Below are 72,089 nucleotides of genomic sequence, written 5' to 3' on the forward strand. Positions count from 1 at the left end.
GCTTCGAAAATGAAGTGCATAAAATTAAGTGCAAGAAATATAAATGACAAGAAAAATAGAAATCAATTGTCTTTGATTTGAGTTTTGGCTCTCTTTACAATGTAACCATGAATGACTATTTATAGGCAAACATTTGTAGGAAAAAACTACCCACTCTTCCACCTTCTCCATTTCATACTCCATGATCTTCCGTAACTTCCTTCAACATCCACTTCATGCTCCATGTTCTCCACTTTGTTTTCCATCATCTTTCCACATTTCATAACTTCTCATAATCTCCAAATGAGTAGGAAGGTGTCACATGTCCTGCAATTTATAAATAATAAATAATAAAAATTGTAAATTTATGGTGCCAACAAATACAGATTCAAGCAATTTTCTTTATAAGGATAAGGGTAATTATCTATAGTATTTTCTTATTTATCGTCTACAATGGATACATGTTCACCTTTATCTAGTATTATATGTCAGAATTTGTTTATAATTTTGAATTGATTGTTTTTAAGTTTTCCGCTAAGTTCTTTTTATTACTTAATTAATGTATTATTTTGTTCCATTACTATTATTATTTAAATGATCTAATTTTACTTCTTCATTATATCTAATATTCATATAATTTATTTGCAAGATTGAAAAATTAGATTTTAATATTAATTTAAATACATAACAAAATAAAATACCTTTTAAAGACAAAATAAAATTTTAAAATATTTTTTGGTAATAAAAGATTAATTAACGAAGGTTTTTACTAATTTATAATACGTATGAAAATATATATTTATTTTTGTAATGCTTTTAGGAATTAAATAGGATTGAATTAAATATTTTAGAGATTTAATATATTCAATCGATAGTTTATGGGTTAAATAAACATTGATTTATATATTTTAAGAACTAAATAAAATTTAATCGATAGTTTAGAGATTAAATTTGATGATAATTTTAAAATATAAAGTATAACAAATCCATAAGAGTTTAAATTTTTCCTGTGGTTACAAACCCGTTCTCTACATCCAAATCAACAAAATCAAAAATAAATCCGTCTAAATGCCTTTTTCCCAATCCCAATCGAAGTGATACACGGCCCATTTCCCTTAATAGGCTGTTTCAAAACTTTATTCTCATACTAGGGTGAATTTTTACTTTATTTCCAACATTGGAGTTTTGAAAACATGTGTTTTAAAAAAACTTGTTTTCAAAAACTTTATTTTCAAAATACATTTTTTCGATTTCAAGAATGATTAAAATAATAATAAAAATAAAAATTTATTTTTAAAACATGTTTTTACAGAAATTATAAATCACCAATTTTTTTATCTTTTATTTTAAGTTAAAATATTTTTATTTTTTTAGCAAAAATATTTTGTATACATAAAGCAGGTTTTGTAAACACACTTTTTATTTTTTATAAAACGTGTTTACGAAACATGTTTTTACAATTTTTTTATTTTTTATTTTTATAAGAAAATTGTTTAAGAGTTTTAAAACAATGAACTCTAATAGCTCTAAATACACTATAATTCTAACTGATTTGATGTTTTACTCTTTGTTTTTTTTTTTTTTTTTAATTTCCTGCACTGCCACCTCATTAGAGGTGGCTTAATGCTCACGTTTTAGTGATATGTATCACAACTATTTTTATGAAGTGACCCACGTTTTTCTCCAACACTTATTGAGGCCAAAATAAAAGAAGTGTAGCAGTAGATGAAAGAGACGAAAGAGAGAGCAGTAGAGAAGAGAAAGAAGAAGGTCCACTGGCAGCGGAGAATCCGCAATCATCAGCAAATAAAGATCACCACAACCAGCATTTGTCCCACCCCTCTCACGCTGGAGCTATCCCACCTCTCTCTCTCACGTCGGAGCTCTCACACATAGCCCTTTCACCATCCAAATTCAGGTTCATTTTGCAGATATTATGATTTTAATATTTGATTTGGGATTTTTCAATTTCAAAATTAGGACTTTTCAATTAAGCACTAATTTGAGACTTTTGAATTTTTTAATTTGGTTTTGTGTATTGTATAATTATGATATTTCAATTGCTTGACAATAATTACTAATGATAAGTGCATTTCAAATTTTTTTTAGTCCATGCACTTAAGTTGAAATATTAGAAAATGTCTAATAATTCCATGTTGGTGTATATATATACTAGTGGGTGGCACACACGATGTGTGTGCAATTTAAATAAGTAGGAATAAAAAAAAATAATAATGAAATTAATATTATAATGTGTATTTAGCTTAAGTGGTATGAGTCCTCGTACTTAAACCCATGGTCATGGGTTCAAGCCTTGTCCATCTCTTTGTTTAACTTTTTTTTTTAAATTTTACTAGCGGCCGCGCACACGCGATGCGTGTGCAATTTAAATAAATAGAAATAAAAGAAAATAAAAATGAAATTAATATTATAATGTGTACTTAAATAAATAGGAATAAAAGAAAATAATAATGAAATTAATATTATAATGTGTACTTAGCTTAAGTGGTATGAGTCCTCATACTTAAACCCATGGTCATGGGTTCAAACCTTGCCCATCTCTTTGTTTAAATTTTTTTAAAAAAATAAAAAAACACTGCCACATAGCATGAGGAGAGTAAAGTTTCAGGACACCATAAGAGGTGTTCACTTTATAATAGTATAGATAGATAAATAAGATTTAAGTGTAAAAGTGTATTTTGCAAACACGTTTTCTATTATTTTCAAAAACGTACATTTTCAAATGCTTTCAAAAAGAATAAATGTAAAAACGTACATTTTGTAAATACATTTTATAAAAAAATAAAAAATATGTTTATAAAACTCATTTTACATTGTTTTTTATTATTATTTTAATCAAATTCTGATGATACTACAAAAGATTTGGACAATTTAGACTCATCCACGCTTCTCCAACCAGTATCCGAGTGATCAAGCCCACCAGAGAACCTGCACAAGAGTTCAACGGGGAACGGGGAGTCCCCCAGCGAACCCTCCGACGAGCAAGTTAGAAAGAGAAGTGGATTGTAGAGATAGATTAGAGATAGAAAAACTTAACATTCTTCTTGTCTTCAACGTCTGCTTATATCCTCTGGTAATCATTTCGTTGTCCCTTCCAGCCTGTCACCTTGGCCGAAAGTCTATGTTATAGCTTCCCTTGTTCAAGGTGAGGGCGTGCCGTCCTGACGGAGAGGGGTTATCGCAATAAATGCTGTAAGGGGGCCTCATTAATGGCGTTGTGCCGTGGCAATAACTTTGCAGATCTTTGTCTGCTAATGTGGCTTGCCCTTCTCTTGCATGTGTCTTGATGTCATTGGTTCTTATTGCTACATGGGGCTTCAGCAATGCTAGGCTCTAGTATTTGATATATGTATTGGGCCCTAAATGGTGGGCTATAATCTTTATGGGCTTACCCATGTCAGTAGTCCCCCATTCCCAAGTATAGCTTTAGTCCAACAAAGGAAATAATGAAGAAAATGAGGGTTGTGAGAGATCGACAAGGTGAAGGCCGACCGAGAGGGGTGGCCGACCATGAGAAGAGCCGACCGCAAAGGGTGGCTGAGTGGAGGGACTGACCAAGAGGAGGGCCGACCGCGAGAGGTGGCCAAATGGAGAGGCCGACCAAGAGGAGGGCCAACCGCGAAAGGTGGCCGAGTGGAGGGACCAACTAAGAGGAGGGTCGATCGCGAGAGGTGGCCGAGTGGCGTGGCGCTCGAGAGGCGGCGTGGTACATGTGGAAGTGAAGTGGAATAAATAGGGGAGGGGAAAGGGGCGGTGGATCGTGATCGTACACGTGGCAGAATCTCGTGGTGGGGGAGGTTAGGCGTTGGGCAATAAGTGAAACGATAGGTCATTATAGGGTGTTTGAAGCGACAGCTTTGGCGGATTTTTGAAAAAATTTAAAACTGGGGAAATTTAATAGGGACCCTTGGAATACGGGCAAACCCTGGGCTTTTGGGATTATCCGTTTCACGTATCTTTTCACAAACAACCAAAATATTCCAAGTGTAACTCTTTCGTTGCCAACAATACACCCCTGCAACACTTTTTGAATTTTCTTGCGCCCGCATCCGAAGCGATTCGCAGACATACAAGTGAGATGGCACAAGAGGAAGCAACCACCGCAAGGGTTGATTCCCTAGGCGACGATGACGCGGTTGACCTAGCAAAATAATACCGTACGGAGTGTAGGGAGGAGAAGGGAGCAAGTCAAGTGGTGCGGGCTCGCCCCAGGACAATAATCTCAGCCGCGAGGCCTATCAGTCAGGTGGAGCCAGACCATTGGCACACCAAACCGGATAAATCCGTATTGACAGCAAAGGAGTTGGAGGGAATAAGGAAAAAGTACCAAATACCATCAGAGATAGGGCTAAGACTGCCCACAACCACGAAGAGGGCATCAGATGTGCGGCTAGGCGAATTTAGCCTCTACGAAGAAGCATTGCGATGAGGGTTGAGGCTTCCTCTACCCCAAGTAGTGGTGGAAGTGCTGAAAAAGTTGGAAGCAGCACCAGGGCAACTGATGCCGAACGCCTGGAAGATAGTGATGGCGTGTGCGAGTGCTTGGCCGTAGGCGACCGGAGGGGTGGCGATGACAGTGGAGGAGTTCTTCTCCTGTTATAAGGCCTCCGGTCAACAGGAAACCTAGGTGACGTTGCAAGCGATGGTGGGGAGAGGTCTAGTGGCAGGTCTTCCATCGTCGGTGAAGAGGTGGAGACCGCGGTGGTTCTTTGTGTCGGAGAACGGTGGAGTTAGGGTGCGTACAAAGTGGAAGGTCCCTACCAAATCAGTCGAGCCTAAGTTGGGTGTTGAGGCCGAAGACCGAGTGAAGAAGGTGAGGGAATGGAGGGAAGAGAAAGGGCTGAGGTGGAATGAGTTGGTCCTACCTTCAACGTTGTTCGCCCTGAAATTGGGACCGCAACCATTAGGGGAGGACCCAGCAAGGGAGGAGCTAGAGGTGCAGAGGAAGGCACAGGAGGAGGAGGAGATTGTTCGCCCGAGCAGACAAGTACAAGGAGACCCAACTAGGGCCTGCTCCGAAGCCAATCGCGAGGGAGCAAATCCGACCGCGCCTCAAGCCGTTGGGGGAAAAAGACTTGGGCAGTTTTGAGCCACGATCGCCCCTAGTTGATCCGGTGAAGGAAAAGGCAAACAAGGAGGAGGAGGCTTTGAAGAAGAAGAAGAAGAGGAGGGTTGTGAGGGAGCTACAGATGCGCCTGGATTGACGAAGGAGAGGATGGGTGGTGAAGACACCCCTGTGGCAGAGAAGGTAGGGGAGGAGAGAGTGGGGGCTACCCCAGAAAAGGTAGTTGCCCCAGAGGTGTAGAGGGAGAAAGGTCAGGGGAACCAAGAAGAAGAAAAGCATCGGAGTGCCACGCCCAAGATGCAAGTGGAGAGTGGGTCAGCTGGTCCTGAAGGGGGGTGGAGCAGTAGCCCAAGGGGGGTCCTGCGCCCCAAGGAGAGGGGGTCAGGCTGACGACTGCTATCTACCACGCTCGCGCAATGTCTGGGCGATTGGAGGGAGAAGAAGGCCCAGCTAGGGCGGCTATAGATCGTTTTTTGGGGGTAGTGGACGAAGCGGCCGTGCGCTCTGCGGCCAGGTTCAATGAGGCTGAGCTGCTAAGGAGGCTGTGCTCTGCCTAAATAGAGGCGACCACCATGGCAGGGGCTCTGCTGAGAAAAGCGACGGCTGCAAAGGGTGAAGTGAAACCTGTGAAGGCAAAGTTGGAGAAGGCGAAGGCCCAACTTGAAAGTTTTAAGAAGGAGAGCGTAGGTTGGAGGAAGGCTGCGCGAAGTGCGTGTGCCAGGGGGTTGGAGGAGGCTCAGAAGGCGAAGAAGATGGAGGTTTTGGCGATCGTGCAGGGCAATGTTGCCGATCGTGCCCATGCTAAGCTGTGTGCGGCCAAGGTGGAGCTAGAGAACGAACGTCGCAAGGTGATGTCGCTCGAGTTCCAGCTGGCTAGCAAGCAGAAGAAGCTAGAAGATGCTCAAAATGCCTGCACGGTCACCAACGAGCGTTTTGAAGAGGCCATGACCAACAATGAAGATCTGCGCGCCCAGTGGATCAAAGAGAAGGAAGAAGCAGACCTGAAGATCACTGGGTTGGAGCGAGATCCTGCGGACGAACGCGCCAAGGCTGCGGTAGAAAAGGCAGCGCTGGAGAAGGAGTTAGGGGAGGAGAAAACCAAGTCAACCTTAGAGAGGGCAGCATACCCCGATATGTGCATCGCAGCGGTAGAGCAGTTCAAGGGGTCTGCTAACTTTTAGATGGCTATCGATGCTACGATCGCCAGCCACCTAGCGAGAGAGGGGCCTGAAGGGACTGGCCCATCGGGGGTGACCGCTGGGGGAAGGAGTGAAGAAGAAGTAATCCAGAGCTTCCAACGGTCAGACTTCTACAAACACGAAATGGCTGAGTTCTGGGACAGTGGGTAGAAGATGTTCAAGCGTAAAGCTGAAGAGTTGTTCCCGGACTTAGACTTTAGTAGTGTCAAGATCGACGAAGACGACGTGGCCCAGACCCCCCTAGACGAGGGCGTTGAAGAAGAAGATCTCATGTCAAGTGAGGAGGAATGATGGAAGTAGACAAAATTTGTACTCAGAGTTTTGGTTGTTTTTCTTTTTAGTGTTGTTGTTGTTTTTTTTTTTTTTTTTTGAATTACTATAATAAACTTGTGTATAAGTTTGGGAATGAATAAAATTATGAGGTTGTGTTTGTCACACTGCTGTCTTTATGTTTGTGAGTCTGAAATGAATGAGAATGGTTTATTCAAATTAGGCTTGACTTGTAAGGAAAGAGGCTGACTTGTAAAAGTTGATAAGTAAGAAGACAATCTGACTTGTAAAGGAAGCATGTAAGAATGTCAAAAATGTGAATTTTCAAATCACACCCAAAAATGAAGTTCTAAATCATGTTGTAAGGGTGTTGATAAATGAAAAATTAAGTTGGAAAATGAAAGCCAAAAATGTAAAGAGTGTTGAGAGGTGTAAAAGCATGGACCTGGAATTTGACTGAGTATGGCCACTATGCCGCAACCATGAAGTTGGCACGAATGGCCTTGACCGAGCTCTTCATTCGTGCTCAGTATAGGTTAAGCTACGATTAACTGGCTCTTCAAGTAACTCAGCGGCTTGAAGTAGCTCAGTCTGGCTGAGACTTTTTCTGCTCAGTCGGGCTGAGTTCTTCATGCTCAGTCTGGCTGAGGCTTTAAGTAACTCGGTCTGGCCGAGGTCTTCGTGCTCAGTCTGGCTGAGGCTTTTCATGCTCAAACTGGCTGAGGCTTTTTATGTTTAGTCAGGTTGAGTTCTTCATGCTCAATCTGGCTGAGGCTTTAAGAAACTCGGTCTGACCGAGGTCTTCGTGCTCAGTCTAGCTGAAGCTTTTAGTGACTCAGTCTGGCTGAGGTTGCAATCAGAGCGTTATTGGAATACCACACAAATAACTGAGATATAAGCTCGATGTCATTAAAGTGTAGCCCATTTGATCATAAATTTACATCATGTGAGAGAAGAACAAGGACATTCAAGTGTGTGGATTGCCGAAAAGAAAATACAATAACTGATCAGTACAAGAATGGGAAATTATTGAAAATAATGCTTCAAGTGTTCGGCGTTCCACGGATGGGGGAGGTCTCGACCTTCCATGTCCTGAAGTCGGTATGTACCCGAACGAGGTCTGGCTTTAACAATGTAAGGTCCTTCCCACTTGGCTACCAGTTTCCCTTCAGTCGGATTTTTGGTGGCAAGGGTTGCTTCTCGTAAAACAAGGTCCCCCACGGCGAACTCCCTCAGTTGGACTCCGCGGTTGTAGTGAGCTCTCATTTTCTGTTGGTATGAGGCGTCTCTGACTGCAGTGGTTTCTCGGAGCTCTTCAATTAGGTCAAGGTCTGCCCGACGCAGCTCTTCAGTTAGTGCTGGATTGGGATGTAGAACCCTTGGGGTAGGCAGACCGATTTTCACTAAGATGACTGCCTCAGCGCCGTATGTTAAGCGAAAAGGGGTCTCCCCAGTGGGAGTTCGGGCGGTAGTGCGGTAGGCCCAAACTACATTTGGTAATTCCTCAGCCTAGAGTCCTTTAGCAGCTTCCAGCTTAGTTTTGATGATCTTCAGAAGAGAACGGTTGGTGACCTCAACTTGGCCATTGGCTTGGGGATGGCCTGGGGTCGGCACAAAATTTCCTGAACTTGGCATTGTCAAATTGTTTACCGTTGTCGGAGACGATGGCTTGAGGGATGCCAAATCTACAGACGATCGACTGCTAGATGAATCTGGTTGTGTTCTGCTTGGTAATTGTGGCAAGGGGTTCTGCTTCCACCCATTTAGTGAAGTAATCGATGGCGACAATGGCGAATTTGGTTTGCCCTCGGCCAGTGGGCAACGGGCCAATCAAGTCGATCCCCCACTTGGCGAATTAGTAAGGGCTGTAGAGTGTGATCAATTATGTGGAAGGAGCATGGGGGATGTTGGCAAAACGTTGGCACTTGTCACATTTGAGCACGAAGTCTGTCGCATCTTGATTAAGAATAGGCCAGAAATAACCAGTGCGAAGTATTTTGTGGGCTAGGGACCTGCCACCCGAATGATTGCTACATACACCCTCATGGACTTCTCTCATCACGTAGGTCGCCTGAGCAGGATTAAGGCATCTCAAGTATGGGCGTGAAAAGCCCCTTTTGTACAAAAGACCATCGGCAAGAATGTAATTGGATGACCAGGCCTTGACTTGGGCGGCCTGCTGTTTGTCATCTGGCAGTTCCCTTGTTGTCAAAAATAGAAAGATGTCGGACGTCCAAGGGATAGGTTCATTTTGGAGGAAGTAGACTTGCTGCTGGTTTGGGGAAATGGCGAGGCGGGCCAGGTACTCGAGGCGGACACCATGGCTGAGGTCTGACTGGTCTGCCGAAACCAACTGAGCCATTTCATCTGCCTTGGAGTTTTCCGCTCGAGGGATGTGCTTGATGTGGAAATTATTGAAGAGGCGAGCGAGGGGGAGTGCAATATCTCTATAAGCCCGCATGGAATCTTCCTTGGCATCGAATTCCCCTGTGATTTGTTCGACGATGAGCTGGGAATCGCTGAACACTTGGATATGGCTGACACCAATGTCTCTGGCGAGGCGAAGACCTGCAATCAATGCCTCATATTCAGCCTCATTATTGCTTGCATCAAATAGGAACCGGAGAGCACACTTGAAATATCCGCCGTTGGGGGCGGTGAGGATGAGGCCAGCCCCACTGCCTTCCTTGCGGGATGATCCGTCGACGTTGAAGGTCCAAGAGTGGGGGTCTTCTGGCTCGGTAAAGGTCGGTGGAGGCGGAGGAGCTACGGTTAGAGTGAGATTAGTGAATTCCAGAATGCAATCGGCAACAGCCTGCCCCTTAATCGCTGTCCGAGGTCGGTAGGAGATGTCAAACTGGCTGAGCTCGACCGACCACTGCATAAGTCTACTAGAAAGCTCTGGTTGTTGCATTATCTTCTTCAATGGTTGGTTAGTGACGACCACTATGGAATGGGCTTGGAAGTAAGGACGGAGCCGTCTGGAGGCGGTGACCAAAGCCAAGGACATTTTTTCTAACAGTGGGTAATTTTGTTCCGCTCCTCTAAGAGCCCGACTGATGTAATAGACTGGCCGTTGGACAGAGCTATCTTCTCTTATAAGAGCTACACTGACTGCGGTGTTTGACACGGCTAAATAGAGGAAGAGGGGTTTGCCGTGATTGCCTGAGAAATGAGGGGGGGTTGGCCATGCACTGCTTCAACTGCTGAAAAGCCTCTTCGAATTCGGCCGTCCACTCAAAAGTTTGCCGAAGAACTTTGAAGAAGGGGAGGCACTTATTCGTTGCGGGGAAATGAAGCGGTTGAGGGCGGCCACTCGGCCAGTAAGCTGCTGAACCTCCTTAACCATTCTGGGAGACTGCATTTCAATCAAGGCCTTGATCTTTTCAGGGTTAGTTTCAATGCCCCGCTGACTGACCATGAAACCCAAAAACTTCCCAGATCCTACGCCGAATGCGCATTTCTCCGAATTGAGCTTCATTTGGTACTTTCGTAGGGTGGCGAAGGTCTCCCACAGGTCGGCTAGATGATCAGTGGAGAGCTTGCTCTTGACTAGTATGTCGTCAACATATACTTTCATGTTTCGGCCTATCTGGTGATGAAAGACAGCATTAACTAACCGTTGGTAGGTGGCCCCAACATTTTTTAACCCAAACGGCATCACACGGTAATGGTAGGTACCTCGGTCGGTGATGAAGGAGGTATGTTCCTGATCAGACGGGTGCATCAGAATTTGGTTGTACCTAGAGAAGACATCCATAAAGCTGAGCATTTGATGACCGGCCGTGGCGTCAACCAGCAGATCTATGCGAGGGAGAGGATAGTTGTCTTTGGGGCAAGCTCGGTTGAGGCCGGAGTAGTCGACACAGAACCGCCACTTACCATTATTTTTACGAACCAAAACCACATTCGACAGCTATCTGGGGTAGTCCACATTTGTGATGAACTGTGTTTCAAGGAGCTTATTTACTTCAGAAGCAATAAGGTTATTGCACTCCGGGTGAAAAATGTGTTGTTTCTGGTAGATAAGTCAGAAATGGGGCTCAATATTGAGACGGTGTGTGGTGAAAGAGGGGTCAATACCCGGAATATCGGAGTGGGTCCATGCAAATACATCGTTGTGCTCAATCAGGAGGGCGATAAGGTCGGCCTTGTCCTGGGGGAATAGTTGGCTGCCGATCTTGGCAGTTTTAGCCGGGTTGGTGGGATCGATAAGGACTTCAACAAGCTCTTCCACTGGTTCCCCTCTGACCAGCTCGTCCTCGTCTCTGACGTCAAATCCTTCAATGATCATAGCCTCTATGAGCTTGACTTCTTTAAGTAAGGCGACATAACATTCTCTGGCCACGGTCTGTACTCCCCTCACTGTGCCGACCCCAAGATTGGTGGGGAACTTGATGGCAAGGTGGAAAGTGGATGTGATAGCTTGGAAAGCATTTAGGGCGGTGCAGCCAAGAATGATGTTATAGGTAGAGGGGCAGTCGACCACAAGGAAGGTGAGGAACTTAGTGGTCTATCGAGGGTACTCGCCGATTGTGATGGGAAGATCGATGGAGCCAATGGAGGTCACCTGGTCGCCCGTGAAATCGACCAAAGGGGTTTGGAGAGGGGACAGACTTTCTTTCCCGATCTTGAGCTAGTGGAAGCAATTGAGGAAGATGATGTCTGAAGAACTGCCGTTGTCGACAAGAACCCGTTTGACCTTGTAATTGGAGAGGAGGGCGGAGATGACGAAAGGGTCGTCATGGGGGTAATGGATGCCTGTGCAGTCGGCGTCTGTAAAAGTGATAGGCTTAGTCCACTGCTTAGGCTGTTTGGAGGGTTGGTCCAATGTGACAACTTCTTTGTCTGAGCCCTGCCTTATTTTTCTGAGTTCTGTCCGCTAGGCCGAGAGGGATGGTCCTCCACAAGCAAGCCTGCCGAAAATAACTCTGATTTCTCCAACAGGTGGGGTGGGGTTACCTTGTGCCTGAGGTTGCTGTGGGGGACGGTCATGACCTTGGTTAGGTTGTGCTGGTTGTCAGGAAGGGGTGTGTCGGCGGTTGTTTCTGATGGGTTCAGTCCGTTATCTTTGCTGAGGGCGAGTTTCCATGAATCGACTGAGACGACCTTGACGAATCAAGCCCTGGACTTGATCTTTAAGGTTAACACACTCTTGGGTGTTATGGTCGTGGTCCTGGTGAAAACGGCAGTATTTGGACTGATCTCTGTGGTTGGAAGAAGTCCGTAATGGTTGGGGCCATTTTAGGGGGTAGTCAAGCTGGATCTGATTGAGGACTTGTTCCATGGGTGAATTGAGGGGTGTGTACCGCTCGAACCGGCCGGACGGTCGGGCTGGTGCCAACCGGTCGACTCGGGGGGGTCGATCGGTATAATGAGGTGTTCTGTTATTGTATTGGGTGTTTTTGGTGTCTGAATCCTTTCTCTTCTCCCTGGTGGTGGGGTTTTTGGCTGCAGGGTCTTGGCGAACGGCTAGGGAATCTTCGGCGTTCATATATTTTTGGGCTTTGGAGAGAAAGGCTGCCATGGAGATCGGGGGGTTTTTTGAGAGGGAGAAGAGGAAGTCAGATGACCGCAGACTAGGCATGAAAGTTGTAAGGATAACTTTGTCATCGTTTTCCGCTACCTGCAAGGCTTCAGTGTTGAAGCGGATAACGAAACTGTGCAGCGACTCCCCCTCGACTTGACAGATGTTGAGGAGTTGGGTTGCCGGACGTCACTGGCGCTGAGCTCTAATGAAATGGCTGAGGAAGGAGTCACTGAGGTGCTGGAAGGTGGAGACAGAGTCCGCCGGCAGCTGACTAAACCAAAGTCGAACTAACCCCTTGAATGTCACGGGGAAAGCTCGACACATAATTTTGTCAGGGAATGCATGGAGGATCATCAGGGTTCTGTAGGTCTCCAAGTGGTCAACTGGGTCCGTCGTACCGTCAAAAGAGTCAATGGTGGGCATTTTGAACTTGGGGGGTAGAGGTTTGTCCCTGATGAAAGCAACAAATGGGGAGTTAGCTGTGGTAGATGGTTTATGCTGTATGTTCTGCATAACCCCTTAGTGCTGGTGCTTCATGGCTCGGAGTTCTGCGTCCCAGAGAGGGATGTTGTCACCACTGGAGGGAGCGGGGGCTGGACGCTGCTGGCCTCTCCTTCAGAGGCCGGTGCCGAGATCGATGGCTGTGGGCCCCGAGGTGGTAGGTTTACACCTGGGGGAGGGGGTTGTAAGCCTTTCCAAGTTGGGTGGATTAGGCTGCAGGATAGTATGGCTCGGGGCTCGTTCTTGGTTGGGGGGAATATCTGGAGGTAGTGGAGGAGGGTTTCTTTGGAGAAGAGCATTAATCAGGGCTTGGTTTTGCTCGGCCAAGCGGTTAATGCTGTTGGTGAGCTCGGTGAAATACAGTGGTGGGTTATTTGGATTGGGGGGGGTCGGCTTGATGATCGGGAACATTGGGGGTGAGAAGCCATGGATCTAGTCGTGACCATACACCTTGGCAGGTGGTAAGAAAGGGGTTATTGGGGAAGGGCCTCCGGCGACAATGAGCACAACTGGCGCGCGAAGTAAGAAGTTCCCACAGACAGCGCCAACTGGTGATACTACAAGAGACTTGGACGGGTCGGACTCATTCACGCTTCTCCAACCGGTATCCGAGTGATCAAGCCCACCAGAGAACCTGTACAAGAGTTCAACGGGGAACGGGGAGTCCCCCAGCGAACCCTCCGACGAGTAAGTTAGAAAGAGAAGTGGATTGTAGAGATAGATTAGAGATAAAAAAATTTAACCTTCTTCTTGTCTTCAACGTCTGCTTATATCCTCTAGTAATCATTTCGTTGTCCCTTCCGGCCTGTCACCTTGGCCGAAAGTCTATGCTGTAGCTTCCCTTGTTCAGGGTGAGGGCGTGCTGCCCCGACGAGGAGGGGTTATCACAATAAATGCTGGAAGGGGGCCTCATTAATGGCGATGTGTCGTGGCACTAACTTTGCAGATCTTTGTCTGCTGATGTGACTTGCCCTTCTGTTGCCATGTGTCTTGATGTCATTGGTTCTTATTGCTACATGGGGCTTCAGCAGTGCAGGGCTCTAGTATTTGAGATATGTATTGGGCCCTAAATGGTGGGTTATAATCTTTATACACTTACCCATGTCAGTTCAAAATTGAAAGCATATTTTCAAAACCCAGTTTATTTATGTTGGGAATAAAATAAAATTCACTTTATTGTGAAAATAAAGTTTCAAGAATTTCCTACAAAGGGAAATGGGCCTCTGCACCTCTAAACTCCTCCAAGTCTAAAGATGTCCATGAGGTGCTGTCAATCTCCACCTCAATTCAGACTTCACATTTAAAGAGCTTGCACGTGATCAAGGTTCTTCCTCGGCCAGATCCATGTCCTTATAACTTGAGATAGCCCTTGCATGCTTTGGACATATCAAAACAATTGATTAATTTAACACTTAAAATTTTATATATTAAATAATATTTCAAATTGTAAAAATAAAAATTTCATTTTCACATCTCATCAATTTTAGTGGACAATTTTTAGTGAATTTGTATCATAATTGATCCTCAGGCTGAATTCTTTCATTACACTCTATTTGAGAATCTAAGAGGGAAAGAAATAATTTCGTAAGTTAGGAGTAAAAAAAATATGTATATATATATATATATATATATTTTGTTTTTGTAATTTCTCTTCCTCTTATTTGATTAAATAGGAAGAAAAAAAAAAGATATTGATTTATCTCCTATCTTATTTGGTTAAACAATAAAAAAAAATATTAAAAAATATTTTATATTATGTTACAAAAATAATCTTTTATATGTATTTTTTTTTTTGTTTCTTTTATATTTGAAAAGACAATTTTAATATTATAAAGTAATATACTCTCCTAATCTCTCTAATTTAAAAAAAAATTTAAAAAATTTCATTCTACATATATCAGTGCTTATTTAAAAACAATGAACAAAAAAAGAGAAAATCTCATTTTGCTTCCAAACTATCATTCAAAAATTAATTCAATTCTTGTTTTTTTAGTAATGTCACTTTTACACATATCCTATTTGATTTTAAATCAATTTTACCACTATCGTTAGCTACTGTTTATGATCAAACGGAAATTACTGACGTGACACTAAAATTTTGTTTGAAATTTTATTTTATTTCTCAAACTATCTCTAAAATATCAATTAAATCCCCATATTTTATTTTATTTAGGGGTCTAATTGATATTTTGGAAATAGTTTGAGAGTAAAATAAAATTTGGGTGCCATATTAGCACATTCTATTTGATTATAGGCATCAATTGACGATGAGATAAAGTAAAATTGAATAATTTAGATATAAAATTGATGTTATTAAAAAAAAAGAGATTGAATTGATTTTTGAATGATAGTTTGGGTAGGCAAAATCATCATATTTTCTCTATAAAAAAAAAAAGTGCAAAAAAAGGCTAGTGTATTAGCTTCTTTTTTTTTTATAACTTTTTTCTAAAAAAAATGTGCAAAAAAAATAAATAAATAAACAATATGACCTAAATAAATCGAATAAAACTATACACATTAATTGATACACCAATTAATATACTAACAAATAATATAACATAATTTTATTAATTTTAAATATTTATAATTTATATAATAAGTAAAATAAATCAATAAATTAATTTTTTTCCTACTCTCCAAAATCGCAAAATTTTCATTCTCAAATCGCTGAATAATGATGCACATATGAAGTGAACCTAGGAATGGCAACGGGCCGAGGATCACACTCCCCGTCCCCGATCCCGATCCCCGAGGGGACCAATCACTGCCCCAACTCCCGTCCCCTAACGGGGATCGGGTTTTCCCGACCCCAAAAATTTCCCGGCCAAAATATAAACTAAACTAAACAACAACAATAACAACAACAACAGATCTGATATTCAACAACAACAACAACAAATTTGATATTCAACAACAACAGATTTAATATTCAACAACAACAAAAGCTCCAGCTCTGATCTGATATTTTAAAAAAGCTCCAGATCTGATATTCAACAACAACATATTAATGTTCAACAACAACAACACAACAGATTTAAAAAATAGAGAGAGAGAGAGAGAGAGAGAGAGAGAGAGAGATAGCAGAAATGGCAAGAAAGAGAAATAGAGAGATAGATCTGCGATGGTGAAGCGGTAATGGAATGGCAAAGGCGGTGGTGGAGCAGCGGTGAGAGAGGGAAAGGAGATGAGCTGCGATCGAATGTCATCTTCGAATGACGGAGGCAGTGGTGGAATAACAGAGGCGGTGGTGGAGCAGTGGGTGAGAGAGGGAGAAGAGAGAAGCTGCGATCGACTCTCGTCTGGTGGCATCCTAGTTGGTTGGGTTATGGGACACCATCTCCATGGTTTGCTCCTTTGCTTCGATTGACATTGGTTTGAGGTGAGGGTTTCAAATGAGAGAGAGATAGAGACAAAGGTCAGAGAGAGAGAGAGTGATCCAAATCTACGTGAAAGATAGAGAGATATATATATATCTGAATGATAAAGGGGTATAAAGGTAATTTTACTTCAGGGAAAAATAGGGTGGGGACGGGGCGAGTCCGAGACTGTGAAAGTTATCCCTATTCCCAGCCCGAAACTGATTGGGATATATTTTCGAATACCATGTCCTGCCCGTTAGGAGTAGGAATGGCAACGGGCCGGGGGCGGGGCGGGGCTGGGGCGGGGGCGGGGGCGGGGCCGGGGACTACACTCCCCGTCCCCAATCCCCGAAGGTTAAAAAATCCCCGTCCCCGTCCCCAATCCCGATCCTCGGCGGGGGAACCCATCACCCCCCCGTCCCGTCCCCTAACGGGGATCGGGTTTCCCCGATCCCGAAAAATCCCCGAGGTTTTTTTTTTTTTAATTTTAATTTTGTTCAAGAACAACAAATCAATGTAACAAATCTGAGTACCAACAATCATCATCAACAGATTTAAATTAAAAAACAAATTAATTTGAAAAAAATATATATGTTTTCATCATCATCAACAGATTTAAATTAAAAAAAAAAACAATTTGAAAAAAATATATATATGTTTTCATCATCATCAACAGATCTAAATTAAAAAAAATAATTTGAAAAAAAATATATATGTTTTCATATCATCAACAGATTTAAATTAAAAAAAAATCTGAAAAAAAAAACAGATCTGAGTACCAACAATCAGATCAGAGAGAGGGAGAGAGATAACAGATCTAAGTACAGATCTGAGAGACGATGGCTGTGGCGAGATCGACAGTGGCTGTGGCGGTGGGTTCGATGGTGGTGAGAGAGAGACGGACCTTCTGCGGCGGTGGGGGTGGCCATGAGGAATAGAGAGAGAAAAAAACTGAGGTGAGGAGAAGAGAGAGAGAGAGGGGAGGTCGGGGCCAGCGGTGGTGGTGGAAACACGGTGACTATGAGAGAGAAAGAGTTGAGAGAGAAGAACAAAGGGGGAGAATAACGAGAGAGTGAGAGTGATTCAGACAGTAACATACATAATACACTAGATATATAATAATATAATACAAACAACTATAATACACTACATATATAATAATATAATACAACTAAGCACTAACACAGGTACATAACACTAACACAGGTGCATAGCGAGGATGTTTGGGGGAAATTTCGGACCGGGGTCGGGCCCCAAGAGTCTATCCCCATTCCTGGCCCGAATTTGTTCGAGAATTGATTTTTGAATATCATTCTCATCTCATCGGGAGTATTTTTTGAGGAAAACTTGCTCAATTCAGAATTAAAGGGTCCGGTCTCCATCGGACCGGATTCAAATTACCATCCCCAATTAAGAGTATTTTTCGAGAAAAAACATTGTAATCGGGAACGGGGTCGGTTCCTTCAGGCCGGGTTTAAGAACATGCCCCACTGAACTGACTCACCCGAGATGCCAAAACCCTAAGCTAAAAACCCTTGAATCCTTCTCATGTTTCTGTCTCTCTCTCTGCACTTCATTTCCCTCGAGGCTTCGATCTGAAGCCCAGAGAGATGAAAATGGGAAGTAGAAGAAGAGGCGGTGGCGGCGGTGGTGGTTCGCCGTCGACGGTCTTCGAACGAGTCCTCTGCCGCCGCATCGAGTCCTGCAAGAGCAATCACGCCACCGTCGACGAACTCGTCGCCAACCTCCGCATGAACTTTCCCGAGTACGGTCGACACAAGCTTCAACCTTTCACCAGAACCGTTCAACAGACCCTAGAACACCACATGAAGTCCAAGAAAACCATCAAATCAAGCAGTCTAGGCCGTCCTTCAACATCAAATCACCACGAATACCAAGATAATCATCGTCCCGCTCGTAAGAAGATGAAGATAATAGATGCGAGTGACGAGAGGTTGCAGCAATTGGAGAATCAGCACATTCGGAGGAATCAAAGGGGCCAGTCCACATCGGAGTCGGAGTCGGAGTCGGAGTCGGCAGATGGGACAGACGGTGCGGTTTCGACCTCCGAAGATGCGGTTTACGGGGAGAAATTCGAGCCGGAGTTCGATTTGATGAAGTCGATGCTGCGTGATATGTACAGCGAATCGAAGGATGCCAGTAAATTGAAGAATGTGGAATTGGAGGTTGTTAATAATAATAATAATAAGGTTACTAAGAAGGTTGACTTGTTTGGAGGTGATAGTGGTTTTGGGAAAAGAGATGCAAAAGGTTTTAGTGGTGGCGGTGGTGGTGATGAGGAGGAGGAGGCGAAGGGGAAGGATGGGCCAAGGTTTACGGACTTGGGTGGGATGGAAGGAGTAGTGGAGGAGTTAAAGATGGAGGTGATTGTTCCACTCTACCATCCTCAGTTGCCAAGGTGGCTTGGGGTGAGGCCGATGGCCGGGATTTTGTTGCACGGGCCGCCGGGGTGTGGAAAGACTAAACTGGCTCATGCCATTGCTAATGAGACCGGAGTTCCATTCTATAAGATTTCAGCTACTGAATTGGTCTCTGGTATTTCAGGTACTAATTGATTTTTTTGCTTAGATATTTATGAACTATGTAATGTTTTTTCAACTTAAGTTTTTATATGGAAATGCTATGTATTTAATTGTTTGATTGTGTAATTATGAACCGCCTGTATTTGAATGCGTCACAGGAATGGATTGTTGAGCCACCACTGTTCCATTAAATGATTAAAATTATCAAATAACACACACACACACATATTTGTAGACTTTAATGTTTCAGGACTCTCTTATATATCGCTGTACATTTTTTCCCCAGTTTTGATTGGTAGTTTTATATATTTGGCATTTCAAGCAATGGCATACTTAAATGTTTGGCAGAGGATTATATGGTTTTAGGATATGGAGTCTTCACTAAGTGAATCAGGCTGATATCAGGATTGTGTTAAATTAGTTAAACACAGCTAACCATTTCTGCAAACTTGATTTATAGGGCTAAGAAGAAGGTGACACCACCGACATGACATTCGTCGGACACTTTTTAATACTTAAACACACAAGAAACACACTTATACATGACATATAATAAACATATAGAATTATATATCTTATATGTGTTCTCCATGTGTTGCATTCTATATTTTTTTTGAAAATTTACTTGTTGGCGTGTCTGTGTCGTGTCCGTACTTCTTAGATGAACCTGGACTTTGATCTAGTCGACTCGCCTGTCGATCTTCATGACTTCAACCACTGTAAGCCGTCGACCTCAACCTCGACCTCCATCCAGTCGACCACCGTAAGTCTCTCTCTCTCTCTCTCTCTCTCTCTCGCCTTCCCTCTCGCTCGCTTCTCTCACTCTCTTGCTGTCACGTCACATCACTCGCTCTTTCTCTCTCTCTCGCTCTTGCGTCTCTCTCTCTCTACTCTCGCGGCTCTCGCTCTCTCTCTGCTCTGATTCATATATATAATATATATATATATGTATATATTTATTTATTTAATATTAAAAAAAAAGATACATTATGTATAATATATATATATGTATATATGTATTTATTTAATATTAATAAAAAGACATCTTATATACATATTAATCCAAAAAAAAAAGTAGATAAAATAAAATAAAAAAATTAATATAAACATATTTATTTAAAAATATAATAATTAAATAAAATAATTAACTTGTATTAAAATAAAAATATTTGTATAATAAAAAAAAATTTGCCGTGTCCCCAGCCGTGTCTGTGTCCCCATTTTTTTAAAATTGCCGTGTCCATATGCGTGTCCGTGCTTCATAGCTGTTGTGCATGTATTACCAAATGCTACATCTATACTTGGTCCATCCCTTCAATTTCCTTGGATTAATTAATGTTATTTTTAATGGGCGTGGATTGGATTATTGATAAAAGCTTAGGCCTCTAAGCATAAAAATACATTGAGTCTTGGCAGCCACTTTATTCAAATAAAGCCTAAGGTTAGGTCTGTGTCCAATCCTCCCAACACTTTGATTAATGGGGACAAATACCTAATTATGTCATTTGATATCCTTTTTCTTGCAACTTGATGTCTATTTTAGTCCTTACTAGTTACTACAAGCCAATGACTTTCAAGTAGAAAATTTTAGGGCAAACTACACACGTGGTTCCTATACTTTGCCTCATGTCAATTTGGTCTTTGAAGTTTTAGTTGTATCAACTTTGCCCTTTAATTTTGCACATCGTGTTAATTTAGTCCAATTGATAACATTTGTTAAGAAATCGGAGGATATTAGAGATTTCAGGCCCATTAATTTGATTGGGGCAGGGGGCTTACAAGTTATTGGCTAAGGTCTTTGTTAACTGTGGTGTTGCCTTCAATAGTGTCTTATTCTTAGAACGTTTTTGTCTAATTTAGGCGAATTTTGGATGCAGCTTTGGCGGAAAATGAGGTGGTAGATTTGAGGTTGATGAGTGGTTCTCTAAGTCTAATATGTAAATTGGATGTGATTATTTATCCAAAAAAAAAAAAAAGGAAAAAAAAGAAAGAAGAAAGAAATCATATGATATGATCTTGTTAATTGAGAGTTTCTCCTTGGAGCATGTGTGTTTTGGTTATAGATGAGATTTTACACCAAATTCTATATCTCATCGGTTAGACTTCTTCAAGGGTTTTTTTTAGTAATAAAATTTTCTTTGTTGTTGCTCAAAAAAAAAAAAAAAAAAAAAAAGGAAGACTTCTTCAAGGGGTCTTCACCATGGTGATCCTTTGTTCCTACTCCTTTTTTTATTTTTATTTTTTTCATCTTAATTATGGAGGTGTTTTGTACGATTAAAAAGGTTTTATTGAGGCTTGCTTCGATGCTTGCCTTAAGGCTTTGATTTTTAGGCTTTACTCCCCAAAGACTTGCGCACACAACCTGAGACATGCGCCGTGGGTGCGTCACGCTTTTTACCCATAAGCATGTGAGAAGTCCACATATAAAGAGTTTGCCTTAGGGTCTTGTTAAACTTAGTCTAGTAGATGGTTTAAACATAAAAAATTAAAAAAATAAAAAGAACCCCTTTTGCAACTATATTCTATAGGAAAAATTAAATAAATGACCAATCAAAAAAAAAATACCAAGTTAATGCTCAATGAGAAGCTCAATCACTAAAGTTAAGAATACTAATTTTACTTTCAATAAAGCAAAGTTTCCTTCTCTGCAGTGAGCCTTGAGTAGAAAAGTATTTGCACTTTTATATTTAATTTTGATGTATTTATTTATTGTTTTAAAATATTTAAATTATTTACTAAATATAAAAATTCAAAATTTAAAATGCTTACACCTCAACGCCTAAAGGCTTACGCCTTGCCTCATGCGGGGTAAAACTCCTTACGTTACGCATTTGCCTTTAAAAACTTTGGTAGAGAGGGAGGTGTAAGGGGCTTCCTTGAAGATTTATAAATTGGACAGCTTAATATCTACGATGGTAGTTTCCCATCTTTTTTTTGTTGGTGATATCATTATCTTTTGTGAGGTAGAGGTGACACAATTGAACTTTCTTCAATTTGTGCTATTGTATTCTGAGACAGTTTTAGTTTTGAAGGTGAATATGTGCTATTGTGGGGAAAGTTCCATGTGTGGAGGCCTTGGCAAGCATGCTTAGGTGTAAGGTTGAGCTTCCCACTTGGATCCTTTTTCAAGGTGAGTATGGTTTGGGATATGGTGGTTGATAGATCTCACATATGCCTTGCAAGTTGGAAGAGGCAATAACTTTCTAGAGGTGCCAAACTAACTCTGATTAATAGTATTTTGGCCATCCTCCCCACCTATTTCATATATTTGTTTACTATCCCAATTTCTGTGGCGAAGTAGTTGGAGAAGTGGCAACATGATTTCTATAGGGGGGGATGGGAAAGAGTTTAAATACCACTTGGTTGATTGCAGCACAATTTATTTTCTGGTTAGGGAATGGGGCTTGGCCATTCGTATGCTTATTGGCTTTAAACTTTAATCAAGCTTGGTTCATGATGTGGTTGTGGAGGTTTACGTGCGACTGGGACAAATATTGGCAGAGAGCGGTGGAGTGTAAATATGAGGTGCATGGGATGAGGTCTTGGACCAGATTCTATATCTTGTCGGTTAGACTTCTTCAAGGGCTATTCACCTTGGTGATCCGTTGTCCCCACTTCTTTTTTATCTTAATTATGGAGGTGTTTAGTAGGATGGTAGAGAGGGAGGTATAATGGGGGTTCCTTGTAGGTTTAGAAATTGGGTAGCTTAATGGATCTACGATGGCAACAAAGTTGTTAAAATCAGGGTCCTAGGTAGGATCGGTGAGAGGGTCTCGTGGATCGGATACTTTCTATAAAAAATAAGATAAAAATGCAAATTAGAATGATACATATTAAAAATATAGTGAAAAATCACAAAATCAACGATCCTACTTATGATCTTACCTATGATCCTGCGCAATCCCATACGATCTTACAAGATCCTGAAGCTTGTAGAGATTAACCAGCTTAGAGTTTGATTAGGATCATCCCCTATTTATATTAATGAAGATTTGGACAAATTACAAGAGAGCCCTGAGGCATAGAATAATTGCACACACTCAGAAAGTAATATGATAATATAATATATGCTAACACTCCCCCTCAAGCTTATGCGAAAATATCTCTCATGCCCAGTTTGCCTAATATGTCATGAAATGGCTTATTCCCAACTCCCTTGGTGAGAATGTCAACAAGTTGTTCACTAGATTGAACAAAATAAGTACAAATGGTACTACTAGTGAGTTTCTCTTTAATGAAGTGGTGATCAATCTCAATATGTTTTGTCCTGTCATGTTGAACCGGATTGTAAGCGATGTTGATAGTGGCCTTATTATCACAGTATAACCGCATGGAGTCCGTCTGATCAATACCTAGATCACTCAACAATAACTTGATCCATAAAAGCTCACATACCCCTTGTGCCATAGCTCTAAACTCAGCTTCTGCACTTGATCTGGCAACCACATTCTGTTTGTTACTCCTCCAAGTAACTAGGTTGCCTCCAACAAAGGTGCAATACCTTGAAGTCGATCTCCTATCAGTTATTGATCCAACCTAGTCAGCATCTGTATAGGCTTCCACACGCAGATGATTATACTTTGAAAAATAAAGACCCTTACCAGGAATAGAGTTCAAGTACCTCAAGATTCTCATGACAACCTCGAAGTGAATCTGATGAGGAGTGTGCATAAACTGACTAACCACACTGACAGTAACAGCAATATCAGGACGGGAGTGAGATAGGTAAATGAGCTTACATACTAATCGCTAATAGCTCCCCCTATCAACAGCTTCTCCTTCTTCATCATTCCCCAATTTCTGATTGGGTTCCAGTGGAGTGGCACATGGCTTGCAGCCAAGCATCCCAGTTTTCTTCAACAGGTCAAGCACATATTTTTTCTGTGAGATAAATATCCCATCCTTAGAGCGAGCAACTTCAATTCTCAGAAAATACTTCAAGCTTCCCAAGTCTTTGATTTCAAACTCACTAGCTAAATATTTCTTCAACAGAGGTATTTCTCCACTATCATTGCCCGTAAGAACTATGTCATCTACATAAACAATAAGTGCTGTAGTCTTACCACGTGAGGAATGTTTCACAAACAAGGTGTGATCTGCCTGACTCTGTTTGAAGCCATATTTAAACATAGCCTGAGTGAATCTCTCAAACCAAGCCCTTGGAGACTGTTTGAGACCATATAATGGCTTTCGAAGCTTGCATACTTTGCCTACTGTCTGATGATCCTCAAAACCAGGAGAAATGTCCATATATACCTCTTCTTCAAGGTCACCATGAAGAAAGGCATTCTTGACATCAAACTGATAAAGCGGCCAATCTAGATCAGCTGCTAGAGAGAGAAGTATTCTGACTGAATTCATCTTGGCCACGGGTGCGAAGGGCTCCTGATAATCAATGCCATATGTCTAAGTAAACCCTTTTACCACAAGTCTTGCCTTGTAATGCTCAATAGACCCATCTGCTTTGTGTTTCACAGTATATACCCATTTATATCCCACAGGTCGTTTGCCCGTAGGTAACTCAGTAAATTCCCAAGTGTCATTCGTCCTAAGTGCTTTCATTTCCTCAATTATGGCTAGTTTCCACTCAGGGATAGCAAGAGCATCCTGAAAATGGTTAGGAATACTAACAGAGGAAATATTGGACACAAACGCACTATATGAGGATGACAAATGAGAGTAGGACACAAAATGTGGGATAGGATGTTGAGTACAAGATCTCACACCCTTCCTCTTGGCAATAGGAACATCAAGATCAATGGACTCAAGAGATTCATAGTTACCTAGATTCTCATCAGAAGTAGGAGATGGTAGTGGAGGAGCAGAAGTGATCCCTTGTATCCAGTTAACTTGTTGTTTGTCTATGTCCTGGACATAAACATGCCCGTCCTTATCCTTGGTAACATTGGGTTCTATAGTCCAGTAGAAGAGGGTGGTGCAAGAATAACTGGTTCCACCATAGGAAGCACATGAATCACTACACACCAAGGCTCCCTCGAAAATGAGGACGGTGATACCGGAGAGGACAAGAAATAGGACTGGGACTCAGAGAAAGTAACATCCATGGACACAAACCACTTGCGAGAAGAAGGGTGGTAACATTTATACCCCTTTTGAGTAGGAGAGTAACCAAGAAAAACACACTTGAGGCAGCGAGGGTCCAACTTACCACGAGAAGGAGAGTGATTATGAACAAAACAGACACAACCAAATATTTTGGGAGGAATAGAAAATAAGGATTGGGAACCTAGGAGGACGTAAAGAGGAGCTTATTTTTGCAAGACCTGGGTAGGGAGACGATTAATAAGATGGGCAACGGTGAGAACAGCGTCGCCCCAATAGGGTCGAGGCACACTCATAGAAAAACACATACACCGAGCCATGTCAAGAAGATGCCGATTTTTGCGTTCCGCCACCCCATTTTGTTGAGGGGTATTGGTGCAAAAGGTCTGATGGATAATGCCATAAGTAGAAAAATATTGTCCCAACCTAGAATCTATGTATTTCTCGCCATTATTAGAACAAAATAGTTTGACAGTGGCCCCAAACTGAGTACAAATCATCTTATGAAAATTGCGAAACACAGAGAAAACCTCACTCTTATCTTTCATGAGATACACCCAAGTAGCACGAGAAAAATCATCAATAAATGTAACAAACCATCGATGACTTTTCACAGACATAACACGAGAGGGACTCCAAACATTAGAATGTATTAATGAAAAAGGAACCAAACTTTTATTCAAACTGGGAGCAAAAGAAGCTCTATGTTGTTTTCCAAGTTGACAAGACTCACAAAGAAAGTCAGATACATGATGATTTGCGAAACCAGATGGAAATAAATGCTTAAGTAAATAAAAGGAAGCAGTGTTTTAAAAAGCGCGCTTAGGCGCGCGCCTAAGCTCGAGGCACAGTGAGGCGCAGCCTTGCGCCTCGAACAAGTCGAGGCGAGGCGCAGCTTAGGCGCTGAGGCGAGGGCTTTTTTTTGAGGCGCGAGGCGCGGGCTTCATGGGCTTTACCTTTTTTTTTTTTTTTTTTTTTTTTGAAAAAAAAATAAAAAAGTGCTTTTTTTTGTGGGCATGCCTATAGGGATTCAAAACTTTTCAATATAAAATGACCAAATGTGGTCAAAAGAGAGCAAAAAGTGATACCTATTATATAATATATAATATACTTATACTTATATATAATATATAATATATAATATATAATTGATTCATATATATATATATAATATTATATAATACCTATAATATCTATTATATAATATATAATATACTTATATAATATATAAAATAGAATATATACTTATTTACAGTAATAAAAAAAATAAACACATGTATGTAAAATAAAATAAAAAAAATTAATTAAAACACGTTATGTAAAAAATATAATAAATAAATAAAATAATATATATATTAAAAAAATTAATTATTTTTTTTCTTCTTCTCTTCTCTTCTTATTAAAAAATTAATAATATACATATTAAATAGTTTCTATGTTGAAAATTGTGTTATATTAATATTTTGCTTAACTTTTATAACTTGCACCTCGCTTTGGTGAGGCGTGCGCCTCGCCTCGCGCCTCGGCGCTCAGGCTCCAGGTGACCTAGGCGCCTTGATGCGCCTAGGGCTTTTTAAAACACTGAAAGGAAGGATGCCCAAGACGCTGATGCCACAGCCATAAATTAGCGGGGGTAGTAGAAGACGTGGTGGAAGAATAAGTAAGTTTGTCTGGTTGATCTAAGAAGTAGAGACAATTTTCTTCACTACCACTACCAATCGTCCTCCTCGTGACAAGGTCCTGAAAAAGACAACGATCAGGAAAAAATGTCACACTACAATTCAAATCCTGGGTAAGACGACTCAAGGATAACAGATTAACAGAAAAATTGGGAACATGGAGAGCAGAAGATAGAGGTTTGGTAGGAGTGACTTAGACTAAACCTTTTCCAAAAATGAAAGAAACAGTACCATCTACAATCCTAACTTTGTCCTGACCTGAAGAGGGCTTATAGGCAGAGAAAAGATCAGAGGAGCCAGACATATGATCTGAGGCACTGGAATCAATAATCCAAGGCAAAGACTTATGACAGAAGAAAACACAAGGAGTAGAGGCTAAGTTACCTGAGCGGGCAAAGGACGAGGAAGCTGTACTGAGAGCAGTAGAAGATCGGCAGTCCAACAATTGGCTCAGAGCATCCTCAAGCTCAGTATCAGAAGCTTGGCCAATAGAAGCAGAATTAGAATCAAGTGTATCAACGGCACTAGACTGATGAGCCCGGGAATAGGAACCACGTCCTCTAGACTGGCCTGACCGACCTCCTCGAGAACCAAACTGATCACCTCGACCCCCGGATGGAGTCCCATGAAGCTTCCAACACGTCTCATGAGTATGCCGCGACTTCTTGCAATAATCACAGAATACAGACTCCTTAGCAGCAGACGGAGGGATGGGAGTCAGGCTGGGGCCATCTCGAGGAGTAGACAGTAATGCTGAGCGGTCAGTAGAGACAGGGGATATCATAGCAAACCGGCGACTCTCCTCATTCTGTACATAGGCAAATGCCTCCTGAAGTGAAGGAAGAGTGTCCATACCCAGAACTCGACTCCTAACTGGATCATACTCCACATTTAGGCCTGCCAGAAATTTAAAGACCTGTTCTTGTGCGATGAACTTCTTGTACCCGACAGAATCAGTAGGGCAAACAGGCTTATAGTCTTGTAGGTGGTCAAGGCGTTTCCAGCCGTTAGTGAGGAAAGTGAAATACTGAAGAACAGTCTGCTCCCCCTGAAGTGAGCTCTCAATAGAGCGGCGCAACTTAAATGCTTGTGAGAAATTCCCTTTGCGTGAATAGGTGGCAGCCATAGCATCCCAAACATCCTAAGCAGTCTCCATAGACAAGTAGCCCTCACCAATTTCTAGAACCATCGAATTAATAAGCCAACCCATAATCAAAGAGTTGGTAATCTCCCATTGGTCATAACCCGGGTCAGTGGTACTAGGTGCCTGTATCCTGCCATCATCATACCCCATCTTCCCTTTGCTCTTCAAAAATATAGTTAAACTTTGAGACCATGCTAAGTAGTTCTGACTATTAAATAGAGAGGTGGTGATTTTCAGACTAGGGTTGGGGGTCTCAGTCATGGTAGTAGGTATAATGGGACTCTCACTCCTCGGTGTTTGAGAAGTAGGGGACACACTGGTGGAATCTACTATGGATATTATACTACCGAACCCGCAACAAAACTAGTGGCAATCACAAACCCGGAAGGTGGTGGTGAAAGAACAGGCACAGTGACCACTATAAAGACATAACAAAATTAAGAAAATATTTTTTTTTTCTTTTTTTTTTGTCGTCTTTTTTTTTTTTTTTTGTCTTTTTTTTAAAGTTTTTGAGAACCTGTGTGGAAGATTAAAAAACTATATACGACATATCAAGGTAAGATCAACAGAGGGTATACCAGAGGAGATCGATTGAGAGACAAAGGCGACAGAGGAAGGCGACGGAGTGACGATCGACTGAGAGACGAAGGCGACAGAGGAAGGCGATTGAGGAATGAAGACGACAGAGGAGATCGGTCGACTGAAGATTGACGAAGGACGAACTGAGATTGACGAAGTGACGAAGCAGAGATCGACGAAGTGGAGATCGACGCAACAGATGACCAACCCAGGTAAGTTTCGAACCCTAGAGTGTCGTTGGTGCACAGGTCGACCAACAAGGGTGAACCGAAACCCTAGAGGTTTTGCTTTGATACCATGAAGCTTGTAGAGATTAACCAGCTTAGGGTTTGATTAGGATCATCTCCTATTTATATTAATGAAGATTTGGACAAATTACAAGAGAGCCCTGAGGCATAGATTACTTACACACACTCAGAAAGTAATATGATAATATAATATATGCTAACAGATCCTACTTGTGATCTTGTTATAACACCCATCCTACAACGATTTGGATCGTTTTAGCAATGTAGGATCTTACGATCCTACGATCCAGTTTCCCATCTTCTTTTTGTTGGTGATATCATTATGTTTAGTGGGGCGAAGACGCAACAATTGGACTTTCTCCAGTTTGTGCTATTGTGTTCTAAAGACAGTTTCCGTTTTGAAGGTGAATATGTGCTATTGGAGGGGGAAGTTTCACATGTGGAGGCCTTGGCAAGCGCATTCTTAGGTGTAAGGTTGACCTTTAACCTGTTATTTATTTAGGTCTCCCACTGGATCCTTTTCAAGGCGAGGGTGGTTTGAGATATGGTGGTTGATAGATTTCAGAAATGCCTTACAGGTTGGAAGAGGCAGTAACTCTCTAAAGATGCCAGACTTGCTGTGATTAAGAGTCTTCTTGCCATCCTCCCCACATATTTCAGCTATGTGTTTACTATCTTAGTTTTTGTGGCAAAGCAGTTGGAGAAGTTGCAACATGATTTTCTATTTTGGAAGATTTTAAATGCCACTTGGTTGATTGGAACACAATTTATTTTCTGGTTAGGGAATGAACATAGCCATTCGCATGCTTGCTATCCTTAAACTTTAATCAAGCTTTGTTAACGATTTGTGGAGGTTTACGTGCGGTTGGGAGAGATATTGCTGGTGGGTTGGAATAATGAGGTTTTGCTACGTTACAGTGTGGATTTATAGAAAGGCAACTGCAAGGGATAGGATTCTTTCTCTTTTCAGCTACGAAGCATAGGTGCGGGTGTAGGTACGTTATGGGGTATGCTGATATGGGAAAAAAAAGAAGAAGAAAGAAAGTAGAGTACGGGTATGGTTTGGTACGTCTGTAGAAAAATATTTTTATAATTTGTACTACTACAATACATGTAATTATTAAAAACCAAATGTAAAAAATAATTAAAGTATTTTTGTAATGGTCAGAAAAGAATTCTAGTATTTTTTATTTTTTTTATAATTGTAAAAATATCCTATACTTAATTTTTCTTTTAAATATGCACAATATAATTATTCTAGTATCCCTTTTAAAAAAAAAATTACATTTCTACTCCAAAATACTCACTGAAGTACCCATGCTGTACAAAGTATCTCACCTACCAGACATGTATTTTGCGTACCTAGACATGTTGGGGAACTTCCTTTCTCTTGGAAAGGTGTTCATATAAGGAGGAGATGAAGGAGGGCCTGGTGCTTGGCGGCCCCTTTGGTGATTATATTGAAGAACATTTGATGGTAGAGACCAGCCAATTTTTTGGTTTAAGAGTTTATTTTTGTCTATATTGTATAGTTGGTGGCAGCTAGCCCGTACTTGAATCAATTTTTAGAGACATTTGAGTAGGCTTTTGGTGTATAGTTGTTTTTCCTTTTCTTTGTATACGGACTGCACCCATTGGTGCCTCCTTTCAATATAATTTTTATACAAAAAGGGATTGGATAGCCACATGGCGGTTTGCCTGTACTTGAATAAATTTTTAGAGACATTTGAGTAGGCTTTTGGTGTATAGTTGTTTTTCCTTTTCTTTGTATACGGGCTGCACCCATTGGTGCCTCCTTTCAATATAATTTTTATACAATAAGGGATTGGATAGTCACATGTTCTTATTGATGCCTATTGGGTTGCAATTGCTTGGAAGCCACCTTCAATAGGAACAATCAAATTCTATCTCAATGGTTATTTTTGAAATCCTAAGGATATTGATATTTGCGCTCTAGGAACCATGAAGGTTTTATTTTTGAAAATGTATTGCTGCTTATTGGTTGTGCTGATCTATTTGAGATTTATGTGCCCTTGTTTATGGCTGTGAATGTCAAAACGAGTGTTGAAAGTTCTAGTGGTAGAGGATACTCTTCTACAATTGTTTTGTGGTCTACTTTGGCTGGTGATGCTAGTTGGAAGCCTTGACACTATTTGGAGCACATCAATACCATGTCACATTAATTAGTAAACATGGGGGTGCAAGCCTAAAGTCACAATGTTAGAAATCTTCAATGTCGTTTGTTACAGTAATCTTGCCTTCTCTATTTGATGGGGGTTATTTGGACAAGTGCCCTTTAGATTTTTCTCTTGGGCATTTTTGAACCATGGGGTTCATTTTCCTTGTTAACATAGTGTCCTGGTTCTAAAGAAAAGATAAAAATGGTGTAACTAGGCAATACCAAGGTGTCATCCTCTGCTTAAAAGATAACGCAAAAAATTAAGGTCTGGTGTGTCGTTTATTTATTTTTTTATTGTTTTCCCATTCCCTGCCTTCCTGTTCAGCCATTTGGCATTTTGTCGCATTATTACTTCTTATTTCATTGGGTTGCCCTTTTATTACATCTTATTTCAGATTCTTTTGAAATGTTCTGGTTTGAAATGCATTGATGCTAAGTTATAGATGTATATTTGGCTCGACTGGAATGCCTTCCATCCCCTGCATTCCTTGTTTGCATAGTGTTCTGGTTCTCATAATCTTCTAATCAATGAGGCATCATTTCAATTGTAAAATTGTATAATGGCCCAGCATTTGCTTAACCCCAATCCAATTAAAATTTTGAACTATTTGCTTCTTAATGCTACCAACTTTTGGATGCTGGAATTGTTTTTAGTTCTACATGGATTTGATATGGTAGTGAAGAGCTACCATGAGGAACTCCATTTGAACAATATTGATTCTGACATTTTACCTCATGAATGTATTATGCATTTCTTTGGAAATTAAAGCTAACAGTCTTTCACCATTTTAATACTGATACAACTGTTCCCAATGAAACTTGTTTTGAGCAAAACCCAACCTTATTATTTTTTTTAACTATACCATTTACTGGTTTTCCTTCTTCCCTGTCCTCAGCATCATGATAGAGAAGCTTTTGAATGCTTATATCATTATTGCACTTTTTTTTATTCTTTTATTTCAGGTGCATCGGAAGAAAACATTCGGGAACTTTTTGCAAAAGCATATAGGACAGCACCGTCTATTGTATTTATTGATGAGATTGATGCAATTGCTTCAAAAAGGGAGAATTTACAGAGGGAAATGGAGAGAAGGATTGTGACACAGTTGATGACTTGCATGGATGAATCACACAGGCTTGTACAACCGGCTGATGTTGATCCAAATGCAGAAAGTTCCAATATCAGACCTGGCTATGTTCTGGTAATTGGAGCTACCAACAGGCCCGATGCGGTTGATCCTGCATTAAGGAGGCCTGGACGATTTGATCGGGAGATTGTTTTAGGTGTTCCAGATGAAAATGCAAGGGTTCAGATTCTTTCTGTTCTTACACGCAATCTCAGACTTGAGGGTGCTTTTGATCTTCTGAAAATAGCCAGGTCCACGCCAGGGTTTGTTGGAGCAGACTTGGCAGCCCTAGCTAATAAGGCTGGTAACCTTGCTATGAAGAGAATTATTGACAGAAGAAAGTCTCAGCAATCTAGAGAACCCACAGATGAGGATACTGAAGATTGGTGGAGGCTTCCATGGTTGCCTGAAGAGATGGAAAACCTTAGCATCACTATGGCTGATTTCGAGGTATCTGGAGACAGAACACTGTTATCCATGCAAAATTTTATGATTCTATTTTAAATGAATACTGTCTACACGGTATTTACTTATTTGAAGTGTAATAAACTTGTGATTTTATCATTGCTTGTTCTGGATGCATGCCTGTACACATTTATCAATTGTGATTTTATCGTTGTTTGTTCTGCATACATGCCTGTACTCAGATATCACTTCTGATGTTGTCTTGCTTGTTCTGCATATGTGCCTGTACTCATATTATGTGATATATGAGATGATTTTTGTCTCATCCTTTCCACCCTTAACAGCATTATCCTCTGGAAATCATACCTTATTCTTTTTGATATTTGAGCTACCGAAATATTAATTAATTTATATTGTGGGTGTTTGGGGAGTTGTTATTTTAGTAGGCTAAAATTTGTGTTTGGGAAGATAGTTGGATTTTTTTGTAGTTGAATGTGATGTTTGTGAGAGAAAAAGTAAAATGATTATGGATTTGATATGATATTTTGTCTTATTAGCTATTTTAGCCTATTTTGTCATTTTGTGAATTTTAGCCAAAAAAGGCTAAAATCCAACTTGCCAAACACCCCCATTGTTTTGCAGTTCGGTATGTGCTCCCTTGGTTCAATTCACTAATCTTAATTTGCATGCAGCTGAACATAAAAAAGTGGCTGATGTTTTTGTAATGGTTTTGTGACCATTAACGTTGTATCATTTTTCATACCTAAAGTCCAGTTTGCATACTCACGTTATTGCCAATACTTATTGCCAGTTTTAAGAGCTGTTTTATGATTGATTTACTCGCACCATGGTGCATATAACCTTTTACATGTTATCTGTAGGAAGCAGCTAAATTGGTTCAACCCTCTTCTAGAAGAGAAGGGTTCTCTGCCATTCCTAATGTAAAATGGGAAGATGTTGGGGGCCTCCATTTGCTAAGGCAGGAATTTGACCGTTACATAGTTAGGCGTATAAAATATCCCGAGGATTATGAGGTAATTTTTACATCTGAATCTCATTATTTAATTAAAATAAGGCATTACAAAGGGATATCAAAAGAATTGGGTAGAGTCTTCACCCCATAGCTGTTCTTTTTAAAATCTCTCTCTCTCTCTCTCTCTCATGTTTCTAGTCAAATGGTTGACTAAATTGGGCAAACCATGGATTCCAGTAGGAACTCCTGAATTTATTAATCCTGAAGTGCTACTTTTCAAGTTGGCCCATGTGTTGAGCCGAGCTTCCATATTGGAATGGCAGCATTTATTGTGTACATATATATGTTTATGCTTTGATTCTAATTAAATGGTTAAAAATGCTAGTTCTATCTCTGCCACTTAATGGAGATCCCTAGTGGTTTTGGTCAGACTTGTTATGAAACTGATGAGTGCTGGAACAGCTTACACATATATGTGCATATGTATGTTAGTGTTATTATAAACTGGGTAAAAAGCAATCCCATCTCTTTGTTCATTGTGGGGTTGCATGGGATTTGTTGACGTTGACCGTTGTTTGTTTGGGTGTTCCCTAGGGAGATGGTGGACCTCCTTTTTGCTTGTAAGGGAGGTCTCTGGCAACCTATTAAATTTTTCATTAATTTTGTGGGGACTGTCAAGTATTTGATCACCAATTACGTCACAAAATACCCCCAATTAAAAACATTTTTGAGGGATCATTACAAAAGAGAGAGGCTCCCATATACTAGCCCCTTTAATTCATTTCCTTTGTTAAATGAAGAAGTAAAAAAATGGGCAGAAAATAATATTTTGTTTGTAAGTCGAAATTTTGTACAATACGAGTGTGGATAGGGGGGAGAAGGATCCTTGGGATTTAGTCTCTTTGACTCTTATGTGGATAGTTTGGGGAGAAAAGAGTAGGCTAAGCTTCAATTTTTATTTTAAAGAATTGATTGCTTTCCATTTTGTATAGTTGGTTTTCTGGTTTGGTTAACCTGTCTTTGAATCAATTTTTGGACTTCGTAGAGGCCTTTGAATAGGCATTTTGATTTAGATGAAAAAAACATATTTTGATGTATAGATGATATAGCCTTTTTGTACATGGGTTGCACCACCGAGGTGCCTCTTTTTAATCAGGAATATTAAAATTTCTATCCTGTGTATATAGATATTTCATTTCATCTCAACCTGTTGACTTCCCATATGTGTTTTTTCCTCATATATACCCTTTTATTATCCCACACGTTGTCATTTTTTATTTCCATTTTTTGCTAATATATAAATTCTCGGTGTCATAAGCTATCACTTATATATTCATTCCTACCCCTTTAATTGTACTCAATAATAATAGTCATCTTGCTGCTTGTTATATGTACCAACACATATGGAGCGCTCCTCCCTTCACATAAATATACATGTGCAAGCCGTATGTATACTCATATTCTTACATTTATATTTATTCCTATGGAATTTTTAAATATAAGAAAATAAAATTTAGACTCATGTTTTCAAAGGCAGAACATTATTTTGTCACATCAATAGTTTTCTTGCTATTAAACATACTGCTATTTTTAATCTGTCCTTGGATGTATAGTTTATAGGTTTTGGGCTTTTAACATACAAGGTTTGCTCCCCCTTTTGGTGCTTGTTTATAATACTTGTAGAATAATATAAATCTACCAACATTTTAATCATAAATATATTTTTTATTATTTTTGATTTTTTGTCAATCACAGGCATCCATGGTCTTGTTTTTGCTTACTAGTGTTTCCAATTACTACTCATTCTATTAGAGAATATTCGCTTGGCCAAATAAATAAAGATATCATATATGGCATCAACAAACATCTAGAAATTGCTTTAATTTGCTTATCTATACTATATATAAAGTTAACAACCCACTTGGTGTCCTAAAGCTTCTTCTCTCCTTTTGCCAAGTGGATCTTTTCCAAACCAAATCAAGCCTTAAGTCCTATCAAATGGGGTCGGTTGTATGAATCCTTCTTCTCCACTCGACTCTATCCAAGGCCATTTTGTTCGTTAAATTAAGGAGATTTATATCTCTATTTACTATACTAGTCCACATCAATATAGGTCTATCACTTCCTCTAACACTACCATCTACTGTCACTGTACTGCATCTCTTCACTACTGCCTCTGTTGGTCTGCGTTGTACATGACCAAACGAGTGCAATCTATTCTCTCTCAACTTATCTTCTATCGGTACTACTCCTATCCATTTTCGAATATACTCATTCCTAACTGTCTTTTCTAGTCTTGCTACACATCCATCTTAACATCCTCATCTCAGCAACAGTCATCTTATCTACATGTTGTTTCTTAATTGCCTAACATTCCGTCCCATATAACATTGCTAATCTAATAGTCGTTCTGTAGAATTTCTCTTTTAGTCTAATGGGTAGTCGTTTATCGCACAGTACTCCAGACACACACCTCCACTTAAGCCACCCCGCCTTAATTCTGTGGACCACATCCACTCCAACCTCCTCAGTTGTTGAGATAATCGATCCTAAATAACGAAAATGTTCACTCTTAAGTAGTTCTTGGTTCTCAATCTTCACTTCTCCTCTGCTTTTATTGTGACTGCTACTAAAATTACACTCCATATACTGTCTTAGTTTTGCTTATACTAAATCCTTTAGATTCAAGTATTTTTTTCCAAATCTCCAACTTAATGTTAACTCCTTCTCTAGTCTCATCCACTAACATAATATCATCTGCAAAAACATATACCATGGCACATCATCCTGAACATTGTGCATCAACTCATCCATAATTAAAGCGAAAAGATAAGGATTTAAGGTTTATCCTTGGTGTAACCTTACAATAATTGGAAATTCACTCGTCTCTCTAGCAGGCGAACTAATAGTGGTCACCACACCTTCATACATATCTCTAATTACATCAATGTAACATTTTGTCAACACCCACCAGATTATATCCCGAGGCACTTTATCATATGTTTTCTCCATTGAAAAGAAAAAATTAAATGGATCTTTTCTCTATTGAAAACAAAAAATTAAATGGTAAGGTGAATAAGACTTGAACCTAAGACCATTGGTCTTCTCAATAACAATTTTACCACTTGAGTAACACACAATACATGTTTTTAATTCAAAATCAAATTTTATATTTTACAGATTTAATAGTACACCCATTCGGTGGGCTTACACACACTAGTATATTATATGCAGACAGTTATGAAGTGTCATTTTAATGTATATTTGTTGGATCAATGATAATTGTTTATTGTTTGGTTCTTGTTGCCTAAACTTCAATTTGCTTCTTTGCTACCATCTATTACAGTATAGAAAGCGAGGCATACCTCCAACATTTCAGGATAGTTATGAGGCCATAATTTTCATATTTGCACAACATTTCCTTGATATGTTTAGTTTAAACAGCACCAATTGACAAGATTTTGGCAAAATTGTAATTCGATATGTACCAAGTCTACAGACAGACCCATGTTTGGAGTCATTTCCCACTTCCTGGCAAAATATGGAAATTAATTATTTTGTTGTCCTCCATTTGGTTGAGGTTTGATTATGTGCATGCGTGCGTCGCTATTGTGATCCTCCAGTTATACCAAATCACTCAATCATTATGTTTTTTTACTCTTTAGTCTTCTTCTGCATATCAGCATAATATGAAGGAATTTGTGGTTTCAACATTGTAAGATTTGTGTTCTTAGATTTAGCTGGTTTTTTCAGGGATTTGGGGTTGATCTGGAGACAGGATTTTTGCTTTATGGACCTCCGGGCTGTGGTAAAACATTGATTGCTAAGGCTGTTGCCAATGAGGCGGGAGCCAATTTCATACATATCAAGGTTTGTCACTTGATTTTAACTGTCCAATCTTGTGTTTATACATTTTTGATTGTATGATCTTAATTATGTTTACACGTCAAGGGTCCTGAACTTTTGAACAAATATGTTGGAGAAAGCGAGTTGGCAGTTAGGACAATATTCAGTCGTGCAAGAACGTGTTCTCCATGCATACTTTTCTTTGATGAGGTATGTGGTTGGTTACTGTTCTTCTTCTTTTGTTTGATGCTCGAAGTTAATTGGGAAACTATGGGCCCCTTTCCATCATTACAATTATGCAATGAGTCAATAATAAAATCATGTACCTCCGTCAGACTTCGTATGCTTTTTTTGGTCCTGACTGAAAAAAAATGGCAGAAGAGGAGCAAGCCTACTTTTCTGTGGATGTAGATAGGACGGAGTCATTCACAAAAGCACTTTTTGTATAAATTATTATTTTTTTACTCTTTGCAGTGGGAGGGGCAGGGGAGAAGAGGGTCCCACAGGATTAGAATTCAAGCCAACTATGTAACATTGTTATTTATGTTATGAGAGTTTAACAATGAGGTCTCTCTTCTTCCTCTTCTTTCCTTTTCTTTTTTTTTTTTTTTTGGTTTTTTTGTTTTTTTGTTTTTTTTTTGCAGTAATGATCTGCAAAGTGGGTTTTGATACTTTTTTCTGAGTCATTTTCAGCGTGCTCCTGAATTGAATTTGACTATGAATAGATGATATTTTTTTTGGGGGGGGGGGTTTGGGTGGTAGTACCAGTAAAAAAAAGGTGTACCTTTGCAATTGGTCGTAAGGATTACTGTTTGTGTATCAACAATAATTATCCGTGTTCTTAACTTGGTTTTGGAACTCTTGCTTCAACTTTTGTAGGTGGATGCTTTGACTACAAAGCGCGGCAAAGAAGGGGGCTGGGTTGTTGAGCGGCTCCTGAACCAGGTCTAATAAATTACAATTTCAGTTTCTGAACTCTGTCATTCACATATACTTATCTTATGTCTCCTTCTTGGTTTGGTGCAATTCTCTGGTCATTATGATTTGGTCTTGCTTCAAGAAATAGTGGTTTCAATTTGTTTTGGTTCAGTCCCAGTTTAAGGAGTTGGGTAAACTGAACCAAATCAAAAGTCAATGGTTTGTATATGCGTTTGTCACAGACACTTGTGTAATGGCTCAATTTCTATACATGGAGTCATATCCTAATAAAAATAGGTAATTCACTGTGTTTCAGGTTACTGCTTTATGCTTCTTTGTTCGGGTTTGATAGCATTAATGTTTTTATACCAGTTTTAATATAAAATGCTTGGGTGACCCGAAAAGAAAATATTTCATCAAGTGCCTTTTAATTTTCATAGTCTTTATTTTAAAACTGTTTCAATTGGGATTTGTGCAATAATAAGAGAAAAAAGAAGAGAGAGAGAGAGAGAGAGAGAGAGAGAATGGATTGATTCTTGGTGGTTTTTGGATCAGAAAATGAGAATTGAACCTACTATGATATAGTTTAAGGTGGAGGGTAAGCTGAACCAAATGAACGTTGAACCCTAATGCTACTATGTTGAAACTCCATTACAAGATATGCAATTGAAAATGAATTCGTGTCTTATTATTTATTGCAGCTACTGGTAGAGCTGGATGGTGCAGAGCAGCGACAGGGTGTTTATGTCATTGGTGCTACAAATAGGTGAACTAATTGTCTCTTTTTTCTTGGAGTTTGCTTCTATGGCGCTATTAATGTTGTAAATTTATCATCTATGATTTTTGCTAAAATATGTGCCAGACCTGAGGTGATGGACCGTGCTGTCTTACGGCCTGGAAGATTTGGGAAACTCCTGTATGTCCCTCTCCCGAGTCCAGATGAGCGTGGGTTGATCTTAAAAGCTCTTGCTAGGAAAAAGCCTATAGATGCCAGTGTGGACTTAATTGCCATTGGGAGGGATGAAGCTTGTGAAAACCTTAGTGGAGCTGATCTTTCTGCACTGGTTTGACTCTTTTTGAACTTCTGTTTGCATAATTTGTTTCTGTAGCTCTCTCTCTCTCTCTCTCGCTCTCACACACACACACTGACAGTACTAGGGTGCAACTTGGGTGGGTTGAGAGGTTATCTAGGATCAACTTACTCGAGCTGTGCTGAGAGTTGCCCAAGGCCGGCTTGCACTCCGAGATTGTCTGGTCATGCCAAGCTTGGCTTGTGGTTGGGTTGGGCTTTTCCTAACTGCACATGGTTTGTTTTTGTTTTGTCAATGCTAGATGAATGAAGCAGCCATGGCTGCACTCGAAGAGAAACTGATTGCCCAAAGTAGTAGTTCAGATGCCACGTCATTGACTATCAATAAAACGCATTTTGAGCAGGCTCTGGAAAAGATCTCTCCATCTGTCTCAAGCAAGGTATGAGTTAATAATGACTTTAACAGTGTCTTTGTATGCAAAAACATGCATGTATGTTGGCCTTGAGCAGCTCAGTTTTATTCTGTTCAAAAAAAAAAAAAAAAAAAAGCAGCTCAGTTTTATTTATTTATTTATTTATTTTTTGCCCTCCACCTAATTTATGAACCTGTTTGGGGTGCAGCAAAAACAGTACTACCAACTTTTGTCAGAAAGCTTCAAAGCAGTGTGAGAGTAGACTTGGGAAAATGGAGTATTTGTTGATGGTTTTTGAGATAATCAGATTATTTTTTATTTTTTTTATTTATTTTTATAATCAATTTTGTAGATATTGCGGATTGTTTTCTAGTTGCTACTATGCGTGAGATTGCAACAAATAATCTGGAGATAACTTATCTGACCTGAATATAGGTTTCATCCCTATGCTAGGAAAAGATTTTGTAGTAGTGAAGAATGATGTATTTGGCTTACATGTCATTTCATAGAGAAGGTTTATTATCATTATTTGGCTAACATGGTACTTCAATTTTCAGAATTTACTATTTTGGTTTTTGGGAGGTTGGTAAATGGAAAAAAAGAAGTGTACAGATTGAATTGAACTATGCCAAATTCAAATAGTGCAATACTTGAACTCTGGATTTTACTTTTTATTTTCGTTATGAAAATACGTGAAGCAGCCTAAGGTATATGTATTATATACCTTCATAGCATATAGTATGGTACATACCCAAAAGGGATTGTGTATTATAGAATTTCTCGTATATATATATATATATATATGTATACATACGCACGCATATATATGTTGTATATTTCTGTCTAGTGCCAGAGGAAAATGCCCAAAACGAGTCTGAAGCTTACATTATAAGTTTTTAGCTGGTTCATGGTCCTGGTGAACAGCCCTGGAGCTTTTGGAAAGCACTATATATTATCAGAAATGGTGGTTGGCGGTGGGTGACTGTGCAGAGGTCACAGGGTGGCTGAAGGGTGGAAGGTGGCCCAAAGGCTTGCCCGAGGGTTTTCAAAGCTTGCTGGAGGTCACGAGGTGGTTAGAGGGACGCTGGAAGGTGGCCGGTAGTGGTGAGGGTGGAAGGAAACTTATTTTGAAAATAAAAAGTATATATATCATAAAAAATAAAAATAAAAACTGAAAATGGAAATGGAAACCTGTTTCCAAATTGTTTCTTAGATACGGAAAAAGAGGATTAAAAATATATATATTTCTGTCAATTTTTAATTTTTTTTTAACACAAATCAAAATTACTTAACGAGATATTTTAATTGGTGAAAAAAAATTAAATTTCAGTAAAAAAGTATATCATTTTTAAGTTCTCGTTTTTTATGTCGAATTAACAATTTGAGGTGCAACTTCAAATATTAATATGAATTTAACAACCAAAAAAAAGCCTCAAGTTTGTGGGTAATTGAGGCCTAATCTGAGTTCAGTTTATTATATTTAGGTTAGGCTTAGGCAAATAAATTTATTAAACATAAGTGTGAAGTTTCACCCTTACAGTTTATATATCACAATTTTAAACTTAAATATTCACATTTACTGCTTTCACTCTTCACAAAATTTTACACTATTTTATTTTGTTGAAAGTGTGAATATTTACACTTCACTATTTTATTCTAAATGGATAATTGTTGTGATTTTATTATAAAATATAGATTTCGATTCAAAAGGATAAATACTTTCTCTTAAAATATAAATTTCTCTGTCATTTTGAATTTGTAAAATATTTATAAAACTTAATATAATATAAGTTTTATATATTTTACATTTTGTTACCTTCTAATTAATTAGGTAAAGCTTATCTACATGTTTCTAAAAGAAAAACAACGTATAAAGGTTTCAAAAGGAAACAACACATCCACAATAGTTCATTTCTCCCATCCCAAATAGTAAATGTCGATCAAGCATACTTAGTTTTAGGTTGTTTGGTCATTTAGATATGTATAAAATGTCGATTAAGTTTATTTATTTCAGGACTGTTCTATACATGTATGGGATCTCTTAGGTTATAAAAATATAAATAGGATTTAATAGTTTATAAGTCTCACATATATCCAGTGGTTGGAGTTGGGATTTTAGCTTAAAAAGGACAACGTTGAATTAAATCTTGATGAAAAATTACGATCCAACTTAACCTAATTTTTATTTGACTATAGGATTAAAAATCACTATGATGCAAAGTTATATCTAGATATAAGCTTTAGTTAACTAATCGTTATTATTTTTGTTATTAATTTGATTTTATGTATTATGGTATCATTATGGTTCAAAAAATAATTACATGTCTCATAAAATATGATAACAAGATTATATTAAATTGCACACACAAAAAGAAAAATTAAATGATTTTTAGCATAATATTTATAGTGAGAAATTAAACGATTTTTTTTTTTTTAAAAAAAGGAAAATAAAATAGTGATATAAAAATTTAGAAACAAACTTGTAAAAGATTAAATTGATTTTTTTTTTTTTTTTTGAGGCAAAAATATAAATTTTCAAAAGTTAATGGGAGCACGTGACTCCTTGGCCTTCACATGCCTCCGACCTTGCATATATGATTTTCCAATAAAAAAAGAAAAGAGATTTTAGTGATAGCGCTTCATACTAATAGTTTCATGCGAATATGATACGGTAATGTAATTTGTTGTCATAAGTCCTAAGCACTCCTAGCCGGATTATTAAAAAATGCCAATAGTGGCCAAACATGATTTTAAACTTTATAATTTCATAACTTTTGATTTAGATGACCATTTCTAAGAAAATAGTATTTTTGAAATTTTCTCAATAAGATCTGTCAAACAAGAGCTATATTGAATATAAAATTTTGAAAAAAAATATTGACCAAACTTTATTGTGCACGCTGTGTTGGATTTATTCTCTTTTTTTTTTTTCTTTTTTTTTTTTTTTTTTTGTTCCAAACAAAGAAATTTCAATTTGAGGGTTTAAAAATGCAAAATCAAGGAACAATAATTTTAATTTTGTTGATTAAAAATTCCAAATTGGGAAGTACAAAATGATAAAATTATTTTATTGTGTTCATTATTTTTGAAAAGTAAAATTTATTAGTATCATCAATTTTTTTTTGTTTAAAACAATTCAGAATAAAATTTACTATCACTGATAATTTTAATAATCATGAGTTAAGCAGCTTTTATTATTTTTTATTTTACCAATACCAGCTTGACAAAATCAACATCATACATAAGAGCTTAGTGAACACCTAAATTGGCCACCAACAAAACTCTACAATCAGAAAAACCGAAAAAATACGCCACGGTGTTGTTATTTTCACCATGGACCCTCTTACAATTGCCGATACAAAAATGCTAGATCTCAAAAATTCTACTAAAAATTCTATTAATTGTCTCACATGAGTGTGAGACTCACATGAAACCCACATTGTGTAAGTTTCACATATGTAAGACATTTGGTAGAATTTTTAATAGAATTTTTAAAATTTCTAACATTATTTTTACTGATTTAGACACTCATGCACCTAGTTGGCTCCTCAATGACCACATCTATACATGAATGATGTATTTTTGCTGCACTCTCCCAACCATTATAATAAGATCTGAAAACACCTAACAAAGAATTAAATAAAAAAGCTAGAAAAGAAAACATAAAACAATATGAGAGTAGAATTTTTTTTGTCAATTTTAAACAAGAGTAACAACAAATATAACATAGAACACATAATTAGAGTAAAATTATTCAATCTTCATCCATAGGTTCAAAATAAACCAATGCAATACACAAACATTGAAGATAGCAAGCTCCAATACTATCTTAAACTTACAATACGAATCTTCATAAACAGACAAACAATGATTGCAATACACCAAATATATTCATACAAATCAAACAATCGGCAATGAACCCTATGAAGAGATCTTCAAGTTCGAAATTTCTATAACAAATATGTAAAATCGTTAAACAATCTCAATCAATACACTGCTCTATGTAATAAAAGGCAAACTCATTAGTTAAAAATAATAGGCTCTCGCAAATTTGTTATTCGCGAAAGAGAAATCCATTTTTGAAGGACCTATGAAAACAGAAAATTTTCAGCTATCCTTATCCAAAAGAAAAACCCTTCATTAATCTATTGTGAGATTCAAACCATTTTAACTGAATTATATACGATTTTACTATGAAAAAGTAGAAACTTGATATGGGTGGCAGTGTGTTGTTTTTGGTGCGCACTTAGACAGCATTTTGTATTAATTTGTTGTGGAAGTCAGTAAAAAATATATATCAATTTATTGGGCTAACCCAAATAAGGCCTGCTAAGGAACCAACTGTTGGGCTTATTTGGCTTACCTCCCATCTATAAAAGGAAGGCATCTCATGGAGTATAGATATGATCTTTCTTTCCAACAGAACACACAGATACCCCTTTATTTCTATATCTTCTTTTCTTGATTTAAGGACTAACTTTATCATTGGAGTGTCTCCGGCAGGCAACTCCGTTTGGGTGGCGCCGACCATGCTCATCTTTACAGATCTACAGGGGTAAAGCTCATCTCTTCGTTGGATCTCTACAATCCATATGAAAGGATTTTTTTAGTCTCACATTTGTGTTGTGGTATTGTTGATTAGGTAGCTTTCATGTTGTATTTTTTTTTGGGATTCATGGCAAAATTAAAGCATGAAACTACATAGAATTCAAGGGATATGATCACAAATATGAAAGGCAGTATAGGTGAGGAAACGGGAGAGGAGTAGGTCAGGGACGAATTTAGAATTTAAATTTTGGGGGGCAAAAACACATGTAACTTTTTATTGAAAAAAATTATTATAAAATTTTAAATTTCGATTTATTCCAGTACAAAAAATGAATAATATTATTATTAATCAGACATTTCTTATCAACATAATTGAAAATAAAAATATAATTGGATATAAGTTCGTTCAGTTCTAGCCTATTGAACAAAACGAAATTGATGAAATTTATCACATTCCAATTTAAAAGTCCAAACAACTTTAAAATGTTTGGATATCAAATGCTACAATTTTAATTTGTTCGGCAAACCAGTGCCAAACAAAGCTTCTTCGACTCCTCTTTTTCTTTTTCTTTTTCTTTTTTGAGGAACCAAAACCGGCAAAATGAGTATGAGAAGAAGAGAAGGGAGTCATCGGTGAGAAAGGGTGTTGCAATGGGGAAAGGAGAACGCCGGTGGGGGAAGGAGGTTGCGGTGGAAAAGGGTTGACGGTTGTTCGCAGGAGGTGGCAGCAGCAACAACAGAGAGAGAAGGGGGTGAGGGCATCAGGCCGGCAGTGGCAAAGGCGGTTGAGTGTGGCTGCAAATAGATGAGGGGCTGGGATTATTTGGAGTGTACAAAATTCTTCAAAATTTGAATTTCGGTTTGGGGTGTTCTAATGGGGTGCCCAACAAAACTTTTGATATGCATTTAGAGCCTCCCCAAAATTTGCCAACATAAATAATTCCTTATCTTGTATAATGGCTAGATAATGAAAGAGAATTGTACATATTGTCAACTAAAATAAGGAAAAGCAGTGCAGTTTCAGAGACCACAAGGGAGTCCCTAAACACTGACAAAAAATAACCAGACTCACAACCTGCAAGCAACATCTTGTATCCTGAGATGTTTCCTTAATTGTTGGAATAAAAAAAAAAATCTCCTTTTACCCACAAAATCTCTCTTGTTTGCAAACATGAACAGCGCTACAATCCTAACTCATTTTGCTTCAAATAATCATTTCTGTTTTACATAATTAAGGAACAAAACTAAGGCATAATATGTCTACATATTCAATTTAATCAACATATAAAAATTCACCTTTACTATTTTTGGAGCATCCCCCTTCACATGGAAATGCAAAAACTTCAAAAAAGTAATGTGCATGGCATCATAGGTTGGTTAAATATTTCATCTATAGTCAAAGATTGAATTGATTTCAACTGTAGTGTTAAAAAGTACAAAAACAGCATGAGGGGCTAATCTCAGAACACTTTTAGTTTGATCACCGATTTCAAAGAAACAGAAACCGCTGCACAAGGAACCATCTACTTTTGCTCTCCGCAAATGCTCAATCTAGACGCTCCATCTGCAAACAAAGATGAATTTTAATTGGTTAATTAAAAAAAAAAAACTCATTTTAATCAACTAGGTGATCAAATTCAAGCAGCTACACAAAAGATGACATGATTTCTATGAATCTCTTACACTATCAAATATGATACATGACAAAACAAATTATAAAACATGATAGACTCAATCGTGTGTATCCGAACATTTTACCTAGAAAATTAAATTAAAGTAAATTAAAAAATATGATTATTTTGTTGTGCCCCCGTATATTTAGACATGGGAATTTGATGAAATGGACATTTGCGCACATACCCAAACCCGATAGAGATATAAAGATTTTGCCAAGAAAGATGGCTTTGACGCGTCATTTGATATAAAGAATATGTTGTTTTAAATTGTTTTAAACAAAAGAGAAAAAAGAAAAACGAATGCACCTAAGAAATTAAGAGGAAATGAATTAAACAAGAATTACCTTCCAAAGGCCATCATTAAGGTAATGCATGTTATCCACACCAATACCCTTGTTGATTGCCCTTCTGCAGTAACAAGAAAATAACAATATCAGAGAGAAAAAATTCACATCTTATGTATGTAAGTTAATTGGGTATTGAATCTCAAACCCCCAAAAATATATATAATTTAAAAATAATAATAATAATAAAAATAAAAAAACTAGGTGTTAAATCACAAAAGTCGTACATAACAGAAGTGCAATCTTCATGTGTACCGACTAAAGTCTCTATCATATAGCTCATAGGACTTCAAGGAGTTTCTTTTTATAACCTTCAGCGTTCAGTGATGTTAAAATACTAGATGCTTGAATGACATTTTAGCACTGATTCAAGGCATGACATCTCCAAGTCTCAACTGTTTATCGGGTAATTTTAGAAGACAAAACAAAACAAAACAAAATACAAAGTCTTGTCTAAGGGCTGGTTTGCTACAATATATATATATATATTAGTAGCTTTTTTATTACCTTTTTAGGATAAAGACAATGTGTTCGTCAAATGGTAAAAGATTACTTTTTGTTCTTAGAAAAGTTTAAGTTTATGTTTGGAATTACTATTTTTTTTTTTTAGTGGACTTTTTTTTTTATGTTTTTATTTATTGTTTTTTACTTTTTAGATCTTTCTAGACTAGAAAGACCTAAAAAAAAAATTAATAAACATTTTAAAATTTTCACTAAAGACAAAAGTTTGGAAAAAAGTCAATGTTTTAGCACTTACCAAACAGGTGTATACTGTTTAAATTTTTTTTTTTTTTTGGCTTTTCTCTATTGTCAGCTAAATAAAGCAAACAACCAAAATGTTTTGGCTTAAATGGCCAAAAAGTGACTCTTTTTGCACAAACCAAACAGAGGCTAAGTAAAATAATAGAACATTAGCAATCAATCACTGCACACAGAATGCATGTGAATAAGCAAGAAGTGACGTTTACAAACTAGGTGAAAACAAGAACAAGTCAGCAACAATAAAAATATGGGGTAAACTACCAATAGGTCCTAATAGTTGGACTTAATTCCCATCAAGTCCTATTGAAAATAAGTCTTGGTAAAATTGTCGCTAAAAATAATTTTTTTGTGACAATTTTTTATATGTTGCTAAAAATTGACAATTAGTGACTTTTTTTATTATGATTTTTATAAATTGTCGCTAAAACTTACAATTAGTGACTTTTCTTATGACAAATTTTTTTCACAGGACCTATTAGACAACAAGTCTACTTATTAGGACCTACACGTAAGTACCCCTAAAATATGTCTAGAATTTAGTGGATGTTTGGGATATCTTGGTTTCCCTGGAAGAGTTGTCGATGCTTTGATTTGCCAGAGGAGAGGTGGAATGGGGAAGAGGAGAAAGGCATGGTTTTTAACTCAAAAATCCCTTTATCTACGAGAAAGAAACCCCCTGGAAAGCCTTGTACAAAAGACATGACCTCAAACATCCCTTTCTAAATAAAGCCAAATACAAAAGAATACCGGCCTTGGCCAACATTTTTCCTCCATTAAAGCATATGAAGAAGGCCCAACAACTCCTCCATTCAGAATCTTGCAGATTCCTCTAAGGGGAAAAATCTCTCACCACATGAAAACTAGCAGGAAAAGTCCTCTTCACACATCCTCCCCACACCATCGATGATGCCAAGATTTGATCTTCTCTCCTCCCCACACCTATAAAGATAATTAGCCCATAACATTAGTGCATACAGTCTGAATACCTCCCCACTAAACTCTCTCATATCACCCTCTAAAGATGTCCAATCTCCCCATGCACTGTTGTATTTAGCCAACCCCAAATAACTCTCCCACTCACAAGAAAAATCCTCCAAGCACTTTCCCAAGAAAGCTTCATTTAAAATATGCAGTCTACGAATACTCCACCCACCTCCCCAATACCACTGCACACAGAGTCCCACTACATCTTCTCGAGTCATGAAGCCACCAAGACGGATAGTGAACATAGGCATAAAGTAGGTGGCTAAGATTTGAAAAAATGCTCCTGATTAACTAAGTCGCCTCCTTTGGATAAATATTTTCTTTTCCATCTCACCAATATCTAGAGGGCAAGCCTCAGCACAGAAGTAAGGTTGTTCCAATGCAACCTGAGTGTCATGGGATCAAACTGCAAAAATAACCTCTCCGAACTCGGAGGCAACGCTGTATACATCTTATCCTACCTAGACTCCCCACAATAGTGGGAGCCTTGTGCATTAGGATTGACTTCTATCTCACCAATATCTTTTGAAACCTTTCAACCAGCCCATATCAAACTAGTTTATAATTAAACCAAAGGCAAACCCAAATAAGTAGGGAGAGATCCCACCTTACAAGCAAGGATAAATGCTAGTTGTTGGATAGCTTGATATACATTGTTGAGCCCATTTCTTAATAGCTTAAAGCTTTAGTTTCGGGGACAATTGGTCACTTAACACAAGTGTCCATCTATAAGGCATATTTCCAACTAGAATAAGCTCCATCTTTCCCAAAACTCTTAACCCCAATTCAAAACATAAAATAACACAACGAGGATAACACAACTATTCCAGATTTGACCCACAAAAAAGTAACAGTGTCACAAGGATATCACTATTGAGAAACCACCATCCCCACTTGAGAACCTCCATGAAACCACCTGCTCTATCTTTCAAATCATCTAGCTCAGAGCTTCCATAACCAAAATAAAAAGTAAAGGCAATAACAAGATCCCCTTGTTTAAAACCCCTAAGCATCTGAAAGAAGCTAGTCAGAGAACCATTCATCAAGATGAAAAGCCACACTATGAAAATGTAAAACAGATCATTTTCTTAATCTATCTCCAAAATCAATGTTTCCCAACGTATAGTCAAAACTCCCAATTCACATCATAAGCCTTCTCAATCTCTAATTTTCACATCACCTTAGGAATCCACTCCCTAGTCTTCAATCAATTATCTTGTTAGCCATAAGGGCAGCATCAATAATTTGTCTCTCCTCCACAAAGGCATTATGTGATTCTAAGACCATGAAGCCCAGCACCTCCTTCAATTGAATATCCAACTAGCCAACAGTTTATAGGCCCCAACCAACAAACTAATCGGTTTGACGATTCCAAATCCTCTGCACCCCATTTTGGGAATTAAAGCCATAAAAGTAGCATTCAAACTTTTTTCATTAGGCATCCAATAAAAAATTGAAAACCTGATCTCCCTCCTGAAGCCACAAAGGGTCAGATTTTAGTCTCCAACTAAACTCCTCCAGTTGAGCTGTTAGCAACATCACAAATATTATTCTCTCTTAAGGTCAACCTAACTTCACAAACGAGTTAAAGCAAACAGCTGCTTACTCAAGTTTATCCCAATTGGGCTCTAACCTTGGATGGAAATCATTTGCCCTCCAATATCATTGTTGCATGACCTTTATTTGGAGGACATCCCAATGGAAAATCTTACAACAGTTATTTGGAAAATCTCACAACAGTTATTTGGAAAATCTCACAAATATTTTTCTAAGGCCTCTTTCATTTTAGAGCTTTCTTTTGTGCCCATAAAAGATTGTGTCTTGCACATCAAAAGATTATAAAAGCCTTGTCTCACGTTTTCAGCTTATGAAACACCATTTCAATAAAGGTAATCAATCACCGCCAAGTGTTAAAAACCACCACGACACATCAAACACATTCACCCATTTCAACTAAAATGCAGAGGTAGTCAGCATATATCTTACACTTAAGGTGTGCATCAAGGACTACACACGAAAGGACTAACAAAAGGAGATTACACATATATGCCAAAAATGCAAAAGTGAAGAGAATTGCCGACTAAGGCCAACCCTCATGCAAAGTTTTTTCAGTTCCAGTAGTTCTTTTCCTGGTGGCATTTATTCCCAAGTTTTCTTGAATTGAACAGTATTACATTAATGGTAAAAACAAATAATATAAAAGGCTGATTCACGTGACAAGAAAGAACATAGAGATATTAACCAATAATAAACTAGGATAATAACTTACATATCTTTTGCAGACATTTTTGTAAAGCCAATAGCAAGAGCATGTTGCTTTCCTTCTGCCATTATGGCCTGAGAGAGTTTATGTATACACATGAGATTATTATGCAACAATACTGAACTTGATTTCATCCATATTGTATCGAAAGAACGAAAGAGCAAAATTAATTGAGAATATATAGAAACAATATAATAAATAAAAACAATACATAACCAACAATCTAAAAACAAGCCACTATATATGATAATGATCTATGAAACACAAATTATAGCAAGTTCAGAGTGGTAATAAGAGTGGTAATAATCATACTACAGGAGTTTCTTCAGCCACATCATCATCCAAGGCACCACCAGGTGATGTAAGCCCAGGACACATTATGTTAGCTCCAGAAAGGACAAATTTGATTGCACCCCTATCCACTTGTAGTTTTTTCATTATATTAGGATCTGCAAAAGAGAATAACATAGGACAAACTTGTTGAATTGTCATAGAATAGGAATCGAAAATTATCTTCACTAAGTAGGTAAAATAACTGTTGGCACTGAAACTAAACAAAGGAGGAGCTTCTAACCCTAAGAGCATTTACAACACCAAACAACAAAAGAGAATGAAGAGCAGTCTACTATCACAAACATGTAAACACAATATTTCATTCGCTGAAATTAAACAAGCTTCAACATATGTTCATCAAAATTTGCAAAGACAGAAACAAGACATGGTTTTGATACTATAAACATGAATACAATATATTCTTAAAAAGAAGCCAAACACTGAGGACACATCGACTAACAAAATATATACACACTAACATAACCATAGGGAAACATCTGCCCAATTCATGCTTCTCTCTATAAGAGTAACAAGTTCCATAAAGTGGTTGTGAGATAGCGATCTTAGTTGTGCTGATGAATGTCCCACAGTGCCAGCAAGACCATCCATTGGTTACAGCCCAAAACCTATCTGATTAGTCAACACCAATAACATCTTGATTCACAGGTGATTAAAAGTTAATGCGAAGTCTTATTGTTAGTGCCACAACTAGTTAGCCTTTATCCCTTGGCCAACAATTGATCCTGATATAATGTGCCACATAGTATCCTGATGGGGATCGAGGATGAATTGGATGAAGAATAAACTGAATAATATAGAAGAAATAGCTAATTTAGGAATTTTAGTTCTAACATGTTTTATTCCTTTTGTTTCCATATTGGATAGTTTTCTATTTCATTTTTATTTATTTACCAGACACTGTCTATGCCTATTTTCCTTGCAACAATGCCTCTGGAACTATACCATAACCACATGTAACTGACTGTGAATGGGGTTGGTCTGGGCTGTTTAAGCACAGTAGGACTCACGCCCAAACTTAGCCATTAAAATACAAAGTCCTCCTTCCTAAACTAATCCATATATGCTCATGGCCCTTGGACAGACATTGGCCCTATTTGGTGCAGCTTATAGAGGTGCTTATGAACTTTCAAGTCTATGCCAATTGTTTGGTGTAGCTTCTACTTGTGACTTGCTTGAGGCAAAAAGAACTTAAATAAGCTGATTATGAGGAAGCTAGGAGAAGAAGCTATTAGCTTCTATGTTTAGACTATCAACTTTTAGCCAGTCATAAGTTGCATCAACGGCCCTTTGGCTTGATCCAAATAGACCGATAACATGAAAACAAACTGAAAATTTTTCAGCAGAGCCCAAATCAAATCTAAAATGATTCCAAAACAGGTGTTTGCTCCTACACACACATGCATACACATTCTGTATAAAAACAACAATAATAAATAAATAAATATAATAATAATCTAGAGTTAGTTTATCCACACACAAAAAAAAACAAGAAGGATTTAGTAGAGAGAACTAGAAATATATTCAAGCTTCAACATTGGCGGGAAGATAGAGAGGGAGAACCAAAGAAGAAGGGGGGGGGGGGGGGGGGGGTGTTGTGCTTATAAATGGGAAAGTAACCTTAACCACCAAAATCTCTTAGATAGCTACCCCTTTCCTTTATTTGATACCAAGATCTCAACCTCATCAAGAACATCTTCAAATTAACAAAGATGGCTTCATTAATTAGGAGTTTAGGATTTCAAATGCTCATAATATCTTGAGGCATTAACTAAGGTTTGAACTGTAGTTCTTATCTTGATTTCATGTGCCTTCTACTGGGGAGAGAGATAGAGAACTGCCTCTAGTGAAATTCAAAGCAATTGAAGATGCTCATTTACATGGGTGATGTAACTAGAAGTCACATAACATATACACATTTTATAAATGAAGGAATATTACACAACATCAATGGGACACATATAGCAAATAACAAAGACAACCACATTTTCAACGGGATCGGTTTTCAAGCTTGGCCTGAATTGAACTTCACACTTGATAGTTTGTCCAAGCTCAATTTTGCTCATTTGCAATTACAGATCGGCCCTAATTTAACAAGCTAAATGGGATGGCTTTGGGCTAGTTGTTGGGCCCATCCACTGGCCTACCACATGGCACCTTTATGAACGAAAGCTAGAAGCACTATTTGCAATATTTGAATTTAAAAACTCGTGTGCTAAAGCCCTTCCCCCACCATAAATCTTATCAAAACCCTAACACATAAACCTTATACTACAAGAAATAAGCCCAAGTTTTCTATGGGTCAGAATTAGAAAGGATTCTTAATGACAATATTTCCATTGGTCCACAGCTATCTGAGTTAACTTGGTATTTTATCCGAAAATAATTTTTTTTAAAAAAAGGTAAACTACCAATAAATCTTAATAATTAGACTTAATTCCGATCAAATCCTATTGAAAATAAGTCCTAGTAAAATTGTCGCTAAAAATAATTTATTGACGATTTTTTACATATGCCGCTAAAAATTGAAAATTAGGGACTTTTTTTTGTCACAGTTTTTATAAATTGTCACTAAAACTTACAATTAGTGACTTTTTTCTGTGATAAATTTTTTAAACTGTTGCAGACAATTGAAAATTAGTGACATTTTTTTTTGTCTTTTTTTTTAAAACTATCACTAAAACTTATAATTACTGACATTGTCGCTGAAAATTAACAATTAGTGACGTTTTTTAATAGTATTTGATGAAAAAGTCATTAATTATCATAGGACTTATTGGACAATGAGTCACCCCCCCCCCCCTCCAACCCCCCCCCCCCCAACACCCAAAAAAAAATAATAAATAAATAAATTAGATCATATTAAAATAAGAAAAATTAAAAAATGTTAAGGAAAACAAATTGGTTTTGAAATTTTGAGAAGATTTGTAATAAGAGATGAGATGGACGAAGATCACCATCACTTTGCCACCAAACCTTCCATGCCACCCCCCCAAATGGGGCCATAACCACCTAAACCTACGGAACAATGCTAATGCCAGCATTGATTCCAACTCTCTACTCACCAGCACCAACTACTTCTCTATTACTCTATTGTCACCACCACAACCATCCCCATCCTCATCGCCACTCCAACTAAGGCACCATGCCAAAGCTTCTAGCAAATGCCATAATCATCAAACAGGGCTGCCCTCAACCTTTCACTTCAATATTAGTTGTCAATCCAGACATTATTACTTCACCAACTTCCAGAGTTTAACTATCACACTCACAATTGACAATACGATCAACAACATACCCTAAAAAAAAGCAGACTCTTGTAGACATCTCATAATAATGATAACATAAAAGTTTCACCACTACCATTTCCTCCAACAACTCTTTAGAAACGTGAGGATCAAGAAATTAACGTTCACTTTGACCATTGTATTTGTGCACCATCAGCAATACAATCATTTCCTCTAAGCCCTAACATTGAAAAAACCTCATCACTATTGGTCTGGTTTGGGCTCAAAAAATAGTAAAACAACTCATCGTGGTTTGGTTGGTCAATTTCTATACATGTTAATTAATTATTAGCTTCTAGATAGAATTACTAATGAAATCTCTTTGCAATTGAGAGAGAGAGAGAGAGAGAGAAAGAAAATACGGAGAATTCTAACTAAACCAAAACATAGAGTAATACAACAGGGGATTGGCCCCGCCCCTACCCACAACCCCATTGATCCAAATGAAGATGGGATTTGATCCCAAGTCTCAAGTGCAACTATTAAGAGACTATTATCCAATCTAGCTGGCACTTTGAAAACATAGGAGCATCTTTGACACAACTTCCATAAAACTTGATTAATGAATTGCGAGATTAACTAAGAAACTATCAACACCTTCGTGTACACTCAAAAACAGAGGCAAAGAAATGATTATACAACACTAAGAAAAAAAAAATAGCTGTCAAGCAAAGAAATACTTTACATTGATGAAGAAGTCGTAGCGTAGGCATATAAGGCCCATCACGTATGTTGAAAAACAGAGGCACATTGTTGACCAGGACCAGATTTAGATGGTTTTGACTGAAAAGAAAGGGAAAAGGAAATTTATCAGAAAAATATCAGATGTCCTGATAAAGTATTTATTCAAAGATAGAAACATAAGAGAAAACAAGAGCCCATAAATAAGAGACGACCATTTAGCAACAATGAGAGGGGACTTCTTTGGAAGCAACTCATCCAGCACTGGTTCTAGTCCAGGGTACTGCAGCAACAGTAATTTCTATTAATCACTTGTAAACAGATTCTAGAAATAAACAGTTAAATTCATCAGACACTGGATGAGTGAAGAAAAGAGATAGCCACAAGGAATTAAAAACCTCTTCTGCAATACTTTGTCGAATTTTGCGTTGCACAGATGCCTTGACTTGATTCTGTGCAGATACATCTTCAGAGGAAAACCTATAATCATTTTTTTTTTAATATCAATTATCAATTAATTTTTGGATCATAAGAATTTCTTCATAAAATAAATAAATAATCGTACTTGTATTAAGCAGAGAGAAATGTGCATTCCAAGTAAACTCGAAGAAAAATGGTTAAGTAAGCTATAACTGATAAAATCCACAATAGCCTATGTCAACATCTACAATAGCTAAAAAATGAAAATAAATAAATAAATCAGATAACAACACCCTAAGCTAAGCCTAAACATTATGCCTCCAAGTAATCAAAAAATGTGTCCCTCCTAACATAGACCTTTTTGCAGCAAAGAAGCTCAATAACACCCTCATTTAACACCTATGAAAAGTCACAACTAACCAAGACCCAAATGATATCCAATGTGGCACTTGATAAATAGGATGAAAAATCAAGCTACCAACATGAAGACACTACAAAGTTTGACAAGAATAAGGAAAACATGGTTGCAACACGGATAGTGTAAGATCCAATAAGCAAGTAGGGATTGGTTTCAAGGGCCAACAAACAACTGAAGATCTTAGTAGTAGCAACCTTCTACTCGAGTAGCGTTTCTTACTAAAAAAACACAATTCTGCACTCCCAAGTAAGAAATTTGTAAGAAACATGCTCCTGCCGAGAAAGAAACTCGCCCTTAACTGAGATAAAAACCTCTCAAACATATAAATCTCATAGAAACAAAAGAAAAACATTAGTCTACTAGTTTCTATTTATATAATCTATATTTATACTTAATAAAGACAATCTATAGTTGACATGAATCTCTAATGTTTATTTATATTTTCATACATACATTACAACTAAGCACCAAAAATAATTGTTAGAATATCATTATATATTTAATAAATAAATGTATACACACTTCCCAACCTAAGAAACTTCTATATGCCCTCAATCCTCCACCCTCGCTGGCACTTCCACTCCCTTCCTCGCCCCCGCTTCTTGCAACTAAGCTGAAGATCAACACCACAATACATAACATGGGAGGTGATTGCAAACAGATCTACTTGCGTGGTGGTTCCACCTGCCATCATGGGTATTATGGAGAGGTTTAGTACATGAGAATGGATGGTTTGCGTAGTACAGGAGCCAAAAGTTAATTTATGTTGTTGGTATAGCACTGCGACACTCCATATAATTTCTTCGGTTTTATGAGGGTTTGGGATGATAATTGTCAAACTCTTTATTTTTTTTCAAGGTGGGGAGGGGTATGGTGATAAATTTAGGTTTTCGCCGACCTATATGTTGGGTATACCTCCTTAGCGGAGTATGAGACCCAATTGGTTTATTAAAAATATTTAATTTGGTTTGGAGTTGGTTATAATATTTTTTATATATTATATTTGACGTTTGGAGGCCCAATGGGTATTTAAAAATCTGTTTGATGGCAACTAGGGTTTTGATAAAAAACCCAAGAGTCAACAATATTTTTTGGTATTGTTCTGTTTTTTCCCAAGTGTGCTGCAGCTGCTATAATATTGATGAAAAATTCGATGGCTTAATTTTGGTTAAAGTAGTGGTTGTGTGTATTTGCTTTGGGGGGCTTCACTTTGTTGTTTCTTTTGCAAAAGATTTGAAGCACTGTTTGGGTTTTTTTTTTTTTTTTTTTTTTTTTAATGACACCTTCGACTCAGCATAGAGGTGTTGGTTTTGATTTATTATTTTGGGTCTTTTTCAACTCTGTTTCGAAAATAATTTGTTCGTCTATTTGCTGAGGTAGACCATCAGTTTCTCGTTCGTAATCGTTTGAAAACTCTTGGTTGAGAGTGGAATCGAATTTCGGTCCCGTAAACGTACCTCACACTGAGGGAATCACATAAAAATTCTTATGTCTTTGTTGATTTAATTTTTCCGCATTATTTTTATTTTCATCGATTGATTTACTTGTGGCAAATCATCTATTTTCCCCAATAGCATTGTGGTTAATAAGGGTGCATCTATGGTGGATCGAGATGTAGAATCAACAGAGGCTTTATTTGGGATGATTTTCGCTTAAATCAATTTTGGAGAGGCTCAAGCTTCTTTGGCATTGGGTGCATTTAGGAATGCTTCATTTTCAGGGAAGCCCTTTAATCAGAGGCAGTGCAAAGAAGGGAATTGGAGAACTTTTAAAGGGCAGAGTTACACATTCCTAGTTTCTCTCTGTTTCCACACAGTATAATTGAGAAACAAGAACAACCTCTTTTTTGTGTCTTATAAGATACTTGAAAAACTACAAGAAAGTAAAAATAAGAGAATTTTTTTTGTTTTTGTTTTTGTTTTTGTTTTTGTTTTTGTTTTTGTTTTTGTTTTTGGTCCATTAGGATTGGAAAACTCAGCTGGACAAATAGTGGATTCAATCAAAGCATTAGATAAAAATTTCAATTAAAAAAAAAATCAAATGCCTCAAATGGGTAATAAACTAGGCACCAATACATAATCAAAGCATTAGATAAAAATTTCAATTAAAAAAAAAATCAAATGCCTCAAATGGGTAATAAACTAGGCACCAATACATATAAATAAATAAAAAATTTACCCAACAGAATTAAAAAAAAAAAATACAATACAATACACTCAGAAATGACGAATTCAAACCAAAAACACTATAATAAAAAATAAAAAAAAGTGAAATTCTCTATAGAGAGAAAGAGAGAGCGTATAAAGACAACTCACTTCTTGAACATCTTGTATGGTGGAAGAGAAAGGCTTCACTGATTTGAAGCGAGAAGCACCGGTAAGTTTTGGTTTTCTAGGGTTTAAGTGAATGTAGAGCGAGAGAGGATCGATTCGAGAAAAGCGATTTTGAAAAAGCTTTAAGCGATCTAATAAAAGAGAAGCGCAGTTATCAAATCTACGAATAGTTCGATTTCTGCACTATTTTTAAGGATGTTGGGTCTGTAGATTGGATACAGAGTACTAGCCTAGTTTGGGTTAATTAATTTACCAAAAATGCCTCAGACCCCCAGTGGGGGTCACTGGGGGTCATGTCTGTTGCTCTCCCATTGGCCAAAACAAAAAACTGTTTTTTTTTTTTTTTTTTTTTTGGATTTTCAGCCAATCATGGCCCGCCACCTCACTGGGGGTCGACCCCCAGTGGGGGTATTTAGCACGGTTGTTAATTTACACCCCCTGTACACCATTGAACTTTCAATGCCACTCCATCTACTTTTTAAAATATCACTTGCCTTCCTTATTTTAAATTTTATAGTAACAAAGTCCGGGAGCTTCTATCTACACACACCAAATTTCTTCTTTGCACATCCTTCTCACTACACACACCAAAAAAATTAATTCCTAATTATTTTATTCATTGCACACACATTTCATTCCACATCTACTCACACACATACACACCGACCCTCAAACCCAGCTCTCTCAACGGTGCAAACACCCATTGAAGCTACATCTCTAACATTGCTCTCCCAATGGTGCAAATACACCTATTGAAATTGTGCTACATCTCTCACATTACCCTTCTTCACACATTACCCATCTCTCCTTGTAGCTCCTTGCTTCACACAGCTTTCATCCCCAAAGAAGCATTGAATTCCAGCACATTTTCAATCCTCATTCGTAGTTAGGTTAGTTTACTTTTCAATCCTCATTCATATTTGAATTTGTAATGTAGAGTTTTGTATTAAACTATTTTCAAAACGAACAAGTTGTTTGGAACTGGTTTTCCGAAATGGAACAATTTGTTCGAACGTAGAAATCCGAAAATAATCAATAATTTCAATAGTAGATTTTCGAAAATTGTTCATTGCCTCGACAGTCAACTTCCGAAAATTTTGAATTTGGACAACACTCAACTTCCGAAATTAAGTTTTAGTTTCGGTTTTCAACTTCCGAACAGAATATGTAGTTTCGGTTTTCAACTTCCGAACAGTTTTTTTTTTCCCCTCATTTTTTGTATATTCTTGTTTCAATTGTATAGTCATTAAACATATTATTTTTTGCAGATAATATGGATTCTGAATATCAACAACGTGTCCCACCTACTGCTTCAAATAGACGACGTCGTGAATTGGATGTTGACTATGAACGGGGACGAGGGTGTGGGCGAAGACAAGGTCAAGGTCGTGGTCAAGGTCCAGGTCGTGATCCAATTTCAGTAGAATATGATATCCCTAGTGCCAGTCAAAGTCGAAGCCGAAGCCAAAGACGAGTTCAAGGTTATGATATGCTTGACATTGCTGCAGAGGATGCCTCTTTACCCGATTCTCCTATTATCCAGGAAGAGGACCTTACTCATGCTTTTCCAGGTAGACCGATTGATCCATCAATACTGTGGAGTTTCAATAGTCATGTCGCTGCAGCTGTTTAGCACAGGGAGGTAAACATTTTCTGAGTAAAAGTGAAATTCATTTGTATATGAATTTTTTTTTTATTTTTGTGTGTGTTGTATGGTAGTTTCTAATGAGATATTATTTGTGTTATAGGAATAAGGGCCCTTAAAGTGTCATAATCACTCTTCAAAGATCCTTGCATGGCCATGGTAGTCAGTAGACAACAACACCAGATTCAAAGCCATTATTGAGCAGTCTGGGCTGTCACAGTTAGCTCGTTGCACTTATCGTTTCGTCAACAAGCTTCTAATCTCCAATTTTGTTGAGGAATGGCAACCTGAGACGAACACATTTCACATGACAGTTGGTGAGATGACCTTGACCCTAGATGATGTTGGCACTATTCCTGGCTTTCCCATTGTAGGCAAATCAGTCAGCGTACCAGATGTGACAGATCATCATGGAGTTACACTGTTGGTTTATGGCTTGGAGATTACTGAACGTGCAGCACATGAAGAGGTTTCTACTTCTGGTGGGAATTCAGTCAGGCTTGAGTGGTTGCGAAGTCAGTTTGATGGTGTCACAGATTCAGACCTAGAGGAGGCTATACAGTGCGCTGCTAGGGCTTATTTGTTGTTTCTGTTGGGATGTACGCTCTTCAGTGACAAGAGTGGCGACAGGGTTCTTGTTGTTTACCTTGGCTTATTGATGGATTTGGGATCCATTCATACTTACGGCTAGGGTGCTGCTGCATTAGTATTTTCATACAGACAGTTGGGGTATGCTAGCCGGTTCGGTGTTAAGCAGATGGGTGATTATATGACTCTTTTGGAGACGTGGATTTATGAGCACTTCCGAACATTCTGACCTGACCAGAACATGGGCTACAATGAAAACATGCCACACGTGTACCATTGGGCATCTAGGAGAGAGGCGGGTTCCTCCATTGATCATTTGAAATCTTTTCGAGCGAAGCTTGACAGTTTGGTAGCGACTGATGTAAGTTTACTCGTCCTCAGATAATTTTAACACTTTCCATTTATCTTACCCTTCATATACTTTAATTCAAAAACACTTTATGTTTATAGGTTATTTGGGATCCATACCACAGTTGCAGAGACCGGCATCCATGTAATCCAGTTACGTTCTACTATAGATGCTTAAAGTGCTTAGACGTGGTTGAACCCTATCATCCAGATAGAGTTCTGACGCAGTTTGGCAGGGTTCAAACCATCCCAGATCCACTGCTAGCTCCTAGTCGTGGTGCTCGAGGCAACATATCTGCACGATATGCAGTCATGTATAGATACTTGGATAGGATCTGGGAGGCTTGGGATAACCACGTGTTATCTGAGCAGCGGAGGAGCACACCAGTTCGTCAGCCTTGGAAATGTGTACCGGGTTACATGAATTGGTATAAGAATATCACGCACCTATATGTTGAGCACACTGATATACCGCGTGTCCATAACCATCAAGATTTCAGCCAACATGCCGGTGTAATATATTATCCTCTTTTATGCATTTGAAACTTACTTTTTATTTTTTGATATGTTCCCTAAAATGTGATATTCTTTTCAAATGCAGCGTATTGCACATGCACTGCAGATTTCACATCCTATTATTGAGGCTGGTTATGAGGAGGGGATTCGACATCCTCATCGACTTTACCAGGCTACCGAGACTATGACGCATATCCTTGAAGGTCAGCACATTGACGAAGCTGGACCTAGTTTTGCTAGACCTAGTTATACTGGAGGTCGCTTTTCATCTCCGACATTGACATACAATTGTAGGCCTAAGCGTAGACATGCAACTGATTCGTGACATGTTATTTGTTAGTTGATGAATTTTTTGTGGTATTTTTTGTAAGATGATATTGTTGTAATGGTAACAGTGGTTAATATTTTCTTATTAGAATGGAATGGCAACAATGGTTGATACCATTGAAAATGACATTTTATTATTAGAATGGAATGGTAACAATGATCGTTGATTTTGTAACTGATATTTTCTTATTACAATGGAATGGTAACAATGGTCGATAACATTCAATCCATGCCACATAACACATCAACATCAAAAACACATCTATTAATTTCTTTCATAATTCTAACATTGTCAAATGCATACATGTATCATGGGACATCAACAACATCAAATGTCTCTCGAGTAGCTACAGTATCATGAATAATGTGCTTGAAATGCTGAATGCGGCGCACACATGCATCATCCCAGTCAACAGCGCAAGGGTGACGGTATTTTCGCCAATTAGTGGCTATAGGAGGAATTGGATGGCCTGGCTGCAACAAAACCTGCACCAAATGTCAATTGAGTTAGTGGTCATACCTCATAACTTCTTGTACATGCACAAATTGGTAAGTTTCTGTTATACCTGGACAAAATGATTTCCGTTGACAAACCCAATGGCAATCTCACGTCTATCAAGTTGAGGTACTGGCACTGTTCTAAGAGGTAAAAATGTGAGACATTGCTGTAATGACAAGTGGTATAACACAAGATTGCAGCACGATGTAACAAGATGCCCCATGTCTGGCATAGTCATCCAATGTGAGTATCCAGGACTGTCTTCAAAGTATAACAATATGCTTGTCAATTCTTCAAACCTTTCGTAGGATCCATAAAGTGTAATGTATTCCTCTTTGTGTGTGTATATAGCTCACCCAACAGATCACGCCTAACCTGAGCCCAATCATCTTCTGTATGACCAATTGAAGCAGTTATCGCCCTGAAACCACAATTCCCTTCTGCAGCTACATCCTTGACAAACTTAATGTATGGTTTCAACCCAGAAGGGAAAGCATCAACATATGCACCAGGTTTCACTATTCTAGTAATGTATACCTTCCCTTTCGCATTGACCTTCTCCTTTCCCTTAACAGGTCGCTTCTTCTTGGTTTCAAGAGTAGAAGCTAATGTAGTGATTTGAGTGTCCCTAGTTAAGAAGGAATCATGTCCAGATTACACCAACTCAAATGCACACGAGTCACGACAGGTAGAAACATTGATCTTCTTATGATCTCGAGGACCTGTTTTGGGCTTCACCTCCTGCTCAACAAGAAAAGTGCTTCCCGGATATACAATCTCTCTCAACTTCTTCAAAAGCTCCAACCGCATGGTTCTATCACTTTCATTAAACTTGTTCACAAACAACTCTACTTCTACATGACAACTCACCTCTGTTTCCTCTTCTTTGTTGCATATGGAGATATGAAGTTGCCTCCACTGTGAGTGTATGGTAGCAAGTGGTATAAGATGATCTTGTCTAATGTAGTCAGCAATCTCGTGGGCACAAGGTAAACCATGAGTGTGGCGAAGGATGTATCCATAAGCTTCAACATCAATACCAATGGAATTGGCTCTCTTACTCTCTACAAGCAAATACTGTAATGCAGAGATAGAGACATTACCCCGTAGCTCCCTGAACTGAGAAGGTTTAAATTGATGTTGCACAACAGTTAGACTTTTCTCAAATGAAGCCTTGATATCAGTGTGTTGCAACTCAAGCAGACTGTGTATTTTCTCAAATGATGTCTGAAATGAGACTTGACATGAACCCAATTGTCTTTTAAGTTTTGCATGTGCACTCTCAGCCCTGTATTTTCTCAAATGATCCATGACGTATTTGATTACATCAGGATAACTACTGAATTCCTTAAGTAATGATTTAAGACGCTCATCGTATTGAATTTCAGAAGATGAATACACTAAAGAGTTCCACTCATGGTTGAACTACTCCCATTTCTGCTGTGTCTCAAACATTTTCTTGCATTTGGTCAATACATTCTTACTGATATGCCAACGACATAATAAATGTCTGTCACTTGGGAATATCTTCTGTATGGCATTCATCAAGGCTAGCTCTCTATTAGTAACAATAATTGCTGGCATAACAAAACCATCCACGACATCACGCAATGTAGCTAACACCCACGCATAGTTATCGGCCCTCTCATACTGTAAGTATGTGGAAGCTACAGAGAAAGTCAATTCAGTTGATGTCACTTCCACAATTTCAAGAAGAGGAAGACGATATCTGTTGGTTTTATATGTGTAATCCATAATTAATATACGTGGGAAAGACCGAAATAAGTCCAAACTGGTAGGATGTGCCCAAAACAAGTTTGTAACAGTCATCGTGGACTCTTCAGACCGATGGCGCTCAATGTAATTATACTTGGCTAATTCACCCAATAAGTGTTGCATCTGTGATCTTCCAGCTCTTTGTACCACCCTGTTTCGATGGCGTACATTGTAAATGGTTTTAAGTGTGCTTACATTGAGGGCATCTCGCTGTTTCAAGGTTACTAGGATTTCTTTTGGCCGAACCATGCTCTTTGACATATCCATTAACAATGCTTTCTCATCCTTTGATAGCCTCCCTGCATATGAATGTCCTTCAAGGTGCTCCACAGGTGGATGGTTATGCAATCCGCATACTACGGTCAATGTCCATTCATCATGTGTGGTAAACCTGTGAGCCCTCATATCAAAAGGACAAGCACACTTCTTCGTACCGGTTTTTCTTGATGTATTGTTGCCATCATATTTTAACTTCTTTGTCACTCTATATTGGTCACTCCTCTCATAAGCAAGATACATCCTGGGTCTTTTTTTCCCTCCATCATAGCCTGATGTTTTGATTACAATGACCAAACCATTTCTCTTTCCAACTTCACGTACCCAGTTGAGTAATTCATCCTTACTTTTGAATACCTACAAAGTCAAATAAATATTATTAAACATTTACATTTGTGAGCAATTCGAAACATAATCATTATAATTTCGTAGAGTGAACCTGTTCAGTTGTGAATTAAGTAATGTAATCCAACACAAAATCCGCACAAACCTGACTTCCTTGAGTTAACACATATTCCTACATGTTTTGTACAACATTACAAATTTTTAATGGCATTATAAAGATTAATTTGCAATTCGAAACTGTAAATTTGGTATGCAGTTTGCAAGTTTGGAATATAAAATGGGAAAAAAAAATTTTACTTCATTTGGAAGTACAGTGTTGAACAAAATGCTAATTTTCGAAAGTAGTTGTCCGAATTAATTTTAAAATTTCAGAAGTTGAATGTTGTAAAAGTTAACTTATTTTGGACAACAACTTCCGAAATTAAATACTTATTTTGGTAGTAGATTTCCGAACAAAATAATATACTTCGACTCTGGTTATCCGAACGACGTTGGAAAAAAAAAAAAACCAACAGAAACTCACATTTCCTTCGCTGTGTTTCTCATAAACATTTATTTGCTGATTTTTAGAAGACAAATCCTCCATAATAATGATGAATAAGAAAGAAGCTACGAATGAGGAAGGTTGATGCTTTCCCTTCTAGCTTAATGTATGATGAATGAGAAAGAATTCAACAGCTTCAATGGAAGAAGCTACGAACTTGGAGCTTCAACATATGTGAAGTCTGGATGTGCATTGAGATGTTTTGAATTGGGTGTGATGTCTAAAATGGTAATTTCACTTAGGGATAAAATTGTAATAAAAATAAATATCATTAAGTGTGTGTATAGAGGGGATTTGGTGTGTGTAGATAGAAGCTCCTACAAAGTCCCCTTTATTAGTCAACCGTTTATTCTAAATACCAACTTTGCCCTTGTTGATATTTTTCCCAACAAAACTACTATTGTAAATATAATAGAGTACCAATATTATAATAATTTTCTATTACTAATTTGTCAAAGGCGGAAGAAAAAATAAATTTAGTGTATATCTAAAAGCAAAGCCGCATTGCATACAGTCAATATTTGTACCTAAGCAAATTGAAAGTCTTTGTTTATTGGTTTGGATTGTCTATAAAAGGCAAGCCCACATACTGATTGGGATATACAATATCCATCAGAAAGGAAAAGGAAGAAAGGATTCTTCTTTAGCCCCTTATTTCCTAGTATTCTCATTTGATCCTTTATTTCCTCTTCTATTGTGGCTCTTTCTTCTTTATTTTTTTTAGTTTTATAACACGTTATCAGCACGGGATTCTGACGAAGGAAAAGTGGAATCACAGACAAATAAGGTTGATGTGGTCTTTCTACAAAATGGTTGAGGTAAGTATAAATAAATTCTGAATAAACATTTTATAAGAGCGGTTCATGATAAGGTTATTTTTCTTAATATATTCACGTAACACTAAATATATTATTGTTGTGTTGAGTTCATAAATATGTCAAATCCTTCAAAATTAAAATTCATAGCTCTTGATATTTCAGGAAATTTATTTATCTTAGATCATTGATGTTGAGATCTACCTTGAGGTAATGAATCTTGGAGATAGCATTAAAAATGAAAATGAAGCATCCCTAAAGGATTGTGTAAAGACAATTATATTCATTCGCCAACATCTCCAAGACAAATTAAAATTGAGTACCTCACAATAACAGATTTACTTATTTTGTGAAATAATTTGAAGGAGAAATACGAGTATCAAAAGACTGTAATCCTCCCAAAAGCTCCCTATAATTGATCGTACCTGAAGTTGCAAAATTATGAATCAATTAGTGAATCTATAGAATATGTGTTAAAATTTTCACGTTGATAATATGGTACTGTAGTAGCAATATAAAGAGCGCCAATCTACAAAGTACTTTGAATTGATCTTATGTCTTCTTGTGGCTGAACAAACTAGCAACTTTTATTGAAAAATCATCAATCTCACCTTATTGGTTCTACTCCCTTCCCTGGAGTGAATGAGGTTGCATTTCGTGGTCATAGAAGAGGGAGAAGTCATGGCTTTGGATATGGCTGAAGTAAATTACAAAATCCATAGGGGACATGTGTTAGAAACATTTGAGCAAAAATATCATATCATTCCACCTGAAGTGGAATAATCCTAAGATATCACAAGAAAAAGGGAAAAGTTTACATAATAGAACCTCCCAAAAATGATGTATGTATATATGCACATATTCATGTTGCATATGCATGGCAAACAAATTTGTTGAAAAAGCGAGTGATTGCTGTACATAAATAATTAATATTCATCTTTTGACAGCTTCACTTGATAATTCACTAGTCATCATTATTCATAATTGTGCATTCTTTTTGGCAATTTTCTCAAAATACTATTTATCAACGGTATTTTACTATTGAAATCTTTTCTACTTGGAACGTATGTCTTCTAAGTAACAAGCCTCAATAAAAGAAAAAAGAAAAGATTATTGGTGATTAAAATATTCACACTAATATCTAAATACTATATTTGTTTTAGTTATATTTTTGGAATTTATATTTTCATGTTTGATCATATTTTGAAAATGATGATTAGTTGTCTATAGACATGAATTGTATTGATGTATTGACTAATTCTAAAACGTTTAGTAAAAATATTTATTTAGTAGACAGTATAAAGACACCTAAAATTCTTTGTAATGAAAAACATTTGATGATGACAAAAGCTAATGTAAAATCCCAAGTTTTGTAAACTTGATTGAAAGCTCTAGGAGCCAATATTATGATTGTCAAATGGAATCAAATTTGATATTGTTGAAGTATATTCTATCAGATATAGAAGACATCTGTTAAGTTTTAAACATATATGTCGTATTGATTATTGAAACCACAAATAAAGGTAAAGAAGAATATTTATCTATTACTTCTAGTGTTTCCAGCTAGAAGCTGGTCTCGAAAAAGTTCCTTGATATTCATATGGGTTGTAGAGGTGCTCGTGGTTCGGGTTTGGACAGTTCAGTTTAGACCAGCCCGCATATGTGCGGTTTGGAAAAAATTAAACCCGCAACCGCCCATAGTGCAGATTGCGATTTGTGCAGATAGGGTTTGCGGATGTGCGAGCAGTTGCGGGTGGTTTGCGAATTGGACTTGTTTCTTTAAAAATTTATTTTTAGGCCTTTGTTTTTTTTCCCGTTTTGTAAATATTTATTTTGGGCCCTTTTCCCCATATTTTCTAAAATGCTCAACATTAGTAATTAATGAATTAAAACTTATAAAATTAAAAACACAACAAAATCAATTCCTAACACAAGCAAATTATTCAAAATCTTAAACTTTTAAATAAAATCATAAATTAAGACAAGTACATCTTTCAAAATCTTAAACTAAATCATCAAAATCATTCACTACCCAACTATATAATTAAAATAAAATCATTCAAAATCCTAAACTTACCTAAAAGTAATTCTTCATTAACTTTTACATTCATCCAAAATGCAATAATAAAGAACAATAATATCTAGGATATGATGAATGAAATCAACGGTCCAAGTTAAAAAGAAAAAAAGAAAGAAAAAAGTGCAGGCGGGTTGAATTGTGTCTGCGAAACCACCCATTTGTATACGGATCGGTTCGGGTTAGGCGGGTTGTGCAGTTCGAATAACCCTATACCCAGCCCTAATGGGTTGTATTATATGGCAATAAAACAATTGAATCAAATGTTGAGATATACCAGAAGTGCTCCAACTTAATGCACCGGAAGTGTTATAATCCAAAAAGTTTTTCATGTTAGGGCATGCTTACCCTGAGCATCCGAGATCTAATTATTAAAAATTCAAATATGATATCCATTAAAGAACCAAAAGATTCTTTTACCAAGTGATTATCTATGCTCTCCTTATTAACTGGGAAAATTAATTATTAGACTATCTCATTTATATCAATATGAACTATTCGTTATTTCATGATTTTGATAGATACATTAACTAGATAGTCTCATTCGTAACGCAATTGTTAATGATTATTGCATACCTGTTGATATTAGTGTCAAGCATCCTACTGCCCATGTTTTTACTCAAAATGGTGTATTTTAATATTTAATTAAATGGTTTCAGTTGATTACTTAAAATTTGCTTATGAATAAATTATAAGTTTCAACATGGGGTCATGCTACACTGACTGTATACATGAGTACTCACCATTACAGCTTGTATTTGGTCAACCATCAAATATTATTCATTTAGAGTGTTTGGTTATGCTGTATATGTTCCTATTGCACTCCCTTAGCACAATATAATGGGTTTTTAACATAAACTTGGAGTTCATGTTAGTTTTGATTCTCCATCTATTATTAGATATCTTTAACTCTCAATATGCGATGGATTTAGAGCACGCTTTGTAGATTGTCATTTTCATGAAAAGGTCTTCCCATCATCAGAAGGAGAAAAGTCGCAGCCCGAAACTCGACATGAAATCACTTAAAATAATTCAATGTTATCTTATCTTGATTCTCGTGCTACTCAATGCGAACTAGAAGTTCAAAGGATTATTTATTGCCAAGTATAAGCAAATCAATTACTGGATGTCTACACTGACACTAAAAATATAATAAAATCCTATATTCGAACTGCTAATGCTTCAGCAAGAATTGATGTGAAGGACAATCTGCTAGTATAGCTGTAAATGTATCTAAGTCACGCTAGAAGAGTGGTAGACCTGTTAGTGCAAAAGACAAAGTTTCTTAAAAGAAGAAGACAATTGGTACTCCCAAAGAGACCATATCTAGCTCTCTTAAAGAGGCTATATCCGCTCTTCTAAAGAGGTGCTTCAGAAGAGACTATATCTAGCACTCTTGAAGAGGTTAAACCCATGAAAAATTCTTAGTGCTCTTAGAGAGGCTAGATCTACAAAACAAACTATTATAAATCTATCTAAGTCTCTTACTTATAACCCTCCTGAAGCAGAATCTCCTGAAGAGTTATCCCTTGAAGTAGAAACGATACCTGAAAATAATAAGATCTCAATACATTATATAAGTACATGAGATATTTGGGATATAAATCAAACTGTTGTCGATATGCTCAAGTGATAATCTAGTACATTTATTTGCTAAAGCACTACCGACCGGAATATTTAAGAAGCTGGTGCATAATATTGGGATGCATCATTATGCAGTATTGAGGGGGGGTCATCTATTTAAGCATATTTATAGTTGTACTCTTTTTTCTTTGTCTAAGGTTTTTTCCCACCAGGTTTTTCTTAGCAAGGTTTTAATGAGGTAATCTAAACAAATCATATACAAGAATATTATACTCGTTTTCTTTCACCAAAGGTTTTTTCCCACTAGATTTTCCTTGGTAAGGTTTTAACGAGACATATTCTTAGTCTATACTTATCTAGGGGAAGTATTGTAAATATAATGGATAAGTATCAATATTATAATAATTTCCCATTATTAATTTGTCAAAAGTGTATGGCGGTGGAAAAGATAAATTCAGTGTAAATCTAAAGGCGGAGCCACATTTCATACAGTCATTCTTTGTACCTAAGCAAATTGGAAGTCTTTGTTTATTGGTTTGGATTGCCTATAAAAGGCAAGCCCATATACTGATTGGGATATACAATATCCATCAGAAAGGAAAATAAAGAAAGGATTCTCCTTTGGCCCTTTATTTCCTAGTATTCTCCTTTGGTCCTTTATTTCCCATTCTATTTTGGCTCTTTCTTCTTTATTTTCTTTAGTTTTATAACAACTACGCTATTTTTGAAATCAAACAATCTCATTTTATTCTCGTTCAAAAAACAGTCTTATTTTATTATTGGCCAACAATTAAACACATCATTTCTTTTGTTCATGTTAATTACCTTCATCTGTAAGATCTCATCCATCTATCATCTTTTACCATAACACTAACACAACCTCCATAATTTTCGAAATCACTAGAGATATTTCAAATTTTAAACAAACCTTTGAAGGTGTATTTGCAATTTACTCGCTAAATATTCTACAGGTATCAGCTTAATATATTAGGTATAGGCACACATATAGTAGTGTTAAAGTGGCCAACAAATAGAGGGTTTTTGTAGCTTCTCGGGTTTTAAACTTGACTTGAAACATCATATATGGGTATACCGACGTTGAGTTTGGACCTTTAGTGTGATGGATTGTACTTTATAATTGTAATTGGGACCATGTTAATGTCTTTTGGTATCTAGTTATTCAACATTTTTGTTTCATGTGTAAGGATGAAAAATAGAGGCTTAGAACATTTTTGAAACAAGTGAGATTTGGCCACACAAGCAGCCAAGCTGGGCTTTCCTTTTACTAGAGCTTCACACGAGCGACCAAAGCCACTGCACAAATGACCAAACTCTACAGGCTGTGATGTGGCATCCCATCAGCCTAGTATTTTGAACATTTTCCTTATTTTATGCAGAGAACATAACCCCTTCTCCTTTTTTACTATCTTTGTCTCTCTATATATCTATCGTCCCTTTAAACTGTCTCTCCACCATAACTACACAACTTTAACCTTCTATTTAGAGCCTTTAGAGTTGGAATCAATCTTTGCCCCGAGTATTAACATTGTAGAGCTTGACGAGGGCTTTGAGATCATCCAAGCCAAAATTCGATTCGGACGTTTTCAAGAGATTTTGTTTATTTTCAAAAAGTAGGGTTTTCTTGTACTTATTTAACATGGATTTACATGAGTATATGTGGTAATTTTGGTATACTCCATCGGGAAATTTGTAGAGATATTTGTGAAAACTCATATTAGAAGCTAGGGTTTGAGATTGAATTTGGTATTCTCTATAATTTTCTTATTAAACCTATTTTTCTTGTATCAAATAGCATGTTGGTATTTGAATTTGAGAAAGTCTCAATTTTTGTAAACCCTAATTTGTGAAATGGTATGAATTGTAGGGATTGTACTCTACCTTGAAATTGAGACATGAGTATTATGAAATTGCATAATGTTAGAGATTGCATTGTTGGGCATTGGTGGAGAATGACATTGTTGTAGAGATTGACATCTTAGAATAAACTAAAACCTATTTTATAATTGTGTATGCGAATTGGTATATTTACCGGATGAAAACCCGTTATTGAACGGCGGTGTGCTGAACACATTTTCAATATGATTAAGTAATGGCATAAGTTGCCCTATTTACGATTTATATATCATGGATCTAAATTGATTGGTATGGCGAATACGGATAATGTATAGAGATAATGGTTAATGTGGTGAGAGAGACCTTTGAGAGTTTTGTACTTCTAGAAGTTTGACTTTGTCTTTGACTATTTGGCCCATTGATCGGGGTTCGTCTTGGCTTCTTTATTCTTGGCACTTTGACTTATGTTCACTTGACTGCATTTTGTACCTTTGGAGCTTTTAAGCGAAATAAAATGCTTAGGGGCTCTATGATCAAGGTTTTTTGCATTTTTCCTGCCTTTGAATTTTGGATAGGAATTTTGAATTTCAAACCTTAACTTTTCACCTACATTCATAAAAAGTTTTTATTAATTTTAACACACATAACCCAAGGGTTGTAGCAACTTACTAAGGGCTTGAGGCATAAGCCTTGAGGTTCCAGGTTTCACTCTCCCCGAATAACAGTAGATATGATTGGTAAGATGAACCTTCCAGGCCTAGGCGAACCGTACCCAGTATTAGGAGTATGGATTCGAATCCCCACCTGTGTGCGAGTCCACGACTTACCACTACATAGTTAAATGACCCTACTATGTAGCACCATCTAAGGGTGTCCTTTAAGGCCTCGGCTTCTTAGGGTCTAATCCTAGAGGTCACCCATCTGTGGTTAAACCTTTAATTTTAACACACAATAACATGATATGTCAATTTTTAATTTGTCACAAAATCATATAATGTCTAAGTCCTTTATTATGCCATTGTAGGTGAGTTTGGAATTTTAAATTATAAGTCTCTAGAATTCCTCATATTAGTTTTGGGTTGGAAACCCGAAACTAGCATTTTTGGTATGTAGAACAAGTCTTAATTTATTCATGGAAAATGTTATGGTGTGCACTCCTTTAGGGGTGCGTATATCATATGCACCCTACCATGAAATGTGTAACTTGCCACAAATTGGCTTAACAAAAAATGGCGTAACCAAGTTACGAACTTTTACAACATCAATCACAAATTATGGACATTTTATTATGCCAATTTGTGGCGAAATTACGCATTTTGTAGTTGATGTTACATAATTTTATAGTAAAGTTACACATTTTGTGGTAGGGGTGCGTAGAGTATGCATCCCTAAGTGGGTGCACACCGTAGGAGAACCCTTTATTCATACATTTTCAAAGTGTGTGAACAAAATCACACATATTAATTGGTCTAAAATAGTGAGTCCACAATTTTACGTTGGTCGATATACTTTTTGAATATGTTATCTATTATTTTAGACCAATCAAATATGTTTTGCACACATGATTTGTGTGAACAAATTCATTTTCACTTAGAACATACCAAACAACCCATGCACAGTAGAATGTAGAAATACATAAACAATAATAAAAGTGCAATATATATATAGCATATGACAAAAAACATAGGGTTTTACAAACAAATATCCTATAGGTACAAGAAAAAATAAAAAATTATAGAACTCATGGCACTTTTCAT

At 37.6% G+C, this 72,089-nt stretch overlaps 4 protein-coding genes across 5 annotated transcripts; 1 reads left to right on the forward strand and 3 right to left on the reverse strand.

Annotated features, from left to right (window-relative positions):
- Positions 1-16,394: 16,394 nt before the first annotated feature.
- Positions 16,395-39,608, forward strand: LOC114264625 (cell division control protein 48 homolog C). 2 transcript variants are annotated; one of them, XR_014361364.1, is made up of 11 exons: positions 17,365-18,489; positions 31,323-31,936; positions 32,773-32,925; positions 36,618-36,734; positions 36,816-36,920; positions 37,185-37,277; positions 37,590-37,655; positions 38,330-38,394; positions 38,491-38,692; positions 38,961-39,098; positions 39,280-39,608. XR_014361364.1 is itself a non-coding variant. In XM_028205298.2 (10 exons), exons 1-10 carry the CDS (start codon positions 17,535-17,537, stop codon positions 39,325-39,327), a joined length of 2,463 nt encoding a protein of 820 aa, XP_028061099.2. In that variant the 5' UTR covers positions 16,395-17,534; the 3' UTR covers positions 39,328-39,608. The 2 variants fall into 2 exon arrangements, 1 of the variants encoding a protein (XP_028061099.2); XM_028205298.2 differs by lacking the exon at positions 37,185-37,277 and having other exon boundaries at positions 16,395-18,489.
- Positions 39,609-44,796: 5,188 nt separating this feature from the next.
- LOC114264627 (pseudouridine synthase and archaeosine transglycosylase (PUA) domain-containing protein) lies at positions 44,797-57,391 on the reverse strand. Its single transcript, XM_028205301.2, has 8 exons — positions 57,121-57,391; positions 54,366-54,447; positions 54,183-54,250; positions 53,972-54,069; positions 49,961-50,097; positions 49,655-49,722; positions 45,640-45,703; positions 44,797-45,183 (listed from the first exon to the last, which is right to left on the reverse strand). The coding sequence occupies exons 1-8, from the start codon at positions 57,129-57,131 to the stop codon at positions 45,166-45,168; spliced, it is 546 nt and encodes a 181-aa protein (XP_028061102.1). The 5' UTR covers positions 57,132-57,391; the 3' UTR covers positions 44,797-45,165.
- A 3,480-nt stretch (positions 57,392-60,871) lies between these two features.
- Positions 60,872-62,372, reverse strand: LOC145815690 (uncharacterized). The gene is made up of 4 exons (XM_082912241.1): positions 61,738-62,372; positions 61,437-61,689; positions 61,129-61,227; positions 60,872-61,048 (listed from the first exon to the last, which is right to left on the reverse strand). Exons 1-4 carry the CDS (start codon positions 62,370-62,372, stop codon positions 60,872-60,874), a joined length of 1,164 nt encoding a protein of 387 aa, XP_082768367.1.
- A 114-nt stretch (positions 62,373-62,486) lies between these two features.
- On the reverse strand, positions 62,487-64,044 carry LOC145815706 (protein FAR1-RELATED SEQUENCE 5-like). Its single transcript, XM_082912242.1, has 2 exons — positions 63,982-64,044; positions 62,487-63,470 (listed from the first exon to the last, which is right to left on the reverse strand). Exons 1-2 carry the CDS (start codon positions 64,042-64,044, stop codon positions 62,487-62,489), a joined length of 1,047 nt encoding a protein of 348 aa, XP_082768368.1.
- Positions 64,045-72,089: the final 8,045 nt, after the last annotated feature.

Source organism: Camellia sinensis, chromosome 2 (genome assembly GCF_055761805.1).
Source record: "Camellia sinensis isolate YWXY chromosome 2, ASM5576180v1, whole genome shotgun sequence".
Taxonomy (NCBI): domain Eukaryota; kingdom Viridiplantae; phylum Streptophyta; class Magnoliopsida; order Ericales; family Theaceae; genus Camellia; species Camellia sinensis.

What these genes read in the sequence shown, in the direction of transcription:
- LOC145815706 (XM_082912242.1), bottom strand. Translation starts at nt 64,044, where the DNA reads ATGGAGGATTTGTCTTCTAAAAATCAGCAAATAAATGTTTATGAGAAA. An exon ending in AGAAACACAGCGAAGGAAAT is followed by an intron (nt 63,471 to 63,981) that starts GTGAGTTTCTGT and finishes TTGACTTTGTAG; the next exon opens with GTATTCAAAAGTAAGGATGA.
- LOC114264627 (XM_028205301.2), bottom strand. An exon ending in CCTCTCATTGTTGCTAAATG is followed by an intron (nt 54,070 to 54,182) that starts GTCGTCTCTTAT and finishes CTTTCTTTTCAG; the next exon opens with TCAAAACCATCTAAATCTGG. An exon ending in GCTACGACTTCTTCATCAAT is followed by an intron (nt 50,098 to 53,971) that starts GTAAAGTATTTC and finishes TCTCTTTTGCAG; the next exon opens with ATCCTAATATAATGAAAAAA.
- LOC145815690 (XM_082912241.1), bottom strand. Translation starts at nt 62,372, where the DNA reads ATGGATCATTTGAGAAAATACAGGGCTGAGAGTGCACATGCAAAACTT. An exon ending in GTTTCTACCTGTCGTGACTC is followed by an intron (nt 61,690 to 61,737) that starts GTGTGCATTTGA and finishes CTTCTTAACTAG; the next exon opens with GGACACTCAAATCACTACAT. An exon ending in ACGGAAATCATTTTGTCCAG is followed by an intron (nt 61,049 to 61,128) that starts GTATAACAGAAA and finishes CATTTGGTGCAG; the next exon opens with GTTTTGTTGCAGCCAGGCCA.
- LOC114264625 (XM_028205298.2), top strand. Translation starts at nt 17,535, where the DNA reads ATGAAAATGGGAAGTAGAAGAAGAGGCGGTGGCGGCGGTGGTGGTTCG. An exon ending in ATTGGTCTCTGGTATTTCAG is followed by an intron (nt 18,490 to 31,322) that starts GTACTAATTGAT and finishes CTTTTATTTCAG; the next exon opens with GTGCATCGGAAGAAAACATT. An exon ending in TCACTATGGCTGATTTCGAG is followed by an intron (nt 31,937 to 32,772) that starts GTATCTGGAGAC and finishes TGTTATCTGTAG; the next exon opens with GAAGCAGCTAAATTGGTTCA.